General features: G+C 32.4%; 6 protein-coding genes across 14 annotated transcripts; 2 read left to right on the forward strand and 4 right to left on the reverse strand.

Annotated features, from left to right (window-relative positions):
- Positions 1 to 6,130: 6,130 nt before the first annotated feature.
- Positions 6,131 to 10,193, reverse strand: LOC108344805 (uncharacterized). Of its 2 annotated transcripts, none has more exons than XM_017583306.2 (7): positions 9,841 to 10,193; positions 9,645 to 9,737; positions 9,076 to 9,252; positions 7,994 to 8,164; positions 7,521 to 7,739; positions 7,352 to 7,440; positions 6,131 to 7,115 (listed from the first exon to the last, which is right to left on the reverse strand). In XM_017583306.2, the coding sequence occupies exons 1-7, from the start codon at positions 9,926 to 9,928 to the stop codon at positions 6,330 to 6,332; spliced, it is 1,623 nt and encodes a 540-aa protein (XP_017438795.1). In that variant the 5' UTR covers positions 9,929 to 10,193; the 3' UTR covers positions 6,131 to 6,329. The 2 variants fall into 2 exon arrangements, with proteins under 2 accessions (XP_017438795.1, XP_017438794.1); XM_017583305.2 differs by having other exon boundaries at positions 9,820 to 10,193.
- A 3,575-nt stretch (positions 10,194 to 13,768) lies between these two features.
- Positions 13,769 to 20,471, reverse strand: LOC108345633 (potassium transporter 8). Of its 2 annotated transcripts, none has more exons than XM_017584266.2 (8): positions 19,851 to 20,471; positions 19,210 to 19,702; positions 18,915 to 18,968; positions 16,779 to 17,039; positions 16,643 to 16,695; positions 15,865 to 15,988; positions 15,529 to 15,783; positions 13,769 to 15,261 (listed from the first exon to the last, which is right to left on the reverse strand). In XM_017584266.2, the coding sequence occupies exons 1-8, from the start codon at positions 19,887 to 19,889 to the stop codon at positions 14,201 to 14,203; spliced, it is 2,340 nt and encodes a 779-aa protein (XP_017439755.1). In that variant the 5' UTR covers positions 19,890 to 20,471; the 3' UTR covers positions 13,769 to 14,200. The 2 variants fall into 2 exon arrangements, with proteins under 2 accessions (XP_017439755.1, XP_052722982.1); XM_052867022.1 differs by lacking the exon at positions 19,851 to 20,471 and adding an exon at positions 18,073 to 18,127 and having other exon boundaries at positions 19,210 to 19,400.
- A 23,263-nt stretch (positions 20,472 to 43,734) lies between these two features.
- On the forward strand, positions 43,735 to 47,877 carry LOC108346120 (benzaldehyde dehydrogenase, mitochondrial). 2 transcript variants are annotated; one of them, XM_017585108.2, is made up of 12 exons: positions 43,735 to 43,751; positions 43,938 to 44,113; positions 44,295 to 44,432; positions 44,538 to 44,680; positions 44,831 to 44,984; positions 45,076 to 45,305; positions 45,547 to 45,636; positions 46,114 to 46,287; positions 46,502 to 46,639; positions 46,863 to 47,000; positions 47,095 to 47,156; positions 47,267 to 47,877. In XM_017585108.2, the coding sequence occupies exons 2-12, from the start codon at positions 44,035 to 44,037 to the stop codon at positions 47,538 to 47,540; spliced, it is 1,620 nt and encodes a 539-aa protein (XP_017440597.1). In that variant the 5' UTR covers positions 43,735 to 43,751; positions 43,938 to 44,034; the 3' UTR covers positions 47,541 to 47,877. The 2 variants fall into 2 exon arrangements, with proteins under 2 accessions (XP_017440597.1, XP_052722749.1); XM_052866789.1 differs by lacking the exons at positions 43,735 to 43,751; positions 47,095 to 47,156 and having other exon boundaries at positions 43,794 to 44,113; positions 47,267 to 47,541.
- On the reverse strand, positions 45,312 to 51,845 carry LOC108345779 (pentatricopeptide repeat-containing protein At3g61360). 3 transcript variants are annotated; one of them, XM_052866786.1, is made up of 3 exons: positions 51,478 to 51,845; positions 49,582 to 51,133; positions 45,312 to 45,672 (listed from the first exon to the last, which is right to left on the reverse strand). In XM_052866786.1, exons 1-3 carry the CDS (start codon positions 51,712 to 51,714, stop codon positions 45,650 to 45,652), a joined length of 1,812 nt encoding a protein of 603 aa, XP_052722746.1. In that variant the 5' UTR covers positions 51,715 to 51,845; the 3' UTR covers positions 45,312 to 45,649. The 3 variants fall into 3 exon arrangements, with proteins under 3 accessions (XP_052722746.1, XP_052722747.1, XP_017440017.1); XM_052866787.1 differs by lacking the exon at positions 45,312 to 45,672 and adding an exon at positions 48,203 to 49,386; XM_017584528.2 differs by lacking the exon at positions 45,312 to 45,672 and having other exon boundaries at positions 48,203 to 51,133.
- A 48-nt stretch (positions 51,846 to 51,893) lies between these two features.
- Positions 51,894 to 54,515, forward strand: LOC108345780 (uncharacterized). 4 transcript variants are annotated; one of them, XM_017584529.2, is made up of 4 exons: positions 51,894 to 52,050; positions 52,353 to 52,445; positions 52,610 to 52,718; positions 54,029 to 54,515. In XM_017584529.2, the coding sequence occupies exons 3-4, from the start codon at positions 52,625 to 52,627 to the stop codon at positions 54,247 to 54,249; spliced, it is 315 nt and encodes a 104-aa protein (XP_017440018.1). In that variant the 5' UTR covers positions 51,894 to 52,050; positions 52,353 to 52,445; positions 52,610 to 52,624; the 3' UTR covers positions 54,250 to 54,515. The 4 variants fall into 4 exon arrangements, with proteins under 4 accessions (XP_017440018.1, XP_017440020.1, XP_017440019.1 ...); XM_017584530.2 differs by having other exon boundaries at positions 51,895 to 52,050; positions 52,357 to 52,445; XM_052866790.1 differs by lacking the exon at positions 51,894 to 52,050 and adding an exon at positions 52,098 to 52,236.
- Positions 54,516 to 55,024: 509 nt separating this feature from the next.
- On the reverse strand, positions 55,025 to 56,498 carry LOC108344584 (E3 ubiquitin-protein ligase ATL23). The gene has a single exon (XM_052867264.1). It carries the CDS (start codon positions 55,761 to 55,763, stop codon positions 55,203 to 55,205), a length of 561 nt encoding a protein of 186 aa, XP_052723224.1. The 5' UTR covers positions 55,764 to 56,498; the 3' UTR covers positions 55,025 to 55,202.
- Positions 56,499 to 67,091: the final 10,593 nt, after the last annotated feature.

Raw genomic sequence — 67,091 nt, forward strand, 5'->3', positions numbered from 1 at the left:
CAAAACTAATCATTTCGATGCTAATTTTCAATTCATATATAGGACTAGTGGAGTATTTTATTATCATTTTCATTTATTTTTATGTACAATTAAAAAGTAATCATTATTGAGCTTGGATGCAATTATATATTGTAGTTTCTATTTAATCATCCTATAATTCATTAGTGTTATACATACATATATATATATATATATATATATATAAAAAAATTCAAAAAAACATGTTTATTTATCTCAAATATATATTTACAAGTTACATAAATTAATTTTGAAAATACACCAAGAAATCAACTATTAACTACTTCAAATTAACAAAAAAATCTAAATAAATCCCTCACTTTGAAGATTTTGTACTAACCTCTGCAAACAACTTTCAAACAAGCTTCATATAGCTTCAATGGTGAGAGAAAATGTGAGAAAAGGGAATGGGGAAATAAGTTTTTGCCCAGCTTCAATGTTCAAAATGTTCGAAGAAGTAAAGATTGGGAAGGTGAAGATAAATATAATATTTATTTATTTAATATATATTTTGTAGGGGTAAAATGGGAACGGAAACAAAAGTTGGAGGTGCAAGAAAAAACAACAAGGTGCAGGAAGAAATCCCCATAAATAATCTGTAATATTTAATCACAGACAGACAGTAAGCAAAGTAAGTAATAGCAGAAAATAATATTCTTCCATAAAAATTACTGTATTATTGTGCTCATCTTCCTTGACTAGAAAGAGAGATCATTTCAAAAACATGCAAGAACAGAGAATTAACAGAGAAGTCAGAAAATGAACCATCCATCCCCTTTTCTTTTTTTTCCTCTCTCTCATATAACCACCCCCCACATCACACATAATCTTTCATACGTATATTGGGCCTCCTCAGCCTTGTACTTTTTCTGTTATGCACAATTATATTATTGCTTGCCACCTGTACATTCTGTCTAACAGAATTATTCTCCTCTAAATTCTTTTCCTGATTTGCCTTTATGTCATTCCCACTTGTGACAGTACCTTCCCCATAAAAATCAACCTTATCCTCAAGGTTGAAGTTAGGATAAGCATTTTGAACATAAGAAAGATCCTCCCAAGTAGCATGTTCTTCACCCAAGCCATCCCACTGTACCAAAACCTGAGGAGTATGTTGACCTCTCTGCAGAATAACTCTAGCTTGCAAAATCTCATGTGGCTGTAATACAATACCATGGTCATTAGTAACCAGAGGAAGTGGAATATAAGACTGCTGATGATCCCCGTGACATAGTTTCAACTGTGACACATGAAAAACGGGATGAATGCGAGCAGTTGCAGGTAACATCAGTTTATAAGCCACTGGACCAATACATTGGATAATAGGAAAAGGACCAAAGTATCTCATACTTAATTTCTGGTTTTTTCTCAAAGCAACTGAAGCCTGTCTATAAGGTTGTAGCTTCACCAACACCATATCTCCCACTTTGAATTCAATATGGCGTCTCTTCTTATCCGCCTGTTGCTTCATATATTGTTGAGCCTTATGCAAATGACCCTTTAACTGCTGCAACACCACATCACGCTGCTGTAACAGTTCCTGCAAAGTAGGAGAATTTGTGGAATCTGTAATGTATTTATCAATTCTAGGAGGATCCCGTCCATAGACTACCTTAAATGGTGTCATACCCGTACTAAGGTGATACGAAGTATTATACCAAAACTCTGCCCATGGCAACAATTTCAGCCACATCTTTGGATTGTCATACACAAAACAACGCAAGTACATCTCCACACAACGATTGACAGCTTCTGATTGACCATCAGATTGGGGGTGGTATGCGGTGCTCATTGCCAATAAAGTGCCACTCAACCGAAAGAGTTGTTTCCAAAAGTGACTCATAAAAACTTTGTCTCTATCTGATACAATCGACTTGGGAAAGCCATGTAATTTCACCACCGTCTGCATAAACAATTCAGCCACGTGCATACTATTGTAATCAGCTTTTAAAGAAGCAAAATGGGCATACTTAGACAATCTATCAACCACTACCATGATCACTGTAAACCCTCGAGCATTGGGTAATCCCGTAATAAAATCCATTGCGATATCTTCCCATATCTGTGCTGGAATAGGAAGAGGATGCAACAACCCCGTAGGTAGTGTATTGGAAGACTTAGCCTGTTGACAGATGAGACATTGCTTAACAAAATTAGCTATGTCTTTATGCATGCCTTGCCAGTGAAATTGTGCCGCAATCCTAGAGACAGTTCGTATAACACCCGAATGTCCACCGAGTGGGGAAGAGTGAAATTCATGTAAGATGTGCTGAATCAAGTCATGATTCTTAGGGATAACCATTCTTCCATTCCAGTATATTAACTCATCGTGTGTGGAATAATTGGGGTGGGGTGGGGTACCCTTGCGACACAGTTCACGGATGCTGTTTAGTTCTGGATCCTCTGCAACTGCAGCACGTAAGACAGGTAAAATTGCCAAGTTTGGTTGAGACCATGCCATGAAGAATGACCTAGACAACGCGTCTGCTGCCAAATTGTCCTTCCCTGGTTTGTATTCGATAGTAAAATCGTAACCCAACAATTTATGCAACCACGACTGTTGTTCCGGCGTTTGTAAGGATTGTTGGGTCAGGCTCCTAAGACTTTTCTGGTCCGTCTTAATGATGAATTTATGCCCCAAAAGGTAATGTCGAAATTTGGCGATGGCCTCCGTAATGGCATATAGTTCCCTTGTATAAGCTGATTGTTTTTGAAGTCTGGGATTTAATTTCTTTGAAAAGAAAGCAACTGGATGATTGTTCTGACTAAGCACCGCTCCTATACCAATACCTGAGGCATCTGTTTCTAAAACAAAAGCAGTAGTAAAATCAGGAAGAGCAAGTACTGGGGCTTGCGTTAAAGTAGCTTTTAGTGTTTCAAAAGCTGTAGTAGCTGCGGCATCCCAATTAAAATTGTCTTTCTTGAGTAAATTTGTCAACGGGGCTACAATAGAGGCATAACCCTTGATAAACTTTCGATAATACCCCGTGAGTCCTAAAAATCCCCGTAATTGTTTAAGGTTAGTAGGAAGAGGCCAGGCTAACACATCTTGTACCTTGGAAGCATCTACAGCCACACCATGACCAGAAACAGTGTGTCCTAAATATTCCACTTGAGTAAGAGCAAATGAGCACTTAGAGAACTTGGCAAATAATTTGTGCTTCCTGAGTAATTGCAAAACAGCTTCTAGTTGGTGTAAATGAGAAGACCAAGTCGGACTATAGACTAGTATGTCATCAAAAAAAACCAACACAGATTTTCGTAACATATCTTGAAAGATTTCATTCATTAGACACTGAAATGTAGCCGGAGCATTCATCAACCCAAAGGGCATGACAAGCCATTCATAGTGCCCATGATGTGTTCTGAAAGCGGTCTTATATATGTCTTCCTTCTTAAGCAAAATTTGATGATACCCCGACCTAAGATCAAGCTTGGAAAAATATTGAGCCCCAAATAACTCATCGATTAACTCATCTACAGTGGGAATGGGAAAACTGTCTTTGACGGTTACGGCATTTAAGGCGCGGTAGTCCGTACAAAATCTCCAAGTACCATCTTTCTTTTTGACCAATACAATGGGTGAAGAGAAAGGGCTATTAATGGGTACTATAATGCCTTCTTGTAACATTTCCTTGACCATCTTCTCGATTTGTTCTTTTTGACTGTGAGGGTATCTATAGGGTCTAACCTTAACAGGATCAACCCCTGCAATCAATGGAATACCATGGTCGTGGGACCTACTCGGAGGAAGACCAATAGGGACTGCAAAAACATCATGATAATTCTGCAAAAGTAATGCTAATTCAGGATCCATATTCGTAGGTAAATGCAACGCATGATCAACAACACAGAGAGGTTGCTGAAACTGAAGTGTAAAGAGTTCAGATATGGCATTAGTGCGTTGCAGTCTTCGAAGATGATTATATTGGGCTGGAGTCGGAAGTTGTGGCTTATCCCCATGAAGTGTAATGAAGTTCCCTTCCACTAAGAACTTCAATGTCAAGGCCCTGTAGTCCGAAATATGGGGGCCCAATGTAGCTAACCACACAGCCCCTAAGACCAAGTCAGCACCCGTGATCGGCAATAAGTAAACTGGAAGCTGTAAAGAGTGCCCTTGGATCTGCACTTCAACTATGCGCACCATACCTTCCACTGTCAAGGAATTTCCATTACCAACTAAGACCTGGAATCTAGTAGTGGGTTCAATGGCTAATTTCAAACAATGGGCAAGCCTTGGTTGCAAGAAGTTATCTGAACTCCCACTGTCCAGTAGTACTTGAATCGTTACTCCATTGATAGTACCTTGGAATCGCATAGTACCAATGCTAGAGACTCCTTTGAGAGCATTAAAAGAAAGGTGATGCTCCTGAATAACATCATCAGGTGGTTCAGGTTCCAGTGTGGTGTCTACCTCTTCCTCTAATTGTAAGAACAAATATTGTTTGTTGGGGCATCTGTGGTGGGGAGAAAATTTCTCATCACATGTGAAACACAAACCTTTCTCTCGACGCAATTGCATTTCTGCTGCAGAAATTTTTTTGACATTGGCAAACTTACTGGATTGGGAATTATGCAGGTTGGAAGTGTTTGGTTTGGGTAATAAGGGTGGTAAGCTGGTAGAGTTAGTAGTTTGGGCTAACGAGGAAGGTGGGTATTTGGGATAAGGAAGGTTTAAGGTAGGTTTCTGTTTGGGCTGGTATTTTTCTTCAAATAGTTTTGCCAATGAAACCGCTCGTAACAATGATATGGGGTTTTGAGCAATAACATCTCGACGAATGTCGAGCTTGAGCCCACTAATGAAACAATCCAGTAACGCATCTGCAGTAATGCCCTGAACCCGATTAGCCAAAGCTGTAAATTCTCGGTAATATTCTTGAACGGATCCTGTTTGCATCAACTTAAAGAGGGTAGATCTAGGACACTCATAAGGGGAAGGCCCAAATTCCAATTCCAAGGAGCGAGTGAAACTAATCCAAGATTGAAATGGAGTGGTCTTAGCTAGCATTTGGAACCAAGGAATCACATCTGCTTCCATATGAACTGCAGCAATGGTAAGACGTTGCTCCTCCGGAGTATTGTAAAACGTGAAAAATTGTTCAGCCCGAAATATCCACTCCAACACATTTGAACCATTGAAACGGGGAAAATCCAGTTTAACATTTCGAACCTGAAACGGAGGCGTAGAGCTCGAATCGGACCTGTTCGAAGCGGCAGTCGCTACATGCAATGACGTCAGTGCAGTTTCAAGGCTCTCAAAACGAGTAGAATACTCCAGGTGCCTGGATTCCATCAACTCTAAAATACGCTTTACATCAAATGAGAGCTCTTTCAAACGAGTGTTCTCAGCCATGACGAAAAGTGTAAAATGAAAGCACCAAATGTAATATTTAATCACAGACAGACAGTAAGCAAAGTAAGTAATAGCAGAGAATAATATTCTTCCATAAAAATTACTGTATTATTGTGCTCATCTTCCTTGACTAGAAAGAGAGATCATTTCAAAAACATGCAAGAACAGAGAATTAACAGAGAAGTCAGAAAATGAACCATTCATCCCCTTTTCTTTTTTTCCTCTCTCTCATATAACCACTCCCCACATCACACATAATCTTTCATACGTATATTGGGCCTCCTCAGCCTTGTACTTTTTCTGTTATGCACAATTGTATTATTGCTTGCCACATGTACATTCTGTCTAACAGAATTATTCTCCTCTAAATTCTTTTCCTGATTTGCCCTTATGTCATTCCCACCTCTGACATAATCATTATTCATTTTTGGCCCAATATATCATTTAATAATAGTTGTTTCTTCTTCTAAACTCAGAATTTCTAATTACACATTCATAATTTTTTAGAAGAAAAATTAATCAAAATCAAAATGATTTTAATGTGCATGACTTTTATGAGACAAAAAAAACTAAAATCATATTTTTAACGTATAATTTTTAGAGATTTCAAAATCAAAGTTGAAGTCGAGTTGCATATATTTTTCTATTGTTCAAAAGCACAAATTTCAAACACTGCTTACTAGTTAGTGTAATTTTATATTTTTCTAAACTTGACCACCATGATAATTTCTTGAAAGTAACTATAATGGTAAGAAAACCTCCACGAAAAAGTATTTTCAATATTACATTGATACTCATCTCAGTTACAACATTCACTCATAAGAAACTTTCAAGGACTAGTGAGTCCTCTCTCTCTCTCTCTCTGTTTCTCTCCCTTGTGATTTTGATTTGTGACTTCATACTCTTAGAAAAGTCCATGAGTTGAATGACTTTGATGCAATGAAATCATCCCTAATATTCAATATCCATGGGAATAACCTACATAGTTTAATCTGGGGCGAATATTGTGGTGACTGAACTTTGGATCCCCATAATCCACAGCCTTTATCACCATGGCTTCACGCCTTCCATCATGCTCCTGAACTGCACCAAACACAATCTCATTTGTCTCACAGTTTTGCTCATAATAGCCTTGAGGGGTGGAAGAATAACGTGTGTGAACTTGGTGCTGGTGTTGGAGTTTGACCTGTTGCTGCTGCTGTTGTTGCAACTTGGGATTATGCTGTTGTTGATGATGTTGTTGATGATGATGATGATGATGTTCTTCATAGTCACCACCACCACCACTACCCTCCCACCTGTTGTTCAAGTAACCCCTACTTGGCTTTAAGTGCTGTGGTTTTTCAAGCTCTTTGGTCATGATAGGGTAGGTTTCCCTGGTTTTGGGTGTTCTGGTTTCTATGGAAGGAGGTTCATCTTCATCAGGAATGACAAAACTCTCTTGCATGGGCCATGTATTAGGATGTCTGTTACCATACTGATACTGCTGCTGATACTGATTGTATTGCAGTGGTTTCCTTTTGGACCCTGTGAACAAGCCACCCAAAATTTCACTCATGCATGAGCCAGAGTTCAGGAATAGCCTTCCAAGAGAAACAAAGAAGCCCTCATCTTGTTTCTCAAATTCATCTTCATTTGGAATCAAAGGAGGCCTGAATGACTTTGTTGTTGCAGATGGGGGAGGCCTTTGCATCTGCTGTGCAGCAAATTGCGCTCCTTTGCTCTTTGATGGTGCCCTTGGATCCTGAAAATGAAATTTTACAGTTTATAATTATTCTTATACTATAAGGTGTTTAATAAACAATGTTCTGTTCTGTGATCAAGAATACAGAAAACATATTGAACTTTAGAACACAAATGGTTATTTAGAAGTTAACAAGAAAGAGTTATCCCTTGAAACCAAATGTTGTTTAGAAATTTATAGGTTCTTAAACTTGATAAAATGGTTCAGGAAAGATGCTGCAGAAGTAAATAACTTACAGCAGGAGAAGAAAACATAGCCCTCAGCCTCCATTGCAGCAATGCCAACATATAGCCAAAGAATCCAGCAGCAACAAGCACCGCAATTCCTGTAATGTTAATGCATAACTTTTGAAGATTGTAAAAGGATAAAGATAGATAAAGGAGATCATATTACAAGGAATCATACCTAAGTTGAAACTGTAGTCCTGTTCCTCATAAGTAGTACAGTCATCTTGATGGAGTTGAATCTCTCTAATTGCATGGTTTCCTCTATCCACCACCAAAAGAGAGCAGCTACTACCAACATAAACCACATCAAAGTCATTTGAAAACTTTGCATCCTCACTTGGACCATCAACATGGCCTCCTGCATGGCCCCATTTTCCACCTGCAATGGTGGTAACCCCTGCACAAAAGGCATGTCATTGAGTTGAGCATATTATGAAAATTAAGTCACATGTCATTCAAAAAATGGTCAGAATCACAGTCTTGGAACATACAAAGCCATAAGAATGCAATAATTTCTCGCATGGAATCCATTAGGAGGTTTAGTATAGTTATGTAAACATAGATGGTCTTCTATTTTGAGAATTTCAGCATATTGGTTCACACATTTCATTCATAAGCAGCATGAGAATCCAAGGAATTCTGTGTGTATACCTTCATCACTGATTTTTCTGATGGCCATATTCAATGTGTCTGCTATGTAAATATTTCCTCTATCATCCACTGTAATCCCTCTAGGGTGGTTCATTCTAGCTTCTCTAGGCCTCCCATCTATGTGTCCAAAATACCCTTCTGAAGATCCAGCAAGCAATTTGGGTCTGCTATCTGTGATTTATCATTCATTACGACAGAATCAAATATAATAAAAATGCATTAGGATTTTGTACACAAATTAGCTATAATATGTCATCAATAAAGAGAGTAGAATTTCTTTTCAGATTTTCAATCAACTAGACTTAAGTTTTTTACAAGTTTGGTTTATTTTGAAAGAAGCTCAAGTTATTTGTCAAATATCAATGAGTTCATAGTTTAGAATGCTTTTATGGTCCTATATCACAGTCTGCAAAAGATAAATACTCAGTGGGATACTGAGAAAGTCTATCTAATCATAGGTTAACAAGCTGAAACAAGTCTAATGCAGAAGGCAATATACAAAGTGTATGTGTTTGTTTATTTTGGTGTAACAGATGGTGTAGTTTTTTTCAAGAAACTCAATAACAAAGTTAAGTTATAATGGATGTGACATTTAGATGTTATGAAGAAAGAAGAACCAACAAAAAGGTAAAGGACTATAGTGGGGTAAGGAAGCCAGAATGGAGTTCTGTGTTTCAAGATTTGTACTTTTTTTATTCTGTACATCTTTTTTATTCATTTGAAAGTAAAAGAATGTGCAGGCATATTATGCTTTGTTTTGGGCGACTAAAGGTACATTGTACCTTAAAAAAGGAAGCTTCTGCTTAACAAAAGTTCATCAAGAATCCTTATAACAGCCTAGTAGAATCAAAAGATGTCCCGGGAATGAAGCAAAGTCTATGAACAAGAAAAAAATCAAACAACACGCATTCTTAAGGGACAATGCCTGAATTTTGAATCTAATATTTTGGAATGAAGCAAAGTAAAGCAACAATGCCAAAGTACTTCAATCTTCTATAAGCCAACCAAGAAAAACCAAAGAGGAATGTTGTTGAAAAAAAGGGTATAATGAAGCTTACACTATTTCAGGAAAGAAAACTTACGTCTGGACATTGAACCAGAGATCTTGTAGATGTTACTGTTCTCAGAATCCAGTACAAGAAATTCACCATTTGGAGATATTTGCACTGAGTGTGGCTCAATTCCAAGCTTACTTCCATCAAATATTGTTTCCACATTGTAGTCACTCTCAAATTTAACCATGGAACGACTGTGCTGTACTGAGAAATTATTCCCCATCAAGAAAGACCAATATATATATATATATATATATATATATATGTGTGTGTGTGTGTACGTGATAAACTCATGGACTTTGAAAATACTAAAGATGATGACTTATAATAGCCGAACACATACTAAAACTTCTTACATAGATACTGTTGGAAATAATTCAAGTGTAAGTTTAAGTCTTGTATTAGATTGAAATGACAAAGTTAAATAACATACAAGAAAAAACACTCATAAATCCAATGTTTTGAGGTGACAAATTCCTCCATAAGTTCTTAAAAAAATGAAATTAACTTCTATTAACTTGTGCATAAGTTAAAAGTAATTTTGTATAAGAACTAGTCATAGGTATAAATTAATTTAGTCCAAACATGATGTTTACCTCTACCAGGTTTGGTTGTGGACTTTACACTGAGTGACCATAGCCATTTAAGAAGAGCAGAAACCACATTGGAAACAACCCCAGTAACAACTTCTGCATGTAACATGAATTTAACTGATGAGCAAGAAAACTCTAATGGGAAGAAAAAGGAACTGAAGAAGGACATGGTTTAGACCGAAGAGCTTGTTGCACTCACTAGCAGGAGGTGGTGTGGCTGAAGTTGGAGAGAAGAGACAAAGCACAAGTACAAAAGCAAAAAGCAGCACAGAACAACTCTTACTCATTGTTCCCTTGCCTCAGTTAGTGTGAAATGCTCCTACATGACACATAATGAAGGTCTAATATAACAGGCTATGCATTTTGAGAAGAGAAACCAACCCTCTATTCTTCTTCACATGAAATGAAATGATTCCTCAGCTTTTTCAGAAAAGAAAGTAAGGATTAGGAAGATAGAGAAACAAACAAGACTTGTAGTGGTGACAGAGACATGGCAGAGAGACAGAGGAGACAGAATTTAGAACTGATAGTGAGATGGAATCATATGGATTTGTGTCTTAGATTGTCGTGTCTTTATAACATTACTCGACAAGGTGGTTCCACAAAGCTTGCGTTTATTGTATTATAGTATAAGTTTCCCATTTCAACTTTGGCTCCTCTCCCAAGGGAAACTTCAAATGATTCATCATTTTTTACATTTGCTTCAAAAATTTAACGCATATGCATATTCAAGATTCAAACTGAAACTATTATTAATGCCATGTGAATCATCAAGGTGTCATCTTGACTTATAATAGACTGTGAAACTATCATGTAATAAACCATTGATCATTGTTAAATAATCACCTACGTCGTATAAATTTATAAGATATGAAACTGTCATATGATATGAATGATGTTTTTTTTATGGTTTTACTATAATTACTATATTATTACTCACTGAAACAATAGCTCAAGATTCATGACAATTTAGAATAGGGCTTCACGAGATTTGATATATCACTATCACAGTTCAAACTTCAATGTTTGAGAATGTTCCCTCAATGTGATTTCAAACCATGCATATGACTTTGTTAGAATTATAAACATGAATCTAAGTCTCATATGGAGTAAAAATGAAAAAATGAAGTACTTTATAAAGAGAAAGACTCATTAACTCATTACCTTAAGGTTTTGGGTTAAAAGTGGTATCAATTGTTGGATTCAGGTTTTATTAGTATTGTGTTTTTCAGTGAAACCCCTCTCCTATTGGCCCAACAACTGGTACCAAAGTTGGGTGGCTAGTTTAGATGGTTCAAACTATCTGAATTCGTTATCTGGACTTTGAGATCATTTATGTCTATGGAAGAGGAAGGTCATTGAAAAGACTGAACGGAGTGAAACTTAAGCAACATATAAATATAAATGAAGACTCGTTACCTTAAGATTTTTGGATAAACCATGTAGAGTTTTATTAAACTAATCACATACACCTAAGCAAGAGATAACTTCCCTTTTCTTTTTTCTTTTCTTTTCTCTTTTTTGTTGCATGAATACATATATCACCTTGCTATGTGGCTCTTTGGTGCTTTTGATTATGTGTGTGCTTTCAGTATAGGAATTTTCTTTTGCAAGTTCTTCGAATCTGATTTTCATTTTGTTGTCTTTAGTGGTCAAAATAGAAACTCCACTTCTTTTCTCTTTCAACTATCGTCCAAGTTACGCTTCTTCTAACTATTACCAATCATGAAAGCGAAGCCTTTTCGTGTATCATCATCATCATCATTTTGAATGAATTTAGTGCTGCACATGTAGAACTATAGACTCCATTGCCCACTTTTGTGTGTGTGTGTGTATATATATATATATATATATATATATATATATATATATATATATATATATATATATATATATGAAGTGATATTCTTATACACAAAATTTTTTATATTTTGACACTATTTTTTTTGTAAAAATATAAAAATTTACTTTTTTTTTAAGATTATTTTTTCTTTATAACATAAAATGTACATGTACGTGACTCTACCATTACTGGGTATAAATATAAATATATATATATTCTAAAATATTTAGACAAGAAACTATTTCTTACATTTTCTAAAGTTTATAAATTGCCCACAAACTTGGAAGACTTCTTTTAGGAATTTAAGAACGAATTTAAAGTTTTGTATTGGATAAAAAAGAAGATAAAGAAACTTGTTTCACGAAGGGTGTACGAATGTAAAAAGGTGACAATGATAATAAGTAAAAAAAAATAGTAATTTATAAAAAATAAAACTCACAAGTTTTGGATAAAAGGTAACATGGAAGCTCTTATATAAATCTTATATAAATTTAACTCAACTTATTAATCTAGGAAGACCTTACAAAGCTATATATGTAAAATGAACAAGTGACGAATTTATTTGTTTGAATTAATTTATATTAATGTTTTCTATCTAACAATGCATATTTGTTTGTCAAAAAAAAAAAGCAGTAAGAAGAGAGAGAGAGACAGAAAATACAAAGCAAAAGTTTTCAAAGAAATTGAGAAATGATAGATAAACACAGAAAGAAAAAGATAAAGAGAAAAACTTAAGAAACGAAGAACATCATCTTTCTTAAGATTCCCAAATTTCTTTAAGATTGTAAGAGTTCACTTTCTTTTCTTTGAAAAGAAAATGTTATAAACACTATCAAATGTATTTGTATTCGTTACTCAGCGTTAGGTACAATATTTTCAGCCAAAAGAAATGCTTAAAAAATTAATCAAAGATATATATTTTTTAATTAAATTGTTAAAAGGTTGCCACTTAACAAAGCTAGATTAATTGCATTTGTGCAGCTTTGAATAATGTCAAAGTTAAAAAAAAAAAAGATAATTACACACTTAGCACTTAAATTTGAATATACTTCCTCAATTTAATTATTTTATTGATTTGTTTTATTTTTTTTAGACTAAATGATACTTTTTTAGTTCTTTATGCTGTCGGGTTACGTTTTCATGTTAAAAGTTCCAATTAACCATGTATATCAGGATTTTAAAAATCTCAATTTGAAATTTTATGTTTAAAAAAATCAATTTATTATTTTATATTTTATAAAATATTCAATTTATTTTTAATTAAAACATTTAATAGGTTAATAAACATGTCAATACATCTAATGTTTTCGTTAAAAGAATTAAAATGAATATTTTTTAAAAACGTAAAATATATTAAAACTTTTAGAAATTAATGTAGTAAAACATAGAGATTAAAAAAAGAAACTAACAACACAAAAAATTAAAAAAATAAATAAATAAACACTACTTTACAATAACTAAAATTCATTTAATATTATTTTTTCATCTAATAAGTAGATATTTTTCTTAAATTACCTTCGCATTATATTTATTGAGAATAATGTTTACACATAAAAAAATAAGAGTACTTTTTAAATAGTAACATTAAATAAGATTTAAGAAATGAAATTATGTTTATGTATAAATGTATAAAATATGACTTATGCAGACAATGTAAAGTTTGCAAAGGGAGATTGATTGCAGCTGAACTTCTTCATGCATCCATCCATTTCTGATCAATTAAGAAAGTATTTAGAATTTTACATCTAACTTAATCTTAACAAATAACACATTAAACTTACTAAATAATAAATCTTTTTATAATAAAATTAAAATAATTTTATTATCATTTGAAAAAATAAATTTTAAATCAAACTTAATCTTATAAAATTAAGATTTATCTTTATCTATATATTATAAATTCATTACAATAGAGAAAAAATAACAATTTTATTAATTTTATGTTCATGAACAGTTTAAAATAGTAAAATTTGTCTTTTTTTATGGTCATTAACAGTTTGAAACAGTAAAATGTGTCCTTTTAGAATTTGAAATGTGAAGACATGAATACAAATCTTTAATGTGTTCAGACTTCATATATCAAGTGATTGATTCCTTGTATTTTCTTTTTACTGGTATACCATTCATCTAAGTTTCTATTGTGACTTTGATTTATCAGAAAATGATGTTTGGAACAGTGTTCATAATAAACAGACTCTTTATAAGTCATCAATATGAAATAACACATACGATATTAATTATCACAAACATGTCATGTCGTCATAAACACATGTCACATCATCAGTAATCGGTAATAAGAACTATTATTAGACTTTATGAAAGTTATGGAAAGTAAGACAAAAATGTGTCATATTTGGAGCTACACCCTACCAAACTACCAAAGATATTAACTCTTTTTTTCATGAAAGAGTAGTTACAGTACTATTGAAATCTTGAACATGATCTATACTTGAGATTCATGCTCAGGAAAAAGACAAAAAAGAGCCTACTAGACACTGGAAGAACCAGGCCCTACAGACAGCTTATTTATGTACCAAGAAAATTACAAAACCAGAGGTGAATATAACAGGTCGACAGCACTTGTCAAGAACCATGCAGAAGGGTGTCACTATACAAAATGCCACCATTTATCATCACTATGTGTAAGGTTGAGCTACCATGGAATGTCACAAAACTAAAAAACTAGATATAAGAACTACTATAGCCAAAAACTCATTCATACATGGTAGATCATGCCCACCTCTAAGGTAGATGCATGAGGTATGCTTAAAGCATATGTTGGTCCTCTAGAGTTTCTTCTTAAGAAATCATATCCATAATTGATGACAACTTTTTTCAACCAGCTTGATCCACTTTTTGCTCTAACATATGAGTGACTAAGAATGAATGCCATTCCAGCCTCTTTTGCTTCCATTAGCTCAAGCAACTCCTCTCTTGTTTCAAAATCAATCTGTGGACTGTCTGGCACAACAAACCTCACTCTCTTCCTCACTTTCTCTGGAGAAGGCTTAACTTCCATCAATTCTGAGGGGCCTTCCATCTGAGAATCTTGTTGTTGATCATCTTCAGACATCCTTATTGAACCCTCTAAGTTTGATGCTGAAGTCCCAACGACTGTCATCTTTGTGTCTTCTTCAAAACTTCCCAATCCTAGGCCATATTCTGAGGTGTCTGATCTGATGAATTCTGCTATGCTGCACACAAGATCCTTCTCAAACTCCATGTCATCCTTGTGAATGTCACGGTAGCCATACCTGGCTATGCACCTGTAAAGCCTATACTCCTTTGGGCCAACTCTACCCACCAAGAACCTTTCTTCTGGTCTGACATGTGGCACTTGGACAGACTTGATGCAGAGGAAGATAACAACTTGGTGGAAGGCAGGGAGATTGGTCACAAAGTGGGAGAAAATAGCTGGGATCCCAGATACTAGCTCAGTGTGTATGAGGCCAATTCCCTTGACTCTGACAATGCCTAGAGTGGGGCCTAAACTGAGGAGCCAGTTGATTGGAACCTTATTCTGAACATCAAACTCATACTTCTTTATTGTGCCATAATGCCATACATACATGGAAATGAGAAAGATGAATGAGAGGGCAATGGGGACCCAAGCCCCCTCAAGGAACTTGATCAGGGATGCTGAGAAATAGAGTGCTTCAATGGAGCCAAAGAACAATATGAAGCAAATTGCCAGCAAAATGCTTTTGTGCCAACATAAGACTATAACTAGAGACATTAAGCAAGTGGTCACCAGCATGACAGTTATAACAGCCAAGCCTGTTAAAGCAAACAAAACAAAATATTTAAAAACACAGTTTAATTTCTATGATCAGTCATTGTAAACAAAATTCCACGGTTAATGAGTCTGAAATCATAATTAGTAAAAGTCAATAAACTGACTATGTAAAGATCAGCACATACACCATTTACTCTTAAAACATTTCAAATTTAACAATGATCATTTAGAAATAATTCAGCAAATGTTCAAATTTAAGTTATCATACTCATAGGCATCATGAAGATAATCATGGAGAGGTAGAGTACCTGCTGCATTTCCCATGCGTTTAGTATCTCTAAATCCAACTGTAATAGCCAGGCAAAGCAGCATCAAACTCCAGTTGATCTCAGGAATGTAAATCTGGCCATGAGTCTTGGATGATGTGTGGATGATTTTGACTTTGGGGAAACATCCCAAAGCAGAACATTGCTTGATTATTGAGAAAGTTCCTGTGATGACAGCTTGACTTCCAACCACAGCTTGAAGTATGGCTATTGCAAGAACAGGCCATCTAAGTTTTACTGAAAAGGAGGAAAAGAACAGTAAGCTAAGCAGCATAGTAAACACCAGTATTTCTTTGAATATGTAAACAAAGAACTTACCAGGTACTGATACATAGAACCCAATTCGATAATCACTTTCAAGGGAATGATGCCTTGAAAGATATGCAGCTTGTCCCATATATGCTAGGATTAAGGAAGGGTACACCAAAAAGGTGAATGCAATCTGCAGGTAAATGATTTTTTTGTTAAAATTATTAATTATCATTCATCTAGCCATCTACCAAAAGCCTGATATCCATGAATTATGCATCTATATGCATTGAAACTCGATTATGAATTATTAAGAAAAAAAGTCCAATTTAATAATGCAGAGGAATTCCTCTATGTATGAAATAAAAATGAAAATGAAAACTAGTAGAAAGGTTACCATAAGGTTCAAGCATGTTTAGTATTGGATGGTGTTACCTATATATATAACACAGGATGAATATGCTGTGTGCAGCAAGCACACACAGCTCGATGAAGGAAAAGAGCCCTTTTCAAAACATAAATCTTTGTTTCTTTCAAATCTTGTTCATGCTGCATTTTAACTTCTGACCTTAAATTAAAGAAGTTGGTTCTGTCTCATTCAATATACCAAAAGGTTATGAGTAAATGTATAATTATTGTGTTTGAAACATTAGATCTCATTAAGATCAAATAAAAACAACGAGACACTCCTTGTACTCTTTCTACATTTCTGCAAATGGAAAGCATAGTTTCATTTTGGAGAGAATACAATCAAATTCAAAAAGTGAAAACTCTGGTCACAGTTCTTCATATAAATCAAATTTACCTAATAATAGAGTAAAACTACATGAATGCAACATACATGTACCTTAATTGACAATTGTGAAAAGTGTCCTAAGTCAGCATACATGGCTTCTGAACCTGGAAAACAGAAAGTATAATATCAGAAAGGTATGTCATAATATATCAAGAACACAGCAGTTTAATAACAATTTGCTCCATACCTGTTATACAAAGTAGAATTCCACCCAAGGACATCCATCCTCCCTTTTGAGTCTTTTTCAGAAATTTGAACATGTAATATGGGGAGAGAGCTTGATAAACATGTGGATTCCAATGGAAGATGTTATAAATACCAATAGCACTGATACAAAGTAGCCAGGTCAAGACAACAGGTGCAAAGAGACATCCCACACGGTGAGTGCCATAATGTTGAAGGGCAAACAAAAACACCAGTATTACACAAGCCACTGGAACCTCCACATCTGCATAACCATTAACCAATAATTAGCTCCAATGTAATACTGGAAGAGGCAAAATACAGCACATGGAAATTTTCTAGCTTTAATGGTTGCTGAAGATTATGTATATATGAACACTAGGAACTCACAATCATGAATACAGTGACAAGGGATTTGAGTAGTTTTTATGAGATTCTGTGCTTAAAAAAAATAATACCAGCCATCAAATTACTATAAGTGTGTATGATTGCTTAGAATTGAGACTGATTAGTGTTTTAAAAACCATATTAATTAGCTTTCAAGTGGTAATTTCCTGGTAAATAATTCATCAAGTGGGTCTATCAAGCCAGGTGTTATTATTACCCTCTAGAAAAATTACTTCTTGTAAGAAAAGCCAATAAACACTTGATGACAATTACAGAGGACACTAAAAACCTAGTTTTTGAGGTGCATAAAAAATACTAGTTACTAAAGTTGTTGTCATAGTGATTCAAATGATTTTTTTTGTTGAATACTAATAGAGTTGTCAAATTATCCAAGGAGACAAAAGTGAGGTCAAGATTAAAGAGTAAGATTGGGTGACTTCACTCTGGAATTTCAACGGCTTCAACTCTTCGAAGTTGACAGAATTAGGTTTAATTGGGATGCCATAGATAACCATTATTTATTACTAATAGTGGAATTGCAGACACTGTTCATGACCAGTCAAATGGTGACCACTGGCAATACCTAATTTTGTATCCAATCAGACACCATCAGCCAACTATTCTAGATTATTCTACAGGGATTTATTGAAGTCTCATCCAAACCATAATGCTTCATATCATAACCTCTTGAGTGTCCAACTTTACAAGGGAACTACTATTTTATACATAAAACCTATGACTAGTGGGGTTAGGCTTTGCATATCTTAACCATACTTTTCATGTGTACTTTTTATTTTTATTCTAATCATTTTAGTAACAGTTACGTATTCAAATAGAAGTTTACCAAGACAGTGACTTGGCTTTGATCAAGGCGAAGAAATTTCCTCTGATCTGTATTTATGAGGACCTACCATTGTGTATGCACTTGCCTTTTGGTTCTCCATTTTTGTCCACTAATTGGAGGCCCTGTGATGGTTCAAATCAGATCTTATTCACTCATTAAACATATCTATGTGATGCCCAACTAGAATCCTTTCACTGTTAACTAATATCTATACAGCATATATGCCATTGAAGGGGCAAAATTCCTACCATCCCAACGTAATGCACAGCCAGCTAAGATAACTGCAGTATCAAATATTACAAAATGGTACACAAAACAAGAATTATTCTGAACTTCTAGATTGTTGTGTGAACATATTCCCGAGATTGATTTGTTCAGGATACCAACCGATTTGAGACCTACTCATCAAAGAAAAATTCCTGGGAACAAATTCAAAATGTTTTACCATAGTGTTATCTGCAATTGTAAGCTAGATATATAGTATCTGCAATAAAAAATTGGTGACTGAATAAAGAATCTTACTGCATATTAAAAAAATGAGAACAAGAAAAAAGGACAACTTTCTCCAATAGAATTCAATTATCCCCAAAGACTTGTTGCTTAGCTGTAAATAACCCTTCTTTAGAGCACAAAGTATGGATTACTAGAACTGCATTAAAAGTTGAGAAATTCTAAATTTTAAGGATTTTGATACTGTTGTTAAAAAACTGTTTCTCTCCCTCTCTTCTTCTTTTGCTGTGTCACACTCATTTGACTATTGACCCAGAAAACGTTTATATGAAATCTTGAGGTTTCTGGAAGTGCCGTACTCCCTTAAAAGTTCATGGAGAAGAAGAAAGAAGAGAAATAAAAGGGCAAAAGAGAATTTGTGAACGGAAATCAGTTTTTTGTGTTCATAAAGAAACTTACATCTGTGTTGTTCTTTAGACATGGAAAGCTCCAAGCCTGACACAGCAGAAAAAACTGCAGAATGACCAAAAATCACACAAAAGTCAGTTACCAAGATTCGTATGTACACTACTCACAACCAAGGTTTTAAAACCAAGGGTTTGTTACTGCAATTTCAGCCATAATGTCAAGATTTTTGTACTTCTGTGACCGCAATTGCTGCATTTAGCAGCAATTTCTTGCAATATCAAGTATATGCCCTTAATTTAAAACCTTGTTTGCAGCCAAATTCATACAGTATCATGATCAAAAATACCAGAAATTGCTGGTGTGAGCACACCATCCCCAATAACCATGCAAGTTCCTATCAAGGCGAGAACAAGCAGCACCCTTTGCAGCACCCTGTATTTCTCCAACAAGCTCTTCAAACCCAAACCAACATTTTTCTTGTCGATAGGAACAGTTCCATTGTCTATGGTGTACTCTGTTAAGTCCTCATCCGCAAGCTGAGTGTTAGGCAACAAGCTAACACGAGCGTGGCGGCAGAGCAAGGAGTAGAGAGCAAAGGTCCCTCCCTCGCCATTGTCATCAGCTCTCAGCACAATGAACACATACTTGAGCAGTGGAATCAGCGTGAGCGTCCAGAAAACAAAAGACAACACCCCATAGATTTCTTCATTGGTATCTGAATGCTGAATATCCTCAGCGAAAGTGCTTTTGTAAACGTAAAGTGGGGAAGTGCTCAAGTCTCCATACACAACCCCCAAGCTTTGATAAGCCAAAGTTAACACTGTCTTCCATGATTCTTCCTGCACATATCACATCACCATGACCATGATGATACGATAATCATATACAAACCAAACATTATGAAACATATTTCTTATCCTACAACAGTACTTTAGCTCAAGATGCCACACGGCACATCACACACAGCTTTTTAGGCCATGGCCTTACCTTAATTGTGTTCCTACGGATAACAGACTCAAGATCCATGATGGGGTGGGATTTTCTGAGAACTAACTACACAGCAACCATGATTTCTTCAGCTTGATAAAGGATGATAAAAAAAACCCCTCTTGAATCAACAAGTCAATGAAAAACAAAAAGGAAAAGCTTTACAAAAAATTTCAAGAGACAAAAAGTGGCTTTGGTAATGGTACAGTGTAATCCTGGCCACTTTTCTTCTCCCACCACTCTTTTTGTTGGTATTTTAATATTAATATTTATGAAAAAGGGTGTGTTGTGGCTCAAATCAAGAGGGACAAATGCAGACAAAAGAAGAACAAACACGAAACACAAGCAACAAAGGAGTTTAGTTTAGTTTAGAAGCGGTGGTGTGACTAGGAAGAGGTTGGTGTTGGTGTTGGTGTTGGTGTTGGTGTTGGTGGAGTGAAGGATTAGTTCAGAAAAAGTAGATTAGAATAATGCGTGAGTGGTGGAGTGTGTTTTTATGTGTAAGAGAAATAGAGAAATAGAGAAAGAGAAAGAAGGTGTTTTTTGTTTGCTTCTATGTTGTGTGGTAGTGAAGGTTAGTGGAGAAGGTGAGTTTATGGTTTCTGTGTAAATAAGGTACCATAATGTTTTTTGTTTTTCTTTTCTAATCTCGTGTTGTTGAGATTCTATACGTAGGAGAATATTTTGGGTTTTCAATGAAATATGAAATCGACAACTACTTCTATTATTGAGACACAAAGAGAGATTATACTTATCAATGTTTCCACAAATCTCAAACAATTATTTTCACAAAATTATATATTATAAATAATACTTTTTGTATTATTTGAATACTATAAATTTATTTTATTTTTATTAATGTCTGATATTTAAATATATCTATCTCAGGATAGGATATGCATATATTAAACGTAGAACTATAGATACGTTAATTCAACAAACGGCAAATTTCATTAAAGTTGATATCATTAATATAACTGTTAATAAATAAATTTTAATCTGAATTTATGTTTGACTGGAATGCTATGTAATTTTCAGATTTGAAGGAAGGGGTGGGTCATGAGAGAGATTGTTTAACAGAGGGATGAGCAGCATTAACAATCTCCACCAATATGCAGTAAATGTGACAGTTATCAACTTCGGACAGACAAAAATGGCGAACTCATTCACACTCATATAAAAATCATTGCATGCTTTATACAAAGTAATCCTAACATTTATAACTCTTTATTGTCATTTACTTACATACCCTGTTGTGTGAAACCAGAACAGCTTGTATGATTCAAAAAGTAAAAAAAAGGGGAAAAGAAAAATCTATTATATCAAGGTGATGTTGGATTTCATCTCATTAATGAATTAAATGTTTTTTTTTTTAATTTTTAGTTAAAATTAAAATTAGTCACTTTTAAAACTTTGATTAAATTTAATCCTTCGATTTATAAAATACATTCATTTAATCTTTTAATTAAATTTTATTAAATTTATTTAACATTTTAAACTGTCAACCTCGATTATTAAGAAACATAATACATAGTATTAATTGGAAAACACACTTAAAATATTAACTAAATTTGATCATTTGCATTATACATTCATTAGAAAAATTAAACTTTTTTTTTACTTTTTTCTAGCTCGTGTTATTATTTCTATCATAGTTTGTATAATAATAATAGTTATGCCATTTGCATTATATCTCTTATCTCATTCAAATATCTCAGAACCCATTAAAACCCCTAAGTAGTGGAAGTCAGGTGTCAATGAAAGGGTTTGGATTTTCAAATAGTGGAAGACAGGTGTGCGACGTTGAGTGGCCGATCGGTTTTAGTGACGGTAGTATTTAAGGCTAAATTTCAAACTTCGTGCCACTTTTCTGCATGCACCATTCTTCTCCAAACTGCTGAACCCCATGTTCTCCTCCTTCTCTCTACAATCTCCACCTTCTCTCTAAGAATTCTCATCTTTTTCTTATTTCGATCACCAATCAGGCACCGGTTGAACTCTCCCGACGTCAAGGGCTTTCATTTAAACCGATCAAGTTATGGTTTAAACGAGTGAGTACTTCTCTTCTTAGACCGTTCGTTTTTCTATCACATGCAAACCCAGATTCTTGTTGCATGAGTTTATCATCTCATTCTGAGTATTTCTAGTCTTTTGTTTGTTAGTTTCATAAAGCATGACTGTAGAATTCTAAGATTTCTGGTAGTGGTGAGCCAAATACTGCATCGTTGAGTTTTCGGCTACGTTTAGAGGTAAGGGAAGCTTGTAATTTAATTATAATTCTTGTCTGACGATGATTTATTGGATGGTATGATGTTATGATTGATGAGTTGGTTGATGTTGTAATATTGCATGTTTGTTTGAGTGTATTGTTGATTTATGAAAAGGTATAACTGGGTAGAAACATAGTTGATCGTGATTCTACATTAATCTGCAAAATTCTGTAAACTGTAACCGAGAGTTATTATTGACCGTTCGATTTATCCTTGGGTATTCGGTCTGAACTAGATTCTTCTTCTACGGAAAGTTTCAGTTAATGACCGATCAGTTTCCTCTTAGTATATTTGTAAGTAAGCGTTCGGTCTAAGTATGGTTTCTTCTTTTATGCTTCCTAACCAGTTAGTTAATATATTCTATAATATTTAAAGTCGTAGACGTTATCTTTATCCTTCATTGAAAATAAGTGTTGTGTAATTATGTCTGTGTGTGTGTATATATATATATATATATATATATATATATATATATATATATATTCCTTCATTTTGATTTAAGTTCAGTAGTGTTCGGTCTAGTAAAATACCGTTCTGTAGTAACTGTTGAGTAGCAAGTAAAAGTCCAAATACTATCACTAGTGTTCGGCTTATGATGAGTTTTTATCTAGAATGGACCGTTCGGTCCTATTTGGTGTATAAGTGGAAGACCGCTCGGTCTTGCACTAAGTATTCAGCTGTTTTAGTCTAGAAGGTATTCAAAATGTTCGGTCTTGTCTCTGGGGAATGTTATTGTTCAGTTTTGATTTCAGATGGGATCTGTTTGTATTGGTTTGTTTTGATTATATTATAGAATATAAATGGAATGGTATGGAAATGAAAGACTATTCCAGGGAGGAATATCTCATGAGTGGTTATTGAATGGTAGAGTATGAATGTGGTTATGCTTAGCTGGCGGTTATCCTGGTATTCTGTGATTACTCTCATTCTCAAGTAGAGAGGAGTAAGTCATGTGTGAGAATGGCAGGAGGTCCTAGTCCATAAGATGAACTTGGACGGAACGGACTAACCTCAGGTGACAGCTGTTGATGGCATCCCAGCTATTACATCACCCGGGTGCAAAAACATCGTAGCTACACAGAATTCATACAGTCTAGACAATCAGAGTAAAGTGGTTGGTCATTGCATGATTTGACTTGAAATTTTGATTGGAAGTGCATGATTGGATGTTACATGGTTGTATATTGAATTATGTTAGATTTATGTGAAATATATGTTTTACTGAATTAATTAAATTACATAAGCTTACCCTATTTTTTTTCGTCTTGTCTGTTTTGTCCGTTCGGTCGTTATTTCTGTTGCAATGATCATCCTATGAATGTGAGCAGAAGGAGAAGAGTTGCTGGAAGAAGCTCTGGAAGAAGTGGAAGTGAAAGCGGAACCTTAGGACCGTTCGATCGTTAGGTTGGGTTTTATTTTGTAAAACCGTTCAGTATAAGCTTAGTTTTGAAACCGTTCAGTATATAATGTAGTTTGGTAAAGTTTAAATTCTACAGTATTTTCGTAAGGTCGTTCGGCCATATTTGTATCTTTACTTCTCAGAACTGAACTGTAATATTATTAATTGTGAATATTCTATATATGATTTTATGATGTATTTTATCATACTTGTATGATCATACTTCTACATGTAACGAGAATGCCTTTTTCCATATCTAATTAAATATTCATATTGAAGTGATAAACAGTTAAAATGTTTGATAAGTATATGTTCTAGTTTACTTGATTAACTTATATCTTGTAAACTATAATTTGTTGAATTATCTTTCTTATTTTTTATATTTTAATATATTTTCTTAGTAGTTTTAGTTTTTGAACAGTGTAACTGTCCGATTATGAGATCATTATTAACATTAATTGTTTAAAGTATGATTACCAATTTTGGTTGTGATTAAATCGTGATTATGTTAATTTAAAGTTCATTCAGAAAATTATGAATATAAAAATAAAACTAAACCATCATTGATTTTGATATCAGAGTATTTAAACTTGACCAAACGGACATCCAAGCAATGTGATGAAGACCGAGAATTGGACGATAAAATATACATTATACAATAAAACAAATAACTTCAATCTCATAATCGAAATAGTTTTTTTTATTATTATCACTAATTTATATTTTATATAAAGACAATTAATTATCGTATTATTTTTATTATTTGCTGAATTAAAATTTTAATTTTTATATTATTTTAATTTTAGAAAAATCAATATCATAAATTGAAGTAATTATATACTGCTATGTGAAAATTACCATAAAAGTTATATAAAATAAATTCAATAGAACAATAGTTTAAATTTAGATATACACACGTAAAGCTTCGATAGTTTTGTTGAAGGAGATTTTAACCAGCGTTGAACCAATGTAGAACAAATCAAAGCATTCAAATTATAGTTTCTTACAACTAAAAGTTGAAATGTGTAGGACACATCACACGTACGAATTTTTTCACACTCACACGTAAGAAGCCTGCAGAAGTTTAACCCACAAGCTATTTGTGAAGAAAGCAACGTGTGAGTGCGATGGAACCACACACCTACAAACACTATATATAGCTTGTAGTGACTATCTTCTGTGTTCTTTTTTATTTTGTTTTTTTAGGTTAATCTATTAATTTAGCTTTTGTATATTAATAGTGTTGAAAATGTAAACGTAAGTCTAAATCTCACATGTGATAAAAAATAAAAAATAAAACATTAATAAAATTAGGTTTATTAAATAGGAAATTCATTCGAGAGATACGACACCAATAAAATCCAAATATAATTATATAAGAAATTAGCATCATTTTTTATTAAAATCTTTAAAACACATAAATAAGTGTTCACTTTTATAAAATGTTATACTTTCTCATTTATATCTAATATGAAACTTATACTCACATTTAAAACCTCAGACAAATAATTTATTAGCCATCATAGATCAATAATTTAACATAAATGTTTAAGGTCGTAGGAAATACACTATTGGTCTTTAACGTTGAATTAGAATACAATTTTTGTTGTGTATTATGAAAGGAGAAAACTTGCAGCGATTATGAATCCACCTACTTGAATTAAAGTATTGGGCATGCAATGTATTTGGATTATCTCTGAATGGTGAAGGGGTTTAATAATTGTGGTTTATTATTATAAGAGACTTTTTGGAGATTAGAATTGATAAGAAAAGTCATGGATATGAATATTGTGTGATAAAGTGGGAGATAAGTGAAAGTGACCCTAAAGGGCATTCACTCTTATCCTTCTATAGGGGTAACTTGTTAACGTGGAAAGAATTGGAACAAGTGGCTTTATTGTTGGAAAGTGGCCAAGAAGTTTTGTACAAAACAATTACGACAAATGGGCCTCCCCATGGCTTGCTTTTATGTTAGGGTGACCACTTCACTTTCTTTCCCTTTGTCCTTTTAAACTTCTCAATAGTCATGCCCTATCTCAAGTTTTCCTTCTTCTTTTTCTTTTGGCAGGGTTTCATTATCTATGTATTTGGTTTCGTGTTTTGAATTTTCAAATTCTTTTAGATTTGTTGCTATTATAAATGTGAGTTTGGTTGTACACTAAGTTGGAACGAATAAAATGGATAAAAATTTACAAATACATTGCTTGACAGATTTGAATTGAAAATGGTAGTTTGTTATTTTATATGAAATACTAATAACTCCTTGCTATTAATTATTTTGTTCAGTCACCACCTTCTCTTATCAAATTTCAATTTCGAAAAGAAGCAACCCTCCTTTTTCCTTCTTTTTGTTTTCTTTTAAACCCCTTTTCTTCCCACTCTCCAAATGGATTCATATTATGTAAAGCAAAGCACAAGAGACAAGAAAACCAAATACAATTTATATCTTAAAAAAAAGAGCAAAGAAAACCGTATACACAAAAAAAGAGTTTAAAACATTGCTTAATTTGGCACGTTAGAATTTAATAAATTAAATGGAAATAAGTCCCATTAAGAATATCCACCTAATTAAGTAATTAAAATCATATATTAATTGTCTAGAGCATGAAGAATTGACACTTAAGAGATTACTCACCAAGTTTTATTGTGTGATCTAGGAATGTGATGGAGGTTGTGCGTCCTTAGTTGGACAAAGTGAATCAATTAAATAAATATTGTTTCAAATTACAATAAATTAGATAAAAAAATTATTAATTTATTTTGATTCATTACCAATATGATCCGATCCGATTCATTTAACAAAACTCGAATCCAATCTTTCTCTTAATAATTTAAAACATATTTTAAAGTTTTCCAATCATTTTATATGCATGTGCTTGAGGTTTCTATCTATTGTGTTGATGCTTGCTCTTATGTGCATAAATGTAGTAATACCAATATATTATATTCACCCGTTAGAAAGTTCTATGTTGTTGAATTAGCCAAACTCCTTTGAATCTGTGTCATTCATTGACTCATTAAGCAGTTCAAAACATCACAATCAAAATTTTCAATTTTAATCTAAGTCACCCCAAGACCATTTTCAATGCAAAAAAATATACTATAAAGTTTTATTTCCTAATTTCACTGTATCACATCAATTTCATCATTTCATTAAACAATGACGCATTCAATTTGATTATGTTATAATTTGATATTTGTGATAATATGTGGTAATTAATTAAGGTGGCAAGTTATGAACGTTAAGCAAAGAGGGTCACATCGAGAAGAACAGTACAACAGCAGTTGAAAGTGGTGATTTAGGGCACAAATTAGTAGTGGGACCCACATGGGCTTTTTTGAGTCCAAAAAGGGTACCATGGCACTGCATTAGACATAGACAGCATTTGGCATGATCATCATTTCACCATGCTCAATTTCCGAATCTCTATGGGAATCTTTCGTGGTGCAAGATTGATGTCATCATAGTCATCGTCTCAATCTATATATTCAATCCTTTTAAGCACATTATTTAGATAATCCTACTTTAATAATATTTTTTTGACAATATTTTAATATTATTTATGCATTATTATGTAATTGATTTATGTTGATATTTATGATTATTATTATTGATTCTTAAATAATTTTAGATCAATCACAGAATGACATGTAAATAATGTTAAAATGTTGTCAAATTTTTTTTGTCAAAGTATCATTATCATTTTTTTATATATATCAAAAATGAATCATCATCTTAATTTCTTAAACACTTTCTGATAACCCGACAGTTAAAAAGTTAAATACTTTAAAAAGTAGTTAAAAAATTCAAAAAATAAAATTTTAGAAATAATTGTGTTTTAGATGAGATGTGATATAAATTTTTATTTATATTATAAAATCTTTATTATTAAAATAAGTTAGTCTCATTAAAATAAAACATTCAACTACTTTAAATGCTTAATTTTTAAATTATTACAAAATATATTTTATTATTTTATATTTTATTATATTTATATATCAAAAACATGTATTTTTTTTATTTATTGACTGATTATATAACAGTGTTGTTGAAGTTAAATTTTGCAAGCTACGTAATATATGGTCTCTATCTATATGATGTGTTCCACTGAAATCAAGGAAGACCTAAAATTCCGGTTTAATATAATAATTAAGATTATGAAGGAAAGTCAGATTCCACTAATTTATTTAATGAAGCGTTGATTTCTATAATTACTATAGAAAGAAACAGGTGTCCAGTGAAAGTAGCAGTGCAGTGAGTTCTTTTTTTCTTTTTACTGTATTTACCAAATCAAAGTATTAATTTCAATCTTAACACCTTGTCGATTTTCTGACACTAAACACGTTCGTTTGCTTAGCTTTCTTCAATTCAATTATTATACTTAATTAGTCTTAATTAATTATTATAATTCAATTCAACGAATCGTCGGCTAATAATCGTCACATTGTGCCGACTATTTTGATTTAAATATAGCAATGTAAGAATATATATACTATTGTTCAATTATCTCTCTTGAATTTTCTTCTCTCCTTGTTCTCAAGTTTTTGTTTCTTCTTGTATTACATTTCAAATTCAGGGTTTCAATTTTCAAAACTATATATAATTCTAGTATATTTTTAATTATGTATATGCTTTTGTTGAATTGAAACTTAATTTTGTATATACAATGAATTGATTAATTTGTTATTATTTAAATGAATCCTAACAAATTTTAATGTATTTCTTTAATAGGGTAACTTTATTTAACGTGATAAAAATTAAAACTCACTTATTCAAACTATGTAGATTCATATTTTTTAACAATCAGTCCTTTCCTATTTTTATAGTGATAAATGATTTTGTTTTCAACGTAGATAAAGGTTAACGTAGGATAAAGGTTAGTTGTTGGAGCTTGCTTTATTGTTCAAAGTTTAATTATTGTTCAGTAAGCAATTTTTTGTGCGTTCAAACCAGTCAGATGTACAAAAAATACTATAATGGGTTTAAGGTTTGACATATATCAATTAATGTAATAGTTAATGTATGCAACCTGTCTTCTTATCTCAAATCTTTATTGATAGGTTTCGTTGTAGACTTTTGCTTAATGTTCACATAATGACGATCAAATTGTGAGTAATCATGTTTTAATATTTAAGTTAATCAGTTTTAAGGTTAATCTATTCTTCATTTCGAGTGGTTTGATTCAAGACTTGATGGTTTGTTCGATGATCATTCGAGCTTAGTGACCTCCTCTTCTGGTTGATGCTTGACTAAGCTGGTAGATGGTCAGCTGATGTGTTTGGTGGTCAATCGAGCTCATTGGCATGGCCAGCTGGGCTATTTAGTGGTTTGCGCTACTCTACTTCTGAGTTAGTACTTGACCGTCCGAACTAGTGCATGACCAACCAACTTGTTTGGTGGTAGGTCAGCTCGTTGATTTACTTTTTCAAGTTGATTGTTGGCCATTCAAATTGATGTATGATCATCCAACATGTTTAGTGATTGGTTGGATTTGCTGATTCGCTGTTCAAACTAAAAATTAATCATTCAGAGTGTGAGTTATGATTGATCAGATGGTCATACAGTACAAATTTAATGTTTTTTATAAAAATTAAGAACTTGATAAGGAATAAAATAAAAATTGTTTATATATAATCATGGATATTTATTAATGGAAAGTGTAATATTTTTTTTTAAATTCGATCTAAGTGAATTTTAAATGGATTTTAAAAGTATTACTAAAATATATTTTAACGGATTAAAAAAGTATACAAATTAGAAAAAAAATACATTGATAACATGCCAAAATTATAATGTTTTAAAATAAAAGAACTAAAATTACAGGCAAAAGAACAAAAAGATCCATATTGACAAATATATATATATATATATATATAAACACTGTAATTTACCTTAAAATTTAAGTAATTACATAATTTTGTCTGAACATATTTTGAAAGTATAACATCTGTCTTTGTATTAATTTAAATATAAATGTAACCTCAAATTCAGGATTGTATTCTAATTCTGACCACATGTTAATGTATAAACAAAATTCTCTTTCTCTTTCATGATGTTTGAGTTCTGAACTAAGCAGATCCCTGATTTTTTTTATACATATAAAGGATTTGGAATATCTCATAAGCTTTTTGAACATTAGGTGTCACGTCAAATTTCAAAACATAAATTATTTTGTTACCAACAATTAAAAAGATAAATAAAATGTTTCGTTTTAGAATATTTTTTTTTTCTAAATATTAAGAAATTTCAAATAAATTATACAACATTAAAATTCAATACAATTACAATGTTAATAATAATGACCTGTTAGGTTTTAGATATTTATAAGGTTTAATGGACACACTATAAATGGTGAGAATCATAAGGTGCCGTTGTCTATCCTTCAATCTTGCAAAGGATAAGGAAACTACCCTACAAAATAAGGGTTCCATCACCATCAACAAAACAAGATATTTTTCACACATGTTTTTATTCTATTTATAATACTATACATAAATTATGGAGTAATTATAAAATAATGTATCTTTAAAAACGAAATAAAAAAATGTAATATAAAATGAATGTAAAAACTTTTTATGTGTCAAATTCTCATTTATATATCATATAAAAACAAATTAACCAGGTTTGAGTTAGTCATTAATTTTTTTTAACTTATTTTTTTTTAAATATATTAATAGGATAAGAAAAATGAAACATTAGAAGCATTAGCAGAAGAGTGGGAGGTGAAAATTAGCGCAGAGACATGGATGGACATTGAAGCTTATTGCACGATCTGACAACCTGCTCATGCTGCTGCTACTCATTCCTATTAAATTCAAACACCCAAACTAAAAATACTCTTTTTCTTTTTTGTTTTCATGTATTTATCTTTTTATTTTTTTTCTGGCTCAGGAAAATTAATGAAATAAAAATAAAATCTCTTTATATTTTAAGTGACACATGTCAATAACAGATGAAGATTCAATATTGTGCAGAAGTGAAAGGATATTAAATGTCAAGGGTTGACTTTATTGTTGTATTTAAATATATAATTTTGTTTTGTCTCCTTTTATCTCTATTACAATATAAATATTTTTTATATATCTATATGTGTTTTTTTTAAATATTTTTTAAAATAAAATTATATTAAAAGAAACGCAACATCAAAAGATATACATTTTTTAATATTAAATCTTAAGAAATAAATTGTAATTAAGTAAAAGTTAGAAGATTATAAAAGAAGTAAAAATAGTAAAAGGTATGTTTTTATAAATAAATTGAGAAAATAATAACAAAAAATTTAATATATAAAAATTTTAAATTAAAAATGTTTTAATAATTTAAACAAATAAACGAATATTAAAATGAGTTAATCGTATTCCTAACCATCAATCATCATATAGATTTATTTAAAAATTAAACAACTCAATTTAAATTATCTGCATACTTAAAATGTTTTGTTCTCTTAATTTAGTTTATATAATCTGACTTAATTTATTTATTTATAACAAAATGTTTACATATTTCAACAAATATTCAAAGCTGAAGTTAATGCAATTTGCACAGATTTTGCAACACCAAAACCGTGTATCCATGAAATTGGTTTCTCTCATTTGAATTTCCAAAGTTGAGAACTCATTGTCCTCAGGTACAATGCAATTTCTCAATTAAATTCTCAAATTAAAATTTCCTCTTAAACTCTCATTTATTATATGATAAATGCTAATAATAACACTTATTGTCACTGTCATCATTGTTTTTGATATTTACATGACTCCTACTATAAAAGGGCATTCTTAATTTGTTTAATTAATGGTCTCAAATACAAATTTATGATATAAAACTTCATTATATTGTTTTTCCTTCTCTATTTGAACAAAATTGTCTCTTATATGCTCTAGACCTTTGTGGCATATAATACAAATAGAATGCTACAAAAACTAAATGAATCAACCCAAATATAAGAAAAAAAAAATGAGAAGAATAAGATCACTTATGCATATTGCTATGGAGTCATTGAATAAAATTTGGGATTTGAATGACTTGAAAAGAATATGTTCCCACCCATGACTTGGTAAATGGGTCAATGGACAAGTATGGCCCACAGCCTTCAAAGCATTATACTGGCCCATACTAACAATAATGGCCCAAGAATATAAAAAGGTACAAGAAGATAGAATGCTTCTCCATACACCACCACACCCTTCTCCTTACTCCAATTTTTTTAATTCCAAAAGTAACCTTAGATAAATATTTATTTTTATTTTATTTTTTAACTTTTTCTTCAAACTCTAATCTATTCCCTTTTTCCCATCTCATTTTCTTAATTCTCTCTTTCCCTCTTCCTTCTCTTCTTCCTCCCTTTCTCCATTTCCGTTTCTTTATTTTTTTTGGTGCTCCATTTCCATTGCTTTCATTTTTATTGAAGTGGTTGGATCGTTTGCAAAGAGGAGTGTGCTTCTGTTGGTGCTTCTGTTAGTTTGCAAAGAGGAGTGTGAGGTATTCGAAGAGTTTTCGATTTGAGAGGTCGCCATAAGGACAGGACTTCGGATCAAGGTATTGGAAGCTAAACTTGTTTTGTTAGCTTTTGATTGGGTTATTCGATGGTTGTATTTCTGTTCAGCCTATAGATGTTGAAGCAATGCAAAAGTTTTCTTAAGTTTGTACAGCTTTTTGAATAAATACTATATACTACCCTTCTGATAGAAAATCCAAATTTAAATAATAAGATTGAATAGCTTATGATAGGTTCTTCTCACTTCTAAGTAATGATTACGCAATGAAAATGTCTTGAATTTAAGAGTGTGGCATACTAAAAGATTTAATATACTATCTTTCTGGAATTCTCTCTTAATCACTTGCAGAGAGAAACACGCCTCTTATAGCAATTGTTTTGTGATGTGAAAAAAAAATATACTTCAATTAACATGATTTGTAGTTTCTACAGAAAGTCATGTAACATCATACTCTTACATGAATCTTTTTGACATCAAAACAATTGTTGCACTACTGTCCAAAATTATTAAAAAGAATAAAACTCGAAGTGCGACCTGAAAACCCTCGTGCATACCTTCAATTGGCAAAATGGGGAACAACGTGATTTCAGTGGTCCTTTAGAAACACTAATCTTTTGTGTTTATCTCTGACCACTGGTATATGGTGGAGTAAACCATGTGATATCATACTACTCTTTTAGCTGCTTGTGCATTTATGGATTTCAGCTCTTGTTTTTGCTTGAACCATTTTCTTTACTTTTTTATCTGACCAAAGCCATGGGACAGGAAAAAAAAATAGTTTCCTTTGACAAACTGGTCGAATATTAAAACTATTTTTTTTGTTAATCTATTATTTATTTTATGAATGAAAGAAGTAAAAAAAAAAAGAAAACTATTTTGATAGTTAAAATTTTTGCTTTGAATGCTAACAGTTACTTAGAATTATTCTACAACTTCACTAACTAAGTTTTAATTTAAATTTCAACACAGGTTTTGTTGTATTTTTTTAATTGTAATTTATAATATTGATATTATATTATAAAATTCATATCATGTTCTGTTACGTAACCGTGATTAACTGTCTGAATATGTAAGTGTTGGAAATCATGTATTGTTAAAAAAAAATTGTATAATGTTTGGGATAATTGTGGTTTGAAGGGCGAGGTTGTTGATCCATGAATTTTATGACTAATTGTTTGGAAGTTTTAGGTGGCGAATTAGACGCTAATGCATTTGTATATTTTTAGTTCATCCTTAAGTCACTGGATAAAATCTATATAAGACACTTTGTGGTTTGTTGTCAAAGAGGTTTGCTGTCATTACTTGCTGTCATTGCAGTTGCTGTTTCAGAATTCTGCACATTCTGTCTTTGCTGTTTTGATTAAAATGCTGCAGAAAATAAATTATCTTTGCTGTATTAGGAGGTGCCGGCGGAGCGGGTGGAGCCCATGAGGGAGGAGGTGCCAGCGGAGGAGGAGTGGATGGAGACCACGGGGAAGGAGGTGCTGGCGGAGGAGGGGAAGAAGGTGTCGGCGGAGGCGGAGTGGGTGGAGCCCACGTGAAAGAAGGTGTCGGCGGAGGTGATTGCGCCGGAGGAGGGGGAGAAGGTGTCGGCGGAGTGGGTAGAGTCCACGTGGGCGGCACCTTGCATGTCTAGCGCTGTTCAATCAATGTTTAGCAGTTCCTCGTCCAGGTTGTCGAATCCTCTCGGTCACCTATTCCATCTAAATTTATGACAATTTAAGTTCAATTCAAATAACCGTTTTCAGTTAATATTAATAAATAACCGATTCAGTTAATATACTTTTACTATATAAAACGAATATAAAACAAATAATAATAGCTAATATATTGCAATTACTATATGAAGTCCGCCATTTCTAATCTCCATTTCTTTTTCTCCTCATAAATATTCGATAAGAGGTGAAATATAATATTTTTAAATTCTATCTAAGTGAATTTTAAAGCATTACCAAAATATATTTTAAGGATTAAAGTATACAAATTAGAAATAAAAAAGCATTAATAACATGCCAAAGTCATAATGTTTCATCATGTTCTTGCTGGGTTGGGTTTGACTTCTGTGACTGTTATTATTCTTCTATAGAGCAAGCAATCCCTCTTAAATCCATACCTTTATCACGGTGATTAAAAAGTTTTGTATCTCATAGTTGGCTTTTAGGTTTTAGTCAAGTCAAAATCAATAAGATTCTACAAGAAAAAAATTTCTTCATGAATATTCGTCAGTTCTTGTCATTTTAAAATACTGTATCAATAACCTCATCTCAGCCAAAATAAAATCAAGAGAAAAAAAAAAGGATAACTCTTCCTTTTAAAGAGAATGTGACCAAGTCTTTAATCTTATGATTGTCACACTTATTAAAGAAATTATAGCTTCAATTTGAAATGAACAAAAAAATGAAATTCCAAAATTGCTAACATAAAAAAGATTCTGATGTTGTCTGTGCCTATACTCCATTAATAGGATATCAATTATGACTATATAAATCAAATGAGATATCAATTAATAGGATAAAAATAATAATCAAATGTGTTGATAATAAAATTGAGAACTCCATATGCAATATTCCATTTAAACAAAATGAGATAAAATGTTGTGGTGAAAGAAAAATATCTTGAAGATTCCAATAAACTTCATGGATTTTGAATGAATCAAACCATTAAAGTTGAATGTAAATTTTTTAGCCAAAGAAAATTTCTTTGAATAAAATGAAATAAGAAGTTAAATAGAACAAAAAACATAAGTTAATGTCACATAGTAAATTAAAACTTTACACTGAATACTTAAAATTTTAAGTCAAATATTATCATGTAAAAGAAAAATAAATAAAAATAATAAAAAGAGTAAAAATTATCTAATTCAATGTGTAGTTAAAGCTGTGAAAAGTAAAATGCCATGAAAATAAGAAGTTTATAAATTTTGAACAAGTTACAATTAAAAAAAAGATAAAATAAATAAAATAAAGAAGAAAAGGACTACAAAATTAATGATCAAATAAAATAGTGAATATAAATTTTGTATTTCATGTGATAAATTATGAATATTATAATAATTTAAATATTGAAATGGAAAATAAAACGAGACAGAAATACTGATCTTTATTTTTATATCTAATTAAAAATATTAAATATTAGTTATTTTCATTTCTATACTCGTATTTGGTCAATATAATTTTTTTTCAATCAAAATAGATTTAGATAATATTTCTCCTAAATATTATTTGTCATCCTTATACTCTCGGGAGTTTTTTTTTTTCATTTTGGAATTGTTAGAATAAAGTCTTTGAAATGTCAAATGTCACGCCCCATTAATTATTCTGCTTAGTCACCTCCCTGCTTCCATTAATACGTGTGACACGTGTTCCGTGCCATTAAAGAAGCACACACCCTCATTCTGCATGCCACCGCCAGGTGTCAAATTGGAAGGTTCTGAGTTTGATAGTGGAAGCCAAGTGGCAGCGCAGGAGAGAGTGTCCGTTTGACATGGGAAGAAAAATTTATTTTCTGAAACACTCTTCCCTTCTCTGTGTGCTCCTTCATCTTCCTCAGAAAACCAAACCTCCATTTTTCTCCTCCATCTCTCGAGAGACCTTTCTTCTTCTCTCTTCTGCAACTCACCCTCCTTTGCTCCGTTCACGTTTCAGCACCGTGAGAAGCGTCCCTGCACCGTGAGCTTTCCATCAAACCGATTGGTTTTGGATTCTGAAACGGGTAAGTTTCACGTCCTCAACCACTCTTCAAATTCAACATGCAAGCTTCGTTTTAATCTGCATGCACTGTCTCTGAACCAATATTGGTTTCCTGTAATTTTAGTTGGAAGAGTTTTGGGGTTTTGAACGTTAAGGGTAGAAGAGTATACTGGAATCTTGTGTTCTTTTTGAAGAACAAAAGCACGCTGCTTAAATCCGGGTAAGGGAAGCTTATTGGTTTAATTCATGCAATTTCTGTACTGCATGTGCGTTATGTGATGCTTGAAAGATGATTTATGATATTGGACTTTGGAGTTTATGAATATGATTCTGAGATGATATGAGAAAACGATGCATGTATGTACTGGAAATTATATGCTGAGTGTGAATGTTCTGTAACGTTGTATGTGGATGATTTTGATATTTGAAGGTTAGTATATGATGTTGATTAAAAGCATGAGAAGCATGGAAAAATACTATGGTATGATTGATTTAATGCATGAAAGTGTATACTGGAAAATATGGTTACTGTATGTGGAATGTAAATATGAAAATCCTATGAAAATGAACGTTCGTATAGATACGGTCATTTACCGTTCGGTATTATCAGTAAATTCTGGTAGTAGTCGGACCCTTTCATTTGGAAAGGACTCCCTTTGAGGACGAACGCCCTCTTAAATAGCTTTACGTTTGAGCATTTGGCCAGACGTACACTTCATGAGTGTTGCGTGAGAATTGAGAAACTTGATAACATCCTTTTGAACTCTTAGTCAATTTGTAAGACAAAAATTTTAAGTATCTTATCTTATAGAAATCCCAAACTTCTTTGATTTTGAATTAGTGAAAGTTCCCTACCTAAAAACGTACGTCCTGAAGTGGCGTTCGGTCTTAGACCGAACGCTCGTCCTAAAAAGAGTGAATGATAAGTAGCGCTCGGTCTGATACCGAACGCTCGTCCAAAATGCGTATGCGATAAAGAACGCTCGGTCCTATACCGAACGTTCGTTCCTTCCTAAATTATCAACGAGCGGTAATAGCGTTCGTCCCAAATTTGAAATAACGTTCGTCCTTAAAATCTAAATAGCGTTCGTCCAATAATCCTAGTAACGTTCGTCCAATATTTCAGTGACGTTCGTCCAAAACTTTCATTTAGTGCTCGGTCATTGACTGGCGGCTGTCTCTTGAATTAAATCATGTTCGTATTCTTTATCTAAATAAGTTGTGATATATCTATCCATTTGATTCGTTCCAGAGTTATTGAATTTAAATTATTCTAAGTAAATTTCAGATCATTCTAGATTCAGTTCATCTAACTGACTCAAGTTCGTGAACAGGCCTTCTTGGTATTGCATTAACGTTCGTCCTCTATTACAAAGAGGGCTGGACGTTCGTTCTTTTATGGAAGTGAAACTAATAATGAAAGTGTTAATAAAATGAAATATTAAGATGTGCGAACACCATGAGAAATGAAATTGTGATTGTTGGTTTTGAACGAGCGTTCCAAGGAGGAACGACTCTTGGTTGGAAATTGAGATTTGTAAGTATGAACGTGGTAAGCTTAGATGGTGGTCCATCCTGATATTCCGTGAGTGCTCGTTCTCAAGTAGAGATGAGTATGTCATGCGGGGGAATGGCAGGAGGTCTAGTCCATAACTATAACTTGGACATAAAAGACTAACCTCAGGTGGCTACTGATGAGTATTCCAGTCACTCACCTGGGTGCACGGACGCCTTAGCTACACAGGTTTCATACAGTCCGGACGGTCGGTCTAGTATCAGGAATTTGGTTGAGTTAATGTATGATTTGAATGCATGTGGTATGAATAAATTGATATGTTTGATATGTATGAACTGTATGTTTGACTTGAATTAAATTCAATAAGCTTACCCTTGCATTTTCCATTGTGTTGTCTCGTCTATGTATACCCGTCTTGTCGAATGCAATGATCATCCGTGTGGATGTGAGCAGATGGTGAGGCGTTACTTGAAGAAACGCTGGAAGAAGAAAATTTGGAGGTCGCCAACCTCGTCGAAGTTGAAGTGAAGGCCGAACAATGAACGTTCGGTTCCAGTTAGTGTATTTAGAGTAGCGCGCGGCTGTGAGCGAGCGCTCTTTTGACTGTAGATAGTTGGACGTTCGGTCACTATTTTTGTAAACCGTTCGTCCTTATCTTTTTGTTAAATTTATGCATATGAAAGGTCGTTCGGCCATTTGTTTAATCTGTTTCCTTTACTTTTAAAACTGTTTTGGATTATTGATACGTGTAATTATTCTAAGTATATAGTTGATGACTGTATAATTTTGGGATGTTACATCAAATAACACCATTAATAATTTGAAACCGTGTATTATATAATTTGAAGCAAAATAGATTTATTTTTAAAATTGTAATTTTATAGAAAACACAAAAGAAATCGAGTATCTATCATAAAGTATTCTGTTTATTCAAGAAAAATTATTTTAACATATTTATATTTTAAGTGTGTAATTTAGTCAAAATAAATATTACTTTTACTAACAACATTTTTTTATGGAAATATATATTTAAACATAGATTAGTATCTATGAACTCAATTCTAACAAAATGAATTTGAGGTAATTGTGAAACAGTTAAACAAAATAAAACGTGTATATATAAATATAAAAGGAAAGCAATTTGAGGTAATTGTGAAACATATTTTTTTAGCTTGACATTGAAAGGGTATGTGCGACTTCTTCTTCTTTTCATTTTATTTTTCATGACAGATATTCTTAAGAATTATCATTACAGAGTTACTATAACACACAATACATTGAATCATAAGTACGGTCTTATAATATTTAGACGAATAATATATTATATATTTTTTTCTAAAAAAATTCCAATAAATTTTTCTATCTGCAAGTCACATTTTAAAAGTGCGTAAAGTCAGATTTTGCATTGCATGCACATGCTTGTGTACCCTTAATTTTACGTTGTTCTATTTTCTTTTTCTTTTGTTTTGAAATAGGTTAGAAAAGTTTGGAGTCAGATGTTTGGTTTAAAGGTTATTATAATGATGATTTAAGGATTTTGTCTTAGAAAAAAGTTGTCTGGCTCATGTTCTTCTATTGCTTACTACACAAATTTGCCATTTTTCCCACTCAAAAACACAGAAAAGTTTCGTTTTTCAATTGTTTGTCCTTTACAACGTTTCTTGTGTATCTAAATCAGCGTTGAAGACGCGTGCATGAGTCACAACTATTGATACAGAGAACGAAGGTAAAGAAAGAGCACACACAAAGCATAATGAGTGAGAAAAGTCTGCATTATTATTAATGAATAAAAAACCAAAGCTTATATACAAGAGGTACTCTTACTGATAAAACAATAACAGTATAACAGAATAAACGGTCAAACAATGAGTTTGAATTACATGTACACAACACACCATACACCTACATCAATATTCTCCCTTAATTCAAACTAATTAAGTGACAACACCAACTCCTTTCTTCAAAAACTTAAACCTATCACCAGCCAATGTTTTGGTAAATAAATCAGCCTATTGTTCTTCACTTCTGCAATGTGAAAGTTCAATTCTCCCTTTATTTACCATATCTCTCAAGAAGTGATACTTCACTTCTATATGTTTACTTCTCCCATGACTTACGGGTTCTTTGCCAGATTGATAGCAGATGTATTATCCATCCTTAGCTTCACAGAGCTTTCACTTACTATCTTCAACTCTGCCAGCAACTCCTTGAGCTAGATACCTTGACAAGCGGCATAGCAACCTGCTAGATACTCTGCCTCGCAGCTTGATAATGCCACTATGGTTTGCTTCTTCGAGCACCATGAAATAGGTGCCTTATTCACAAAGAAGATGTATCAAGAAGTGCTTTTTCGTTCAACCGCATCTCCCCCATAATCCGAGTCATAATAGCCTATCAGCTCCAGCCCATCTTTCTTCATGCCAAAAGGAAACAGAATTCCTATAGTACCTTTGATGTACCTCATAATGCGTTTTGCAGCAACCATATGACTCTTCTTGGGTTGGTTCATGAACCTGCTTACCAAGCCAACACAAAACATCAGCTCCAGTCTACTGTTACACAAGAACCGTAATGATCCCACCATCTGTTTGTACATAGTCTCATTCACTGCCTCTTCTGCCTCATCTATTCTCAGTTTAACATTTACCTCCAATGGGCTTTTAACAGCATTGCATTGATTCATGTTGAATCTTTCAAGCAACTCTCTCGTATACTTCCGCTGGTGCATGATGAGTCCCAAATTGGTATGAGTGAATTCCATACCTAAGAAATAACTGAACTTTCCCATGTCTGTCATTTCAAACTCAGTCTTCATTAGCTCCTTGAACTCTTCTATGTTGTTCAAACTTGAACCAGTCACCAAGAGGTCACCCACATAGAGGCAGATGATCATAACGTTTCCATATGAACCCGCTTTCACATAAACTCAGTGTTCAACTGTGCACCTTTCAAAACCGTGACTGAAAAGAGATGAATCAATCTTTTTATTCCAGGCTCTGGGTGCCTGTCTTACGCCGTAGAGGGCTTTCTGCAACTTATATACCTTATTCTCCTTATCCCTTTCTCTGAATCCAGGGGGCTGATGAACATATACCTCTTCTTCCAATAATCCGTGTAGAAACGCTGATTTCACATCCAGCTGAAACATCTTCCATCTCCTAGCACATGTAACTGCAACAGCTAGACGTATGGTTTCTAATCGTGCCACAGGAGCGAAAACCTCATCAAAATCAACTCCTTTCTTCTGCAGAAAACCTCTAGCCACAAGTCTCGCTTTATACTTTGAATTGGTGCCATCTGGATTCAGTTTCTTCTTGAAAACCCATTTGACACTAATACACCGCTTCCCAGGTGGAAGGTCTACTAACCTCCACGTGTTATTTTTCTCGATTGAATTGAGCTCCTCCATCATTGCATTCCTCCACACCGATTGCTTCAAGGCTTCGTCTACATCAACCGGTTATGCTCCAGCCATCAGAGCCATGTGAATTAACTCTCCTTCTTCGTTAATCCCTGTATCCGAATACACCTCATAATCAAAGAATCTAGGCGGCCTCGTCGTCTGTCTCCTAGGTCTCTGAGATGTTTCGTTCAAGTCACAGTTGCCATCAAAGATTACCTCAGCTCCTCTTAGTGCAGAATCATTTGTTAGTCCATGCAACAAAGTTTTCTTCATGCTCGACTGCATTTGATTCCAGTCCCAACATTCGTTTTCCAAGACAATTACATCTCTATTCAACACCATCCTCTGCCTTATTGGATCATACAATTTGTACGCTCCTGTATCATGGTATCCCATAAACACCATGGGTTCCCTGTTATCCTCTAGCTTAGTTCGCTTCTGCTCCGCTACGTGTGCGTATGCTAACGAGCCAAACACACGTAAATGACTCACAGATGGCTTCATTCCAATCCAAATCTTCCAGGGCACCTTGCCTTCAACTCTTTTAGTGGGACACCTGTTAAGAATGTAAACAGCTGTCGAGACAACTTCAGCCCAGAAATTCTGTGGCATCTCCTTCTCTTTGATGAGACATCTAACCATGTTCGTCACCGTTTGATTTCTTCTCTTCACTAGACCATTATGCTGGGGCGTGTAAGGTGCAATCACCTCGTGTTTAATTCCCTCACTTTGACAGAATTCTCCAAATGCCAACTAGGTGTATTCTCCACCTTCGTCAGTTTTGAGAATTTTCAGCACCTTCCCACTCTCCTTTTCTACACCAGCCGTAAATCTCTTGAACATCTTCAAGACTTCACTCTTTGCCTTGATCAAATATACCCACATCATTCTGCTGTGTTCATCAACAAACACAAGGAAATATTTGTTGCCTGCCAAGGAGGGAACCTCAATCGAACCACAGACATCAGAATGTACAATTTCAAGACATTCCTTTGATCTCTTCCTCAATTGAGACCGAAATGATTTCCTAGTTTGCTTGCCAGTCAAACACAACTCACATGCATTATCTGGCAAGGAAATATTTGGTATACTTGATACCATACCCTTTTCACCAAGCCTCTGCAAGTCTCTGAAATTCAAATTCCCAAAACGCAGATGCCACAACCAACTTTCTTCCTTTTTTACAGCAGCCATACATTGCAGACTTTCTACTACCTCCAAACTGACTTGAAAAGTCTTGTTTCTAGAGATCTTGCTCGTCAAGATCAGCTTCTTGTTTCTGTCAAACAATTCCACCCTATCATTGTTTCCCATGATTATAGTGTATCCTCTTTCGACCAACTATCCAACGCTGAGGAGATTACATTTCATCCAGGAACGAATAGCACGCTAGAGATTGTAGCTTGTGAACCATTCTTCCTGTTAATGATCACATCACCCATTGCAAGTGCTCATATTGTCTCCTCAGTGTTTGTATCTTCACCTTTCTAATTTTATCTCCCCCAGCATGGCATCTCACCAGTATGCCCCAAGCCTCACTCGTTGTGGCTGCATTTTGAATCGTCTCAAAATGCATATCATCCACGCATTGATGAATGATAAACAGGGCTTTATCGTCTTTCCTCCTAAGCTCCTCCTTCTACTCCTTCGTGTCATCACCAAGACCAGACTCATACCCCCTTTCTTTCACAATTGTATTGACGTCTTGATAACGAAACAAGACCTTCATTTGTGCACTCCACCTGCTCCAGTTTTTGTCTGTGAGAACAGGGAAGCTTGCAGCAGGAATATCAGCCATGACACCTTTTCTTGCTCAAGAACTGTCTTTTTAATCACCTTCAATCGTCTCAACCACACCCTTCAGCCACCGCATTGTTATCGTTAAGAAAGGTTTGAAGACGTGCACTCTCAGTCACTGTAATCTACGCTTTGGATACCACTATTGAAACAGAGAATGAAAGTAAAGAAAGAACACACACGAAATAGAATGAGTGAGAAAAGTCTATGTTATTATTAATAAATGAAAAACCAAACTTATATACAAGAGGTATTTACTGATAGAACAGTAACACTATAATAGAATAAACTGTCAAACAATAAGTTTGAACACCAATAACAACACAATGTCATAATAATGTAATGATATATATCATAATTGTTGTAATCCATGAGAAAAACCACTGTTTCATCACGAACTTTAATACACTTTGAAAGTATAATTTTATCTTCAAAGTTTTTATTGAGTTTTAAAATCGAAAATTCAAAATATAAATTTTGTATTTTAAAATATAAAATAAAATATACATTTCAAATATAAAATTTGTATTCAAGCATACATGATTAAAAATAAAAAATAAAAAATATATTTCAAAACATACCATTCAAAATACTAAAAATAAAATACATTCCAGATCACAATATTGAAGGAAAAACGGAATATTATTGTGTGAGATGATAACTATGAGAAAAGTAATTTAATAAAGAGAGAGAGAAAAATGTAGAGGTTGGACATGGTGGTGGTGGCATTGACGTGGCAACCACAAGCTATGTGAAGCAAGATTTGTCAAGAATTGGTAGCAAGAATGATAAGGTGGCAACCTTTGTTTATGTGTGTGTGTATATATATATATATATATATATATATATATATATATATATATATATATATATATATATATATAAAGAGAAATAATAATTTAATATAATTTTTTTAGATTTATGTGATATTATCGTTTTTTTAAAATACTTCTTTCATAACTTTTATATTTACAATATATGTTAAATAAATATAAATGTACCATATCATTATTTTATCATGGAAAAACAATTTTTTATCATTATTATAGGCGGGTTATGAAATATTTTACTACTTATTGGATAAAAAACAATCATATTATTACATTTCTTTTAAAAAAAATTGAGAAACCTGATTGAAATTTTTATCAACCACATAATCAAATTAAATAAAATTAATAAATATATATTTTTCTTATAATGAATTTAAAATTTCCCTTCTTTCTTAATGTAAACACAAATATAAATTCGATTACTCTTTCTTTTTATCTTTCTCTTTTTTTAAGCCAACATGGGTTGGTGATTATCAATTTCCTACATCACATATAAGTAAGGTGAACTATTATGGCAGCTATCATTATTACATTTTGGTTAGAATGTCTCTTTCAACTTGTTCTTGATTCATTCATAATTTTGATTCACATGGCTAATAGAGCTGATGAACTTTTACATTAATGGTAACAGAATAGTGCTAAGTACTGATAACTTTTTGTTCTCTCCACCTTCTCTTCCATCCTTAGTTTCAGGCACATTTGTATGGTGCTAGAAATCTGTGTGCAGGATCACAAAGAAAGTGAAAAAAACTTCAACATTCAAAGTCTTCATGCAAAGTAGATCATGGCTTCTAGAATTCTTTCCACTCTGCAGAATGTGTCTTCTTCTTCTTCTTTTGTCTCAACCACTAAACGTTGCTTAGGTATACTACTATCTCTCCTTTTTATAATGTGCACATTTTGAGTCAAAAAACTGAAATAATGAAAACCACCCTGTTGTCTTTATAAATTGCATTGGAGAAAAGAATTTAAAACATGAAAGAAAGTTTTGATTTTTGAACTTTTTTTTCCTTTTGGTTTTTATACTATTGACTAAATTTCCAGGCCTATGTTGTCTCCGGCATAGAAGTTTAAGTGGAACTGGTGCTTCTGCTGCTGCTGACATAGAGCCTAGCAAACCACCAGTGCAAATTGAGCATAATCAGCTTCTGATCGATGGACTGTTTGTTGATGCAGCTTCTGGTTAATATCTTACATTTATGTACTTAAAACATTGTTGTTTCATTGATATGAAAACATCCATCTATGCTACAAAAACTTAACTTTTAGCAAATTTTCATCTGTTAGGAAAAACTTTTCCAACCAATGATCCTAGGACTGGAGATACAATTGCCAATGTAGCCGAAGCGGATGTTGAAGATGTAAATCGTGCTGTACGTGCTGCTCGCAAGGCTTTTGATGAGGGACCATGGCCAAAAATGACAGCTTATGTAATACATCATTGTTTTATCCTAATTTATTCTGTAAATTTCAGTATATGGAAGTGTTTTGGTGCTGTAATTTTTCCTTTGGGCTACAAGAATGCTACATGGTTTTTATGTGCAACAATTTTGTCCATTATCTTTGATGAACTCCTCTAGGAAAGATCACAAATAATTTTGCGTTGTGCTGATATATTGGAGAAACACAATGATGAAGTTGCAGCAATTGAAACATGGGATAATGGGAAGCCTTATGAACAGGCTTCAAATGTTGAAATACCTATGGTGGTACGCTTGTTCCGATATTATGCAGGTAACTGTATTATCTTTGAGTTTTTATATCATGTACTTATAGTATTGTTTGACAAGTTGACATTCTTTGGTATCTTTTATGTTTTCTTCAGGTTGGGCGGATAAAATTCATGGTTTAACAGTTCCAGCTGATGGACCATACCATGTTCAAACCTTGCATGAACCTATTGGAGTAGCAGGGCAGATTGTTCCTTGGAATTTCCCACTTCTTATTTTTTCATGGAAGGTTGCACCTGCATTAGCTTGTGGTAATACAGTTGTAATGAAAACTGCAGAACAGACACCCCTTTCTGCCATTTATGTGTCAAAGCTATTTCATGAGGTAGTCTTACAGCACACCTATAAGTCTTACCGCCAAAATAATATCAAGAGAAAAAAAAGGATAACTCTTCCTTTTAAAGAGAATGTGAACAAGTCTTCAATCTTGTTCTCAAGGAAATTATAGCTTCAATTTGAAATGAACAAAAAAATGAAATTCCAAAATTGCTAACAACAAAAAGATTGTGATGTTGTCTGTGCTTATACTTTTGTAATTGTTCTCACTGATGGATTTGATGCAATAGGCAGGACTTCCTCCTGGAGTTCTGAATGTTATCAGTGGCTTTGGTCCTACTGCTGGGGCAGCTCTGTGTACTCATATGGATGTTGACAAGGTACTTAGAACATTTAGTGGAATGATTCTCCTGAAACTTAAAAAAAAAAAAAAAAGGTATAAGGTGTTTAAGTATCTTATGATTTGATTAACATTGGTTACAGTTCCTTAACTTCAAAAATGATAGCTTTAGTCCTTGTATTTATGAAAGGGTGATGAACAAAAAACCCCACTTTCTACTCAACACCATGTAAAACTTTCCTCTATGAAATGTGGTAAATTTTATTAGCGGTTAAATCAAAATAAATTATAGAATTAGGGAATAAATCCACTACATTTTAGAATCATGAGAACCAAAACCATTGTTTATAGTAGGAACTAAAACCAATTTTTACCAGATCTTTAGGACTTGTAAAACACATTTTAATATATAACTTACTCTGCTGATTGTCTCTACAATACATATATGCATCAGTTTATGCCTATATGGCCTAATATCTAATAGTAAAATAAAAATTGGTTGATTTTGTTTTTGTAGCTTGCTTTCACAGGATCCTCTCAGACCGGTAGACGGGTATTAGAACTCTCAGCACGCAGTAACCTGAAGCCTGTAACTCTGGAGCTGGGTGGAAAATCTCCATTCATTGTCTGCAAGGATGCTGATATCGATGCAGCTGTTGAGGCAGCACATTCTGCGTTATTCTTTAATCAGGTTTGATTATCCTAATTTCATTATTAGGAATGCTAATAACACAGTCTACTAGTTTGCAGTTTTTAATAAATTTTAACCAATGGTAAAGAGGGTCTTCAAAATAGTATTTTAAATAATGTATTGCTAGCATTTCTCTCAACACATAGCATTCTCCATTTCTTTTATTGCATATGTTCCAATATGGTTCAAGCTGTTTTCTTTTGCTTCTGCCTAGGGGCAATGTTGTTGTGCTGGTTCTCGCACATTTGTTCATGAAAGCATATATGATGAATTTGTGGAAAAGGCTAAAGCTCGTGCTACTAAACGTGTGGTTGGAGACCCTTTCAAAAGTGGGGTTGAGCAAGGTCCTCAGGTATCTATGAAACTTTCCGAATGAACCGTCAATCTAAGAGAAAACTTGGTTCAAACAAGAATAACTGCATAAGTTTTTTCAATAACTTAGGTATAAGTAAAAGAAACCATGCTTTTGCAATTGCTCATTCATAATCAAATCAACAGAAATCTTGATTTAGTTTTCTTCAACTTATGGCTGGCATCTTAAAGGGTGATGACATTGATAGTTGTATGTGTTTCAGATTGATTTTGCACAATTCGAGAAGATCATGAAATACATAAGATCAGGCATTGAAAGTGGTGCTAAACTGGAATCTGGTGGTCAAAGAGTTGGCTCGAAAGGCTACTACATCGAACCAACTGTTTTCTCAAATGTTCAGGCATGACACTTCCAATTAACAATGGTTCAATTTCTAAATAAGTGATAAATTGTTCCAATAGTGAAGTAAATAGCTTTCTTTCCTAATATTATAGGACGACATGTTGATAGCAAAAGATGAGATATTCGGTCCGGTACAATCTATCCTGAAATTCAAGTATGCTATTAGTCACTAGATAAAAGTGCCATCATGTATGTGCTTTGCACATTCTTCAGTAGTTCCTCATCTTAAATTCCTCTTATTCTGTGCTATGAAATAAATCACAGGGATCTAGAGGAGGTGATAAGAAGGGCCAATGCAACTCATTATGGCCTGGCTGCTGGAGTTTATACTCAGAATACAGACACTGCCAATACCTTGATGCGGGCATTGCGAGTTGGAACAGTATGGATCAACTGCTATGATGTCTTTGATGCAGCAATACCTTTTGGTGGATATAAAATGAGTGGTCAAGGGAGAGTAAGGGGAATCTACAGCCTTAGAAGCTACCTTCAAGTTAAAGCTTTTGTCACTCCTTTGAAGAATCCTGCATGGCTCTAGTTTTCCACTACCTAAGTGTTTTTGTTCATGATGTCTTGTCTAAGAAAAAGAACCAGCATTGCATCTTTCATGGAGCATTCCTAAGGCATTGAATTTGCCAAAGTATTCATAATGCCATTGTCTTCTAGAAGTGATCATTAGCTAACTAAAGACTAAAACTTCAATGAAATATTAGTTTTTTTTATGGAAGCTGAAATAGATGCAGAAAAGAGACTTTGATTGCCTCCTTTTGAGCATTGGATTGGTCAATAGCCTATACAATCATTTCATGTAAAATCAGACTATTGGAATATATTGTAGATTGCCATTATAAGAGTTTGAGAAACAGTTATTTGTCCGTTATTATAGCACCTCATGAAAAGCTTCTTAGAAACATTAAAAAAAAAACAAGTAATTAACATCCCCTTTTACTTTTGTGTGCCATGAGCATTGTTGCCGGCCAGTGAAAATCTGAAGTCATTTAAGAAATAGAGTGTTACCATTTCTCACCCTTTTCACTTGCCATGAGCATTGAACACTAGATTATTGAAAGAGTGTAATTCAATGGTGGTTTTATCCCTCTAATTTATATTACATGGAATTTTATAACATGCACGTACCTATGTAAAAAAAAGAACAAATTATTTAAAATTATATTAAAAAAATTCCAATCAGTTGATTGTATAAATCATTTATTAGTGTTTACTTTTTTATATGCAGACACAGCGACAACCAATACACAGTTGATTCAAATTACTGATTACACCCTCTAATGTTTACATAGCCTACGTGTTCGACTAAATGCTTCAACAAGTTCTGTTGTCACTTATCTCCTCTCTTAACATAGGCTAGGTGTTTGACTAAAAGCTTCAGTTCAGTGTGCTCCAAATTAGGCTGGACAGAGAAATCAGAACTAAATCGAGCTTCAATAGGCTGGGAGCTGGAAACGAGAAACTGAATTGGTTAGATCACCATTTGTCTAATTGAAATGTGTTGATGAGTTTAGAATTTGCAAAGATACATTGAAGATAATGGACGCAGGACTATGGTTTGGAATTTCTTTAGCTTATCTCCCCTTACTGCAAAATACCGAAACATTACAACTTCTGAAATACCCACATGCTTGGTGCTCAAGTGTGTCAAATATATTTGTTCTTCATCAGCTCAAGTGTGTCAAATATATTTGTTCTTCATCAGCTCTTCATCCTGAACATTCTGTTAACCGTGATCGTAGTGTCAATTCAGACTCTTTTTAGGCGTTTTTTTTTTATAATTCTACCCACAAGAGACACCTTGATCAGATACATAACCAGTTACTTGTCTCTGGGCTGAAACATAATGGGTTTCAGTAAGCAAGATTTCCAGTAGGTGCAAGTTCAGGATGCATGCTGCCTGTATCTAAAACTTCATATGACTGCCTATTAGATGCAGAAGAAACCGTATACCCCTTATCCAGGACACCATCAACAATTGCAACATGGCATTTTTACCCCCTTTCAATCATAGTATGAATAAAACAAAAACCATCCATAGAGGAGAATCACTCTTCCATTGAGGGGAAGGTATGTGCCCTATGACTGCCGAAAGCACTTGCTCAAGAACCTCTACAGTTTTAACAGATGTTAGCAACAAAGCAAACCTTCCCCTGAGCAGCATAACAACCAAAAGCAAACCGAGACAAACTGCCAGTGACCTTGACACTTCATGACTAAAGTTCACATGCCCATGTATGTCAATAAAATTCAGGGAAATTTTCGTGACTCCTTTCTATAAATACAATCATCACCATCTGTGCTTATAGAACACTGTCTGTTTGGACCTTAACTGTGATTTCCCTTTCCATCTCCACCTAACTTCACCAACTAAGCTGTCAAAATATTATTCATGACTTTGATCAACAAATTGGAGGACTTTTACTTAATCAATATACTATGATCGTTAAATTGTAATTCAGAGAAATAACATGTTAGTACAAAAGAAAAATCCATCAAAATCAGGGCGGCAATAGTTGTTGTATTTTAGACTAAATGATGCTACGTTATAACCCTAGAGGTAAAAATACCAGTAGTGTTTCCTCTAGACGGTGGTAAGACACTCTGCAATTTTTTAATCATCTGGTCAAGCTCCTTCAACTTGTCCATGTCACCCGCCTGCAACAAAAACCTCTCCAGCATCAGAAATGATGCACTACTCATGTGTCTTCCTCTCTCCAACATTTGTTTGGAGCACTCAAAAGCATCATGCACCAAACCCCTTGCACACAATCCAGTGACCAGAAGATCTAAAGCATGAGCATGGGGACAGTACCCTTTCTCCACCAGGTACTTCCACAGACCTACACTTAAATCAAGGTGACAATTTTGACAGAAAAACTTCATCAGCATTACAATTGTCCTTGTTTTTGGAACAAAACCCCTTTGAGTCATCTTCTGGTAAAGCTCACTCACACCTTCAATCCCTCTTGACCTCATCAATCCTAAGAACATTGTATGGTAAGTGACACCATCTAGCTCGATGTGTTTTTCAGCCATCTCATCCACCAAGGACAAAGCAGATTCAATTTCTCTGTTTCTAACCAAAGCAGTAACCAAAGCATTATAAGCGCCAGTGTCGGCAACCAAGTTTCTTGAAGGAATCTCACTAAACAGCTGCCACGCCTTGCCTATATTTCGAACCAACCCTGCTCCATGAATCAAAGTAGTTATAGTTTCAATGGTAGGGACAATATCTCTCCCCTCCATCTCCTCCAGAAGTCTCAAAGCATCAACAAAACAACCTTTCTTGCAGTAAGCATCAATCCTAACATTAAATGTCACTCCATCCGGACTAAAACCACGCTTAACCATTTCATGATAGAAAAGCTCAACAGAAGTAACATCACCCGATTCTTTGAACCCCAGGAGAAGAATATTCATGGACTTGGTATTAGGAGTAAACCGTGGCACAAGCTTCGCAAACACAGACCTGGCTTCCTTCATCTGCCTCTGTGTACAAAATGCTTTAAGAAGCACATTGAACTCTTCGGTGCCAAATTCCCTGCCAACAAACACTTCATCTTCCATCCTTCTAAACCCATCAAGGGTGTCTTCAAAGGATTGGAATTTGGCGATTTTTGAGAGCACAATGCTCATTGACTTAAGGGTGAGCAAAGAAGGGTGGCTTCTTGCAATGTCCCTCAACAGGACCCAAGTTTTGTCAAAATAACGCATCCGTGCAAGGATGTGGAGGGTCATGTTGAGTGAATCAGGACTTAAGGGCAAATGGGAATGGATGAGGCAGTAGTTGAAGAATTCCAAGGCCTTGAGACCATTGGAATGTGCAGCAAACAGCCGGCCGAGGACGTTTTCCACAAGGGAAGTAGAGAAAGAGGAAGGAGGGAGGAGGTGGAGGAGTGTAGGGTGAAGGGGTTGCAATGGGAAAGGGTGGTCGTTGATGATTCTGGTGAGTGTGTCAACATCAACTTTGAGCTGTGAACATGACTCGGGACTGCCAATAGGATTTTGTGAAAATGTATGTGACTCCTTTCCAACACTACAATCATCACCATTTCTGCTACGCTTATAGAACATTCTTGTTGACTTTGCTTTAACCATGATTCCCCTTACTCTCTCAACCTGAGCAACACAAGAAAAAAAGAAAATCCAAGAAATTTAACATAATTTTTGAAGAAAAAACTTATTTGTCATAGCTTTTACTAGTAAGTTCATCCATAAACTAATTTTCATTTGATTGGTAGAAAAGTTGATTTCATTCTAATCCTTATTTACTTCTCCAAAAGTTAATTTTAACCATTTGAATACTACACTAAAATTTTATATTTATTTTCATCGTTTCATTCTACGTCATAATGAACATAACACTTTTTGAACCATAAGCAATTTTGAACAACACCCATTTCATCTAACATAGCGAAAGCCCTTGCCCAAATGAGAAAAATGAAAACTTTCAGCAAGAGTACCTGAGACTCATCAAGATAGTGAGGGTGTCCATGGCCTTTCCTTTGAATGGAGTTGCCATGATTAAATTGTGCAGCCGAGAAGCTTCTAACGAGCTCTGGGGGATACTGCTTCAAATCTATGGAGTTTTTCCCTCTGGTGCTGTTTAGGCGTGAAAAGCGATAAGGGGTTAAAGGATTGAAATTGAAATTGCAAAAGAACCGTAGATAATTCGATAGCTTCAAGCTCTTGGAAGCCATTTCACAATCATGGAGAATATGTAACTTCGGGTTACATTTGGATGGATGGTTTCAACCCGGGTCAATGTGACAGATTCTTTGAAAAAAAAAACTATTTAAAAAAAAGTTGTTGGACTTAAAGTGAGGCCCAACCCACTAACTTGTAGTCCTGTCTATGAAATGGCAAGAGAAAGGAAACCTGAGAGCAGTGGTAGCAGGGGAGAAGGTCGAAACGCAAAATCACCTGAGAAAGACACCAATACAGATCTGTTCCTGCGATAGAAGAACGCAACATCAACACCCCAAAAGCACATAAAGTTGCAAGAGAGAAACAGTGACCTCGGAATTGTTACCAAGGTGCGTTCTGCATAAATCATGACCTAGAAACAAACAATTCCACTGTCTTCTTTGCATTGTTGTTGCGTAGTGTCCAACTGAGCTCGCTGAATCCACTATAAACTCGTGATTCTATACGAGTTTGAGCGAGTTTGCTCGAATTCACACGACCCAACTGAAAAAAGATTCTACTTGCGAATTAACTAGGTTCGAGGGTGTGGGAACTTTTAAGTCGTCGAGTTTAAGAGTTTTATTGAAGACTCAAAATTTAAGAATTTGTATTCAGTTAATGTGTTAAATTTATCATTTTTACCGTTTTTAAGGTAGACTCATCTCGGATTCAGCGGTTATAGCTTTCAACGACAGTTCGTTACTAGGCATGAGAATGGGAGAAAAGGGTTACCTCGGATTCAAAGGTTATAGCTTTCATCTACTTATCAGTATTTATCAAATGATGATAAATATGAGATTTAATTAGAAAAGAATTTATAAGTTGGAAGCATAGTGATAATAATGTTCAGTAAATATTAAAAGAAATAGTGGTTACGAATATTAAACAAATTTTACCTTTTTTTTGTAGGAATTTGAGGCAAAAATGAGAGTGATTCAGAAGTTTTTCGTTGCATCAATGTTGATGTGGGCAATCCCCATTGCAATATTGTATGCTTTCAATCACAACATGCTTCCTGGTAAGATTCTAATGTACTTAAGCTTTTTATAGGTTATTGTTGTTGTTTTGAAGAGTTGTTGGTTGGTACTGTGATATGGATGCTTTATATCTTCTATCTTTCAGCTTGACTGGTAGAATTAGTGAAATTCATTTTAAGGGCAAATGTAAGAGTTTCTTAATATTTCAAGCCAACTTTTTGTTAGTTTTTTTTTTTCTGCTTTCTTGTTGAAGAGATGGTCTTGTACTTTCTCTGTTTTTTGTGAGTAAATAGTGCATGCAATCACATTGCTCAGCGCCATCCAATCACAAACTGTCATGTATGATTTTTTTCGTTGGCTTTAACAATAATTATCTCAAAAGTAGTTTCTACCATGCTTTTTTGTTGATGCGTAAAAGAAAAAAGATCATCGGGTCTTCCACAGAAATTAAACTCTTTTATCATTGTCAAAAACTAAAATTAGAATATCGGACCTTGTTTAGTTACTATTTTCGAAAATGGTTATTGTTTTCTATAATTTGTTTGTCCCTGATTTCAGTTGGAAGTGTTTTGTCTTTTTAGCACGGTTCTGTTTTCTAAAAGTTTGTCCTCTGACTACTTTAATAGAGCACTTGAAGAAAATAGAAGAAGATGATGAAACAACATCTCCAAGCTGCTTCTGTTTTTATCTTTGAAACACTTGTTTTGGAAAAGAAATTTGAAACATAGTAGGTTTTGGCTGAGAAATTGATTGCTGAGTAGTGAGCAGTGTAGATTTTTTTTAAAATAGAGTTTTTAAAACAAGAAAGTGAAAAGAGAATAAAAAATACCCTTGATCTCTTTACCGACCAGTGATTATTTTGAAGGAAATTTATTGCTTCTCGGGCAGTGACTGACATTGAATTTACCTTTTTCAAATCATCTAGAAAGTTTTGTCTCTATACATATATAGCTAGCCTGTAAGGAAATGTGCAGTTTTGCCCATATGGTATAGTATATGTATTAATGGAATGTTTCATCCCTGTTCTCAACAATCTTATCATTTTTCATTTAATTTAATTTTCATATACTGTCAGTAGTATAAAGATATTTAGAGTTTCATTAGCCAATTAGAAATCAACTTAGATATGTGAATTTGAAGTTAATTAAACTCAATAGTCTTACAATATACATCAGTCTATGTTGACATGACAATGTAAAACCTTTACACTGACACTGCATTCTGATTTAATTCTTTTCATTTCATTCCTTTAATGTTTCCCAACCGGTTGTGAATAAGACCCAATAGAAAAATAGAATGGAAATTGCAGAACTACCACCTTAACCTTACTGTGTTTCCTTGTTCGTAACAGGAGCATCCAATTTGTCCCCTTACTCTGGGACACTAGTGAGTGGATTTCTTGCTGTCATATCTGTCAATGTAATCATAGCATTTTACATATATTTGGCAATGAGAGAACCTGCAGATAAACACGAACCTGACCCTAAATTTGTTGCTGAGGCCAAAGCTAGCATTAATCAGCCGACAGGGGATGCTCAGCAATCTTCCCAGGCTGTCAAAAAAGAACAGTAGATGATGATGTTTCGAGACCCCTTTGTTTCTACTCACAAGTTGTTCATCTTGGAGAGGAGAAGGAAGAACGGGGATGAAGGGAGAAGGTCCTGAATCGTGTGCCAATCATGCTTATGTTAATAAGTTTGCACATTTATGTTTTCATGTGTTAGGTTCTTAGCGTTTTACATATACACATTCAAAGTTCCTTTCAGTTAAGAATGTTTTAGACGGTTTTGTATCCATTTGACCATTGTGTTTTCAATGCATTGGAGAAAGTTATTTTACGTTTGATTTATCTGCAACATAAAGATAAATGAACTACACTTCCCATATTGCATGTGTTAAATTGTCACTACAAGAAAACTGTAGCGCAGTTGTAAATTAAGTAGTATTTTGGTGAAAATTAATAACAAATTTTATAATTTGGGATGTGATTTGAGATAAAGGAAATGTATTCTATCAGAGAAGTGTCAAGTGAAAAACATTAATCAACTAATGTTGTGTTTGCTCTCTGCCCAAAATATAATATTATCAATGTTAGTGGCATTATTCTTCAATCAAAATTAAGCTACCATTCAATCTTGGTACTTATTGGCTATTTTAATTGTTAAAAGAGTTACTAAAATGTATTGTCTCTGAATGGCAGTATCATTTAAAGAGTAGGAACTGAAATTAATTTCATTGAAGAAGTTCTACATCAGTCAAGTGTTTAATATTTAATAATCTATCAAGCAATTAACGAAGTACTTGTGATTCAAAAGGGACAATGAAAGCAAATGAGATCACAACTAAATGGAGCAAAAATCATAATAATTATGATAATACTAGAAGACTAGTTGTTCATCATTCAAATATCTCAACAATATTCATTTTTTGAGCTACCTTCACACAGCTTCAAATTCTTCAGCATGAAGCAAAGTGGTACCTGATATCTGATTTCAGTTTAATCTGTTCTTGGTGTTCTCTTGATTCTACTCCTCTCTGACCAAGTTATGACTTCCTAATGTTGGATTTTCCACGACAACATTTGTTGATGGACCATTTTCTAGGCTTTCTCTCAGCTGTACCAAGACCACCATATTGTCATGTTGCTGACTTCTTGTGGCAGTTTGGCCCTCCCTAGACACACTATTTGGTGCTACCAAGTAGTCACTGTTACCTATAACTTGGTTTTCACTGTGAGAATGAGCATTAGACCTGCAAATTGGGCATAAGGATGTCTTAAGAAGCCATGTGTCCACACATTGAGCATGAAAACTGTGCTTGCACATAGGCAACAACCTGCAGTTATCTCCAGTGATGAGGCTCTCCAAGCAAACTGCACAATCCACAGGGCTGCTTGTGTTGCCTTTGGCAACATAATCATAACATGGAAGCTTCTCCAACTCATCTATGGACATGCTTCTTCCCCCATTTGCACCCCTCTCAACCATAGATCCTCTCCTAGAGAGTCTCTCCGAAATACAAACATGAAATATGATCAGGACCATAAATCCCACAAATATTAGCACCACTGTTATAATAACTGTCATTATCACACTCTAATGCTTAAATGGAAATCTCAGAGCTTTTTGCAGAGACTACTAGTATTCTCCACAGAAAACAATCTTGCTGGAACTAGGTAGGATCAGAATGAATGATAAAACTCTCCCACTGAGTATCTGACAGTTGCATATTGAAGACTCAAATTCAGAAACAACAGATTAAGTTGGAACAATTCCATAATTGATCCATGCATTCGTTGTAAAAACTGAAAAAATTTCTGAACATGGATTCATGATGTTATACATTGTACGCTAAATAACATTGACAACATCCTATTGAATCCATTTCCTATGTATGCATGTGTCAAACAAATGCTGAGCAAGTTGATGCATATGCCATGAAAAGTAGAATTGCAGCACAAGAAAAAGTGAGGTGGTTTTGTCAAAGAAACACAAGTTTCTTTGTTTGATGAAGTTGAGAATTTGATTTATAAGAAGTTAAGGACATAGTTGAACATCATCAATCAACATGGTTTTTTTGTTTTTTTCCCTTTTGATTTGTCTTTTGTGTATTAGGTGAGTGTGGAATGTTGATGGAGTGGGTGAGAAAGTAACCAGTTTTTACAAGTGGACACAAAAAATCACGGTTAGCTTGCCCTTTCAGCCTTTTCCTCTTTATCCTCTTTCCCTTTTTCTCTTTACTTTCTCTTTTTCTTTCTCTGTATTTGCCTTTGTCACTATGTACCACCTTTTTCCTATTACAATGAGACACGGGATGATACTTAAAAGGAAATTACTTCATTCAAAAAAATATATAAACAGTTAATTAATTCAACTACTAAATTTTTAAGTGTGAATTAATTAAATTTTTATTGTTTGTTGTTTAATTTGTGTTGTCTATGTGGCTCCAAAATATATGAAAAATGATATTTTAACACGTACAAATATTTTATATTCATTTTGATATTTTTTTTGTATTTTTTATTTTTTTAAAAATACAAAAATTTACTTTTTTATAATTATTTTATTTTTATACTGTATGTCAAATTAATATAAAAATATGTCATTATTTCTAAAAATATATTGATTAACATTTATTTTTCATGTTTTAAAATATATTAAAAGAGTTATAATATAACAATGTATTTTTAATATACTAAAAAATTTAGTAGAGAATCTAGACTCAAATTAATTAGTGTATTTTTGAGTGACTAATAATAATTAAAGTTTTATTGACTGATGTTGGAATGACTACTTGTTTACCTATCTTAATAAAAAATAAAATATTGATGTAAATAAAATTATTTTTTTGGTTACAAGAGTCAACATTATTCAGTCAGCATTCATATAAATTATGTTTTGGTTGATGTTATTGAGATTATTTATCTATAAGTCAAAGTTATTTTTTAAATTGGTAGATTTTTCTCAACTAATATCAATAAAACTATTTTTGGATATATATCAATCAGGTTCTTTTGTTGAAGTGTTACATTTTTTTTTATGTCTACAGTATTAAAGTAATAGCTTTTGTATTTCATGATAATTGAAATATTTTATGAAAAAAAAACTGAATTATCTTGTCTAAATAAAACATTAAAAAATAAAAAATTAGAAAAACTAAATAACTTGAAATGAAAGAAATTCAAATTTAATGAATTTGAATCTCTTCAAAATTTTAAAAAGGTTCTATTTAGTTGAAAGATCTTTACGACTCAAATTAATTAATACATAAAAAATTATTCATAAATTATTTTTATAAAGGGAACTAGCCCTTTATAATAGACTTGGCTTATGTAACTTTGAAGGGTCTAGTATTATTTTCCCAATTTTAGTTTATATTTTAAAAAATTTCCCTAACAAAGATAAATCTCATATTTTTTATATGCACAAAAATCCCATTTCCTTTAAGAAATAAAAAATAAGAATAGTTTATTGATATTTCTCATCGTGATCATCTATACACATTTTGTCAACAGGTACACAATGTTTTTCATGCCTTTTCTTCATGCACATCGTAATTTCTAATTACACTCCCAAAATTTTCAAAATGACTATTTAATCTTTCATAAAAGTAATTTTTGGATTATTTATTTATGAGAATCTTTAACAGTAAAATTTTCAGAATTTTTAGAACATGATTTCCAGAATAAAACAGAGTTCTCTTTACTGCAGTGACACCAACTATAACAATGACGTTGTAACAAGGGTGCAGTTAGTAACAGTAGAGATCAAAAGGAGAAAGCCCAACAATCTAACCAATGTAGGTATGAGTCTCACTTACAAGGTAAAAGAAAACATTTTATGTTCATGCTATTAGCACCACTTAATTGCTATTAAAACCCTTAAGATAACAAAATTATCTATATTTTTGTAATATTATATTTTACATTTCTTTCTTTCACTTGACACTTTTTTTCAAAATTTAACCCTTTTTTTTATTTAATCTTTTTTCAAAAAAAAATTAACCATTTTTAAAATTAATAAATAAATATTATCTAAAAAGTAAATAAACTTGTAAGAACTATTTATATTTATAATTTTATTATTTTTTATTATAAAAATTGAACACACATCCACTATTATAACTTTTATTGAAGTATGATTATTTATCTTTGTTCTATGAAAAAAAATTAAGTCTTTATTATTGTGATTTTAATCCTTCTAATATATCAATTTATTTTAAGGTCTCTTACGATAAATTTTTTTTATTAGTGCATTTGGACAAAATATACAACAGAAAACAAGTTTTTGTTATATACAAAAAGTAATATTACATCATTTTGAAAAAAATATATAATTATGTGATTAAGTACTTTTTTTTTTGAAAAAACTTATTGAAGATAATTTTTTTGTTAATAGAATCTTCGTAGACACTATTAATATTTTTAATAACAAAATATAAAAAGTGTGAAACACAAAAATATATAAAAAAAAATATATAGGGTTAATTATGTTTTTGTCCTAAATTATTAAAGTGTATTTTTTTTTTGTTTTAGTCTACCTAGATCCTTTTCTTTTTTTAAACTCATGGATTTATAGTCTTCAATGATTAAAATAGTTTGTGTTTTTTTATTACATGGCAAACGATGTGTTACGTTCTCAATCCATTTAAGACATGTGTAAGGTTAGAATTGGGATGTGAAAAATAAAATTGATCAATTCAAAGTAGTTACAATGTGAATTGGTCTGTATAAATATTAGAAATCATCGATAAATGGGTTCAACGGGTTGGAAACTTAACACACCATTTGTCATGTGAAAAAAAGTCATTAACGACATTAGTCATGAAAGACTAAATCCATGAGTTTCAAAATGAGAGACCTAGGTAAAACAAAAGTTAAAAGAAAGACTAAAACCAATAATTCTTAATAGTTTAGAGACAAAAAAAAACATAATTAATCCAAAAATATAATATAAAAAATTTGTTAACTCCCTGTGTATATGTATGTTTGATATTGTATTCACCTTGTATATTTATTTTAAAAGGGTTCTTAATTACCACTATTATTTTCCTCTTATATTGATAATAACATTAAAAATATAATGAATTTTTTTGACGTTAATGATTAGTATATTCAATCAAATATTGAATTATTGGAATCTTACTCGAATGGAATCTTTAATAAGATTTTTTCATGAAACTTTCCTTATTTTCTAATCAAATCAAAATAGTCTAAAACGACCATGTCTATGTATTTAAGAAAATAATTCTAAAATATAACTAATATTGTTGTGCATTATTTTAACAAAGTACTAAAAATATTATTACCGAGAGTTTTTCATAATAGTTTTTTTTAATAAAACCATTAATTTAATATAGATGTCACAAAAAAGGGTGTTACTTAAAATTGAAAAAAAAAATCAACTTTAAGAATATATGTTTAGAAGATGTATATTAAAATTGTGAAGATCTAGAAATTGGATATTTAAGTCATAGAGAGTTTATACGTAACTATTTTATAAAAAGTTAAGTTATAAATAAATGTTTCTTTTATCGAGTTCATTTTATAAAACTTTACTATTTTTCTAAAAATTCTTGATAACTTTTTAAAAGAAAAATCTCATTGAAAAGGATGCTATGAAATTTAAACATTAATTAATCTTAAGTATATTTTTTCACCAAAAGAAATAAAAGAAAGTAACATAATACAAGTAGAACCTCAAATATAATTATCATAGTAAATTTGAAATGAAAAATAAAACAAGAAAATCAATATGTTTAATTTTAAAACAATAGCACTTTTTAAAGTTTCTACAAAATTAATACTTTATAGAATTATTATTTTTTTCACCAAAATAATTATTATCATAGCATAATACTATTAAAATAAAACATTTCATTATGAATATTCAAAAGACAAATATATTAGTATAGTCTAAAAAGTTAGGATCTTCTACACCTCTTACCGTAACCTCCGTTCTACTTTACCTTAATCTGAATGATTATTAAAACAACATGATAGCTTCCAACATTTGGACTCGTGCATAAATGCATAATATACACACCAAATGGAATCTCCCTATGAAATTCGTTTATCCAAAACAAATCATACTTTACTTCATCCTTATTAACCACTATCTCATAAAAATTCATTCATATACACATACCATAACTTAATAGATTTCAGACACTCATAGCATCAATACATAAACATATATACACAATACATCAATAAACCATATACTTGCTTTTATTCTAATATCAAACCAAAACCCCAAATAAGAATGTATTTTCACAAAAAAAAAAACTTAAAATAGGCTAAACATAAGAGATTAACTTTTCTAACTACATACCTCAACTCATAGATCTTATCGATTAAAGTAACAATTCATGTGTATAGAACATATGAAAGTAACCCTTAAGAGTTCTAACCGTCTAAAGCACCTCCCATTCCATAAATGTTCTATTTACACATAAGGACATCACAAGAACGATCAAAATCTACCATAAGGACCATCGATAAGTAGAGACTTGTATTGATGATTCAAAGAGTGCATGAAAGCAAGAAAAAGTCACTTGCAAATTGAAAATATATTGGTTATATGAAAAGGGGAAAACAATAACTTACTCGATCGAAAAAATTAATCTGTTTAAATTGAAGAGTTTGTTTGAGGATCACACTTACACTTACACTCTTAGATCTTTAATCATACAAATGGATGGTGAAAACTCTAGAAAGAAGTCAAATAATTATAGAAAAATAGATTCTATAGAGACTACGTGTTGAAGAGAATGGAACTCATTTATAAAACCTCTTATTGATATAAATTCTTTTAATATTAAAATAATCGAGTTTTATTATTTTTTAACTATCAATTCTAAAATATTATTTTCTAGGTCCTCACCTTAACCAAAAATATTACCATATGATACTTTTTTTTCTAAAATGGACAAGAAAAATAAAAAAATTAAATTTAAACTTAAAATTAGGGGAAAGTAATGTAAAGTAATTAATTTAATTTTTAATTACTTTAAAAGACGAAATACAATAAAATATAATTTATGATTTTTTAATATAATTAAATTATTTCATTATTTTTAAGAAAATAAAAATATTATACTAGAAAATATCTGTAGTCAATAACGTTCCAATATTATAAGTTATCATTTATTTCTCATTTATCTGTTCTATATATAAACCATACAACAATAACGGTGAGGCCTTGGAAAATTAACCGTAAGCCATCTGTCCAATCCAATTTAATGCACTGATGAGTCACCTGTCAGCTCTCACTAATGCACCGCGCCACACACTCAGTCTCATTAAAACGCACTCACACACTCTGACGCACGCCTGCCAAGTGTCGCTTTGGAACCTTTTGAATCTGTAGTGGAAAACAGGTGTCCGCATGAGAGTGCACGTCCGTTTGACCTTGGGAAGAAAACTAATTTTCTGAAAACATTTCTCCCACTCTCTGCATGCACCTTCTTCTCCACCAAGACTCTGACCTTTCTTCTCCTCCACCTTCTCTCTAGAAAACCCTATCTTCTCTCTACTGTAACTCACCACTTCGTCCTCCGTTCAACTTTCAGAAACCGTAGGAGCGTTCTCGGAGCCGTGAGCTTCAAGTTGAACCGAACAGTTTTAGGAACTGAAGCGGGTAAGTTTTCCTTTAGTTGTTCGTTCTTAGGTTTCCTGAAAAACTAAGTTTTGACTGCATGCAAGTGTGTAGTCTGAGTATATCAATTTTTCTTGTGGTTAGATTTGATTGGAAGAGTAAGCGATCGTTACTGGTAGAAAACGGTAGCTGGACGAGTCAATATTCTTACTTATTGAACGTTTCAGTCATCAATCCGGGTAAGGGAAGCTTAGTAATTTAAGTGATACTTGTATGTTGTATGCAAGCATGATATGAACTGAATGTATGAAATGTATGCTGATTTGGTATGCATGAACGAACGTTGTTGTACTGAATGAATGTAGTATATGTTGGTTGAAATGTATGTTTATGGTTGATACATATGAATATGAGATGAATTATCACTTTGAGGTATGAATGGTTAATGTGAATCATATAAAGTTTGGAAATTTATATTGATATGAAGTATAAAGTATGAACTGATATGTTGAAAATTGATAGTTTAACTAGATGAAAATCTGAAATATAAAATCCTTACTATGATAAAATACGTTCGTCATCGTACGGTCTTATACCGTTCGGTTTCTAATCAATTGCTTAAAAAGGAATCCTTTCATTTGGAAAGAGTTCTGATCGAGAACGAGCGTTCCGTAAAATACTATGTTGAGCGTTCGGCTTAGCCTAGTGGTAACCGTATACTTTAAATTAAGTCATAATGTATTATTCCCTTACACTTACAAATTAGTAGCGCTCGGTCTTACACTGAGCGTTCGTCCTAATTAGTACTCGGTCTTAGACCAAGCATTCGCCCTAATTGATTATCGGTTTTGTATCTAACGTTCGTCCTAAGAAGTGTTCGGTCTTATACCAAACGCTCGTCCTTACCGTTGATTTCTAAATGAGCGTAAATAGCGTTCGTCCAAATTATTAGTAAATGTATATTATCGCGTTCGGTCATTGACTGGCAGTCAATCCCTTTAAACAAATTGTTCTCAGTATAATTAAATAATTGTCTTGTTGTATCTTTATCCATTTGGATTCGGTCTAGAGTCCTTGTACCTAAATTATTCTGAACATTGATTGTGTATCTTTAAGAGTCGGTTCATTCAACTGATTCGAGTAGCAGTGACATTCTTCCTATAAGTATGTGTTGACTTATTTTGATTGACAACGAGTCTTTTAAATCTGGTCTTTAGCGTTCGTCTTCGTTCTTCAGAAGTATGAACGTTCGTTATTTTATACTTTTAAAACTGAAGATAAAGATGATGATAAATTATAAGATGTTGAAGGGTGAACACTATATTGAATGATTATACGATTATGGAATTTTAACGAGCGTTCCAGGGAGGAACGACTCTTACATATATTGAATATTAAATTTGATAAAGTATGACTGTGGATAAGTTAAGACTTGCGGTCCGTCCTGATGTTCCGTGAGTACTCAGCCTCATGTAGAGGGAGTATGTCATGTGTGGGAACGGCAGGAGGTCCTTAGTCCATAAGTTAACATGGGCGACGTAAGAACGGACTAACCTCGAGTGGCAGCTGTTGAGTGTATCCCAGTTACTACACCACTCGAGTGCAAGGACGCTTGTAACTACACAGATTCATACAGTCCGGACGGTCGGTCTAGTATATATATATATATATATATATATATATATATATATATATATATTGGATGAAGTTATATGTTGAATTATGTGCTTGTGTGAATTGAAATGTTTATGGTATATGTTGATGTGTAAATTAAATTACATAAGCTTACCCTTTCGTTTTCCTTGTGTTGTCTGTTGTCTATGTACGTTCGTCCTGTCATTGCAATGATCATCCGTGTGGATGTGAGCAGATGGAGGTGCGTCACTTGAAGAAATGCTAGAAGAAGAAAATTTGGAAGACGCTAATCTGGTGGAAGTAGAAGTTAAAGCCGAGCCTTAGAGCGCTCGCTAGGTTTTTATTTATTAGTCGTTCAGTTCTATTTTGAACGTTCGGTTAGGTTTTGTAAAACCGTTCGTCTCTGAACTTCGGTTACTGCTGTATTGTATATATTTTCTGTATTTTAAGCCGTTCGGCTTTGTGAACCCCGTATAGTAATGTAAAGACTGTACTGTTTTACTGTTAAATGTAATTAATTCTGATTATGGTTATTTACTGTATTTTGGGATGTTACAATAACAACTTTTATTTTAAAATTAACATTTTTAATTTTTTTGCTGAATAACATCTTCGATTTATATTACAAAAGTAAAATTTATTCATCCTTAAATTATTTTTTAATTTTTTTTATCTCAATACAAGTATTAATCTCGTCATTTTTTTAATTAATTTCATTGAAAAATATTAATTAAAAAATTGAAAAAGTTATTATATAATTTAGAATAAAATCTGTATCATTCTAATGACTTGTTGAAAGAATTAAATTATAAATAAAATATAAGTTAAAATTTTTAAAACAATAGCATTCTTATTTTTCACAAAATCATTAATAATAAATTTAATTTCAAATTACATTTTAAAAAAAAATCATAAATTACTTTTTATTTTGTTCCTTCTTTTAAAGTAATTAAAACTTAAATTGAATACTTTTAATTAATTATTTTCAATCTAATTTTAATATTTTTTTCTTTGCATTTTATAAAAGTAAAAAATAATAAACTATTTATTTTAAAAAATAATGATATAATGAATCTATTTAATTTTGCTTTTAAAAAATCTTATTTCGAAAAAAAGAAGAAGAAGTCAAACATTAAAACTGTGGTTGCAGTTAAAAGAAGAAAAACTGGCAACTAATAAAACAAGCCGCTAATATAGCAGTTAAACAATTATAGTCTACAAACCTTTTAATATAATTATTTTGAAATTAATAAAGTGACAATAAAAGTAATTAATTAAATATTTTTAAAATTTTTATTCTATTTTTTTATTGGATAGTTTACGAAGTGATTATTAGTCCCTATCAGAAAAAAAAAAACATAAAAAGAGAAGCATATGAATAACATTTCCATATGACTGACATGTGTCCTCTCACACATCAGCAGCCACTAAGAAAACAGTCTCTCACCTTAAAATAAAAGTTGGCTCATACAGTACTAATTTAATAAGATCTTTGCTAAATTAATAAAAGTTACTTTTATATACTATTTTAAAATAATATTTTTGATAAATTAATAAAAAATACTTTTAAAAAATTTATAAACAATTATTTACTCATAAAAGTATTTATATTTTACTTTTCTTCCTAGAAGTGTTTTTTTATAAGCTCCTAAAAATATTTTTCTTCTTAAATATTTTTCTTTTCTTCTTAAAAATGTTAACGTGAAATTTCGGCATATAAATTTCTAATTTAATTTAAGCTTAAATACTTATTTAGTCTCCATATTAGTAGGTAATTTTCTGTTTAGTGTCCGGTTTTAAAAATATAAACATTTAAACCTTTAATTTACTTTCATTTTTTTCAACTCTTTCAAAAATTTTGAACTTTTAAAAAAGTAAATTAAGTAGAAACTCTTATCCAATAAATGCATTCACAGAGCTAAAATCACAAAAGATATCAACCATTATAATATTTAAAGAATATATTAACACTTATTTATTTGTTTCTATTTCGTAAGAAGATGATAGAAATATAATTAATGATTGAAAAGTTGATGATAAATTTGATTGACATGAAAACAAAAACAAAAAGTAACTAAATAATATTATAAATTATCAAAATGTTCATACTTTAATTTTAACAAGAAAGAGAATTTAAAATTAAAAGAGAATTAATTATGAAATTATTATTTTTACAAAATTAAAAATTGTATTAAAAATTTAATTTAATAAATTTAAATGATTAATTACAAATAGTATAATTTTTTTCATATATGGAATAAAAATATTAAAGTTCTGTGAGTTGATGTTCTCAATAAAATAAATAAATTATATATCTACCAAGTCTATTATTGTGAAAGATGAATCTAAATTAAATTGGTTAAGTTTATGGATGATGATAAATATAAGTTTAACCAATTTTTAAGCTTATCATAAAAATTTAAGTATTTTTGATTTTTTTATTAATATTTTCAGTTTATTGAATGTTAAAAAAAATTATATATTCTAATTAAGTATCTACTGTTTATTTATTTATTGTTAATTAAATGATTGTTTCGTCATTTTTTGTTTCCATATGTTCAGTAACGTAAGATATTATGATAAGGTGTAATATTGTCTATATAAAACAATGTCGTGAGTTGTTATGATAAGATATTATTTATATAAAACAATATTGAAAACGATAATATAAATAAATATATGTGGTTAATTGTACTAATCTTTTATATATATCAATAACAAAATTTCACTATTCTCAACGCATGAATATCTCATTAATGAAAAAAAAAATAGTATGAACTCAACTTAAAAGTATAAAAAACTTAAGTATTCAATAAAAAAATATTTAATAATTTTTTTTAATAAGTATTCAATTGGAAAAAACCAAAATTTGCAATACTTACAACCAAATTTTATCTTGCATGCATGCATTGATCATGCAAGCTAAGGTTCCAAAAATACCCCTCATACATAACAAATGTTATTAAATGTTTTTGCATACAAAAAACCTTATGCATTTACATAATCTTTTGTATTGTAATTTTTTTATGGTCGTAAACCTTTGTAAAAGTTACATGTAAAAAACTTAAATTTTTTTGCAAAATACTACATTTTTTTTTCTAATATTTCATCACATTTACTAAGACAAACTTTTTGTCTTTGAATGCATTCATGCAACAATTGAAATCTCAGCATATTCAAACACAATATTACAACAATAGGTAATTATATGGATATATGTGATAAAATCATTTTAACTCGATATTTCAATAAAATAATTCATAAAGTAAATAAAATAAAAAGTATATTAATAAATCATAATAGATTAATTTCTTCTGAACTCACTTAATTCCTAAGTGAATAAACTTAAACCATACGGATTCATATGGTAGCGATTTTATCCTAAAAAAGAAATATTATAATATGTATTGAACTAGACATTTAACTTTTATTCCTCCAAAAAAAAAGTTTAATAATTAAAGATTAATAATTATAACAAACATGCATCTATAATGCATGGAAAATTTGCAATATCACGTGCTGATCTAAATATTTTCTTGCTATGAGAAAAGTTAAAAACTTGATAGGTATGATATCCATGTCTGTTTAAGTAAAATTGGCGTGCTTACAAAATTCTTACCATTCTGTACCAAACTAAACATGCAAACGGTTTTTTCAATTAGTAAAAGGTTTGATATATAC

Source organism: Vigna angularis, chromosome 8 (genome assembly GCF_016808095.1).
Source record: "Vigna angularis cultivar LongXiaoDou No.4 chromosome 8, ASM1680809v1, whole genome shotgun sequence".
In the NCBI taxonomy this organism is placed as follows: domain Eukaryota; kingdom Viridiplantae; phylum Streptophyta; class Magnoliopsida; order Fabales; family Fabaceae; genus Vigna; species Vigna angularis.

Coding starts and splice junctions, on each gene's coding strand:
- LOC108344805 (XM_017583305.2), bottom strand. CDS start 9,928: ATGAGTAAGAGTTGTTCTGTGCTGCTTTTTGCTTTTGTACTTGTGCTT. Junction 9,738..9,819: donor TGAGTGCAACAAGCTCTTCG/GTCTAAACCATG, acceptor TGTTACATGCAG/AAGTTGTTACTGGGGTTGTT. Junction 7,116..7,351: donor CTATGTTTTCTTCTCCTGCT/GTAAGTTATTTA, acceptor TTTCATTTTCAG/GATCCAAGGGCACCATCAAA.
- LOC108345633 (XM_017584266.2), bottom strand. CDS start 19,889: ATGGATCTTGAGTCTGTTATCCGTAGGAACACAATTAAG. Junction 16,696..16,778: donor AATTCTACTTTGTATAACAG/GTATGGAGCAAA, acceptor TCTGTTTTCCAG/GTTCAGAAGCCATGTATGCT. Junction 15,989..16,642: donor TTTCACAATTGTCAATTAAG/GTACATGTATGT, acceptor ATTTACCTGCAG/ATTGCATTCACCTTTTTGGT.
- LOC108346120 (XM_017585108.2), top strand. CDS start 44,035: ATGGCTTCTAGAATTCTTTCCACTCTGCAGAATGTGTCTTCTTCTTCT. Junction 44,985..45,075: donor CTTGTTCCGATATTATGCAG/GTAACTGTATTA, acceptor TGTTTTCTTCAG/GTTGGGCGGATAAAATTCAT. Junction 46,640..46,862: donor GGGTTGAGCAAGGTCCTCAG/GTATCTATGAAA, acceptor TATGTGTTTCAG/ATTGATTTTGCACAATTCGA.
- LOC108345779 (XM_017584528.2), bottom strand. CDS start 51,714: ATGGCTTCCAAGAGCTTGAAGCTATCGAATTATCTACGGTTCTTTTGC. Junction 51,134..51,477: donor ACTATCTTGATGAGTCTCAG/GTACTCTTGCTG, acceptor TGTGTTGCTCAG/GTTGAGAGAGTAAGGGGAAT.
- LOC108345780 (XM_017584529.2), top strand. CDS start 52,625: ATGAGAGTGATTCAGAAGTTTTTCGTTGCATCAATGTTGATGTGGGCA. Junction 52,719..54,028: donor CAATCACAACATGCTTCCTG/GTAAGATTCTAA, acceptor TGTTCGTAACAG/GAGCATCCAATTTGTCCCCT.
- LOC108344584 (XM_052867264.1), bottom strand. CDS start 55,763: ATGACAGTTATTATAACAGTGGTGCTAATATTTGTGGGATTTATGGTC.